Source organism: Schistocerca piceifrons, chromosome 11 (genome assembly GCF_021461385.2).
Source record: "Schistocerca piceifrons isolate TAMUIC-IGC-003096 chromosome 11, iqSchPice1.1, whole genome shotgun sequence".
Classification (NCBI taxonomy): Eukaryota; Metazoa; Arthropoda; class Insecta; order Orthoptera; family Acrididae; genus Schistocerca; species Schistocerca piceifrons.
The window spans coordinates 89,830,032-89,902,120 of record NC_060148.1 but is presented as its reverse complement, the minus strand read 5'-3'; the positions used below and the strand labels follow the sequence as shown (position 1 = coordinate 89,902,120).

General features: G+C 44.5%; 1 protein-coding gene across 1 annotated transcript; it reads left to right on the top strand.

Moving 5' to 3' along the window:
- Window positions 1-35,652: 35,652 nt before the first annotated feature.
- LOC124720526 lies at window positions 35,653-43,720 on the top strand. Its single transcript, XM_047245886.1, has 3 exons — window positions 35,653-36,042; window positions 39,288-39,434; window positions 39,566-43,720. The coding sequence occupies exons 1-3, from the start codon at window positions 36,028-36,030 to the stop codon at window positions 39,995-39,997; spliced, it is 594 nt and encodes a 197-aa protein (XP_047101842.1). The 5' UTR covers window positions 35,653-36,027; the 3' UTR covers window positions 39,998-43,720.
- The last annotated feature ends 28,369 nt before the right edge of the window (window positions 43,721-72,089 follow it).

Sequence of the window (72,089 nt, the reverse complement as noted above, 5' to 3'; positions counted from 1 at the left end):
TGTTCAGTGTTCACCGTCGCACTCCATCATTCACCAGTGCCATCGTCTTCTTCAGTGTTTGTGCGTCGTGTCAACAGTTTGCAGTGTGGATTATCGTCGAGTGTGAATGGCTCCGTGTTTGTCCTTATGTGTCTACTGTTTTATTACCCACCGTTCTGTAACTTATGTGTATTCTTACTGGGTTTTTTTCTCATTGTTTATTCTATGGCTGAAGAGCAGCGTAGTATGCTGCTGACAGCCTGCCTGTTGTACAGGTTTTAAAATAACAATAAAGTAAAAAAACTAGCTTTTACAGCACAGGAATAAACGAATCTGTCACATTACGTATATTTTTTGTTGTATTACAAGGCTGTATACTTTATTCAATTATGTGAACGGCACAAGAAATTAAGCTTCGAATTTAACCTACAGTACTCAGTTTACATATTACTTCATACTTAAAAAAACACGTTGTTAACATTTTACTTGAACAGTGCTGAGGCGAAGTTCTGCGTACTTTCTGTCGCAGCTGCGAAGATGATATTTCTAATAGCGACCGATAACCTAGAAACATATAATATGAAACACTAATAATCGTTCTAACATCAACTAAAATGTACCCGGAATTAATAAGCTAAGGTTATGACACGATTCTTACGACATTCCTGCCATTTCACACTACTCGCCGTTATACTGATAACTAAACTGATGGATTCGAACTATGTCGTTATTTAAAGCCCGGTCCACACGCAACGATCTGTCTCCGCAGACATCGGCGCAGATGTCTGTACATGCAAAAGATCGCTGCAAATGTGGTGTGTTCACACGACACAAACCCCAATCTACTACTCACCCGCCATCTGTCAGTGTAGAAAAGAAATATCAATGGCAAGCGACTACGCTGCCCGTAAACGTCAAAAATTTAATTCAGTTATTTTGAAATATGGAAATGGAGGAAGTTATGTTGTGGGCTGTGTTCGCAAAAAACATTCAGACTAACCGTAGGAAACAGAGAAAGCGGTCAAAATGGTGTAGACAGTGGCTGCTAAAGCGAAAGCAGTTTTCTCATGTAAATTTGCTGCGAGAGTTGCAGGGCGAACCTAACGACTGGCGAAATTATTTGCGGATGGATGTCGAAACTTATAATTATCTCTTAAAGCTTGTAACCTCTCATATTATGAGAAAAAATACTTGTAGGGGAAGGGCAATTTCTCCTCATGAACGGCTGGCGGTAACATTAAGATTCCTAGCAACAGGAAGGATCTACAAGGATTTGGAATTTTCAACAGCAATATCGAAATAAGCGTTGAGTGAAATAATACCCAACACATGTGAAGCTATTTACGCTGTCCTGAAGGATGAGTTCATGGAGGCAAGTCAAGTAAATTAAGTCTGTCAAGTTACAGGTAATACTCCTGCTTGGTCTTGACGTTTCTTGATCATTAAGAAAGCCAAGCAGATCAAAATACCATAACGTTGGCTGGTATACTTGATCTACTCCTACACCAGATCTTCTAGATTTCTGATCTTTGGATAACTCTTTTCGGTAAACAGTCCGCAACGAACTTTTTTTTTTATTACTGTTTCTCTGTTTGCTGAGGCGTCAACTGCCCGCAATTTTTCAATTAGAGCATTGTATGCTGCTGTCTTTTTGTCTTGGTCACTATATCCTTTACTTTTAATCTTCCACAAACTTTTTTTTTCCTTTATTGAAGTTCGATTCCCCCTAAAGGGGGCGGGCTGGCAGCAGCTTATTACGACGCTCTACAGCCTACAGAATTTGTTTTAAAAAGATGAAGATAATAAAAAATATTAACAGTTGGCGCTAAAATCGGTGACTTAAAGGTAAAATGGCAGAAAATTCTGGAGCGTAAAACATAAAACACAGGGTGGATGATGCTAATAAAATACACAGGAAGCAGAAAAATAATAGACAGACAATTAAAAAACACGGTGACAGTCTGGGTTCTGTTCGCAAGAGATATAAGAAGCACACCCAGCGACAGCATGATTTCTGTTCGCAACACTGTGGAAGGATGCAAAACACTGAACACTCACTTAAACACTGCGCTAAAAATTGGCACAAATATGACATACCACACCCGAGAGCAGGTGGGGGGAAACTGGAAAAATGGGGGGGGGGTGAAGGAGAGCAAAAGTGAAGGGGGAGGAGGGGAAAGGAGCCAATGGAAGAGGAGGATCCATAAGAGGGGTGGGGGGTGCTTAGCAGACATACCAGGGAGTGGGGAAGGCAGAGGAGGGGAGTACAAAAGGGCTCGGAGGGGGGGGGGGGGAGAGAAAGGAGGGGAGAAAACACAAGATGGAAGGGGGGAGGAAGAGGGAGCCCAGGGAAAGGACAGAGGAAAGGAGGGGGGTGAGGATCAGAGTTGATAGGAAGGATAAATGGAGGGAGAGAAGGCATCATCCGGGAGGGGGAGTTGATGGAAGCCACCTTGGGAAAGGAGATGTAGGGTGTAGAGATGGAGGGTAGGGGGGACACAATGGTGAAGACGTGGCAGGGGGTGGGGACGGGAGAGGAGAGGAGCAACCAGGGGGTGAGGGGGTTCAAGACTGCGGGAGGTGTAGAGGATGCGGATATGTTCGAGGAATAGGAACAGAGGGGACGGGAGGCGTATACGGAAGGCGAGGCAGAGTGCATGACGCTCAAGGAACTGGAGGGACTTATAGAATTTGGGGGGGGGGGGGGGGGCAGATATCCAGGCAGGACTGGTATAACAGAGGATGGGACGGATTAAGGATTTGTAGGTGTGGAGGATGGTAGAGGGGTGCAACCCCTAAGGATTTGTAGGTGTGGAGGATGGTAGAGGGGTGCAACCCCTAAGGATTTGTAGGTGTGGAGGATGGTAGAGGGGTGCAACCCCCATGCCCGGCCGGAGAGGAGTTTGAGGAGTCGGAGGCAGTTGTGGGCTTTGGATTGGATTGAGCAGAGATGAGGGATCCAGGTGAGGTGACGGTCAATGGTGAGGCCAAGGTTGGTGATCTTCCACAAACTTTTTTTTTTTTCTTTATTGTGATTTTAACACCTTATACAAAGGCGGGCTGGCAGCAGCACAATACGCCGCTCTTCAGCCTTGAGTGTTACAACAAGTAGTACATAAAGGTGGCACAGAGTAGACAGTAAAAACGGTGGGCAAAAAAATGTAGACACTAAAAATCGAAAAAACATGTAGCCGTTCACGCTGGACGAGAAACATGACTAACACTGGGCGACACGATGCACAGAACATGGATGATGGCGACGGCACGTGAACGGTGGGGGCGTGACGGCGAACAACACTACACACAAACGAAGGCACACACACGAAACACTGACGGCGATCATCTCCGGCGCGCGAATGTTCACTGAGCGTGTACGAGTCTGGGGACCTGCCAAGAAAGGAGGTGGAGGAGGAGGAATGGGAAGAGGAATGGGAGACGGGGGAGCAGAGATGCCATGGGCAAAGGAGAGAGGGGGAGGGAGGAAGGGGGAGGGGAATCCCGCTGGAGAGGGGAGGAGGGAGGGGGGAAAGGAAAGAGGAGGGAAGGGAAGGGAGGGAGGGAGGGTGCCTAAAGGAGAGGACACCAGAGGTGGGGGGGAGGATCAAAGTTGATAAGAGGGATAGATGGAGGGGACGAGGACATCATCAGGGAGGGGGAGCTGGCGGAAGCCACCTTGGGAGAGGGTAAGGAGGGTGGAGAGATGGAGACCGGGTGGGACGTGGGAATACAGGCGCGGCAGCAGGCGGGGGTGGGAGAGGATCGGGGACACAAGCGGGTGAGGAGGATCAAGTTTACGGGAGGTGTACAGGATCCGTATCCTTTCAAGGAAAAGGAGGCGGTGGGGGAAAGGGATGAGATCATACAGGATCCGCGTGGGGGAGGGGTGACGGATGCGATAGGCAAGGCGGAGAGCATGGCGTTCAAGGATTTGGAGGGATTTATAGAAGGTAGGGGGGGCGGAGATCCAGGCTGGATGGGCGTAACAAAGGATAGGGCGGATGAGGGATTTATAGGTGTGGAGGATGGTGGAGGGGTCCAGACCCCACGTGCGGCCGGAAAGGAGCTTGAGGAGACGGAGTCGGGAACGTGACTTGGCTTGGATCGTCTGGAGATGGGGAGTCCAGGAGAGGCGACAGTCGAGGGTGACGCTAAGGTACTTAAGGGTGGGAGTGAGGGCGATAGGACGGCCATAGACGGTGAGATAGAAATCAAGGAGGCGGAAGGAAGGGGTGGTTTTGCCTACAATGATCGCCTGGGTTTTGGAGGGATTGACCTTGAGCAACCACTGGTTGCACCAAGCGGTGAACCGGTCAAGATGGGATTGAGAAGGCGTTGGGAGCGTTGCAGGGTGGGGGCAAGGGCGAGGAACGCGGTGTCACCGGCAAACTGGAGGAGGTGGACGGGGGGCGACGGCGGCGGCATGTCCGCCGTGTACAAAAGGTACAGAAGGGGGGAGAGGACGGAGCCTTGGGGCACACCGGCGGAGGGGAAAAAGGTGTAGGAATCGGTGTTATGGATGGTGACATAGGAAGGACGGAGGGAGAGAAAGGAACCGATCAGACGGACGTAGTTAATGGGAAGGGCAAAGGTTTGGAGCTTGAAGAGGAGACCGGAATGCCAGACGCGGTCATAAGCGCGTTCGAGGTCAAGGGAGAGGAAGATTGCGGAGCGACGGGAATTAAGCTGTTCGGAAAGCAGATGAGTGAGATGAAGGAGAAGATCGTCGGAAGAGAAGGATGGCCGAAAGCCACACTGGGTGATGGGAAGGAGGCGGTGCTGGCGGAGATGCTGGTGGATGCGGCGGGTGAGGATAGATTCCAGGACCTTGCTGAAGACCGAGGTAAGGCTGATGGGACGGTAGGAGGAGACGGCAGACGGCGGTTTGCCAGGTTTAAGGAACATGAGGATACGGGAGGTTTTCCACAGGTCGGGGTAGTAACCGGTGGACAGGACTACATTGTAGAGCCTGGCCAGGGTGGAGAGGAAAGAGACAGGAGCTTCACGAAGGTGACGGTAGGTGGCACGATCGTTACCAGGAGCGGTGTTGCGTTTGGTGCGGAGTGTATCAATGAGATCCTGGGTAGTGATAGGGGCATTGAGTTTCGTGTGTGTAATGTTGTCCAAGTACTGGAAACCAGGAGCGAGGGGAGGGACAGAGGTGTCAGTTCGATCGCGGATATCCGGGAAGAGGGAGTAATCGAACTGGGGATCATCGGGGATGGAGAAAACATCGGAGAGGTAGGAGGCAAAGTGGTTGGCCTTACTAAGGGTGTCAGGGAAGGGGTGATCATCGTGGAGAAGAGGATAGTAGGGGGAGGGTTTAGTTCCGGTAAGGCGACGGAAGGCCGACCAGAACTTGGACGAGTTGATTGGTAGGGTTCCATTTAAACGGGTGCATGTCTGTCGCCAGTCCCGGCGTTTCTTAGTCGCGAGCAAAGTACGAACGTGTCGCTGGAGTTGCCGGTGGCGTCGTAGTGTGTCCGGGTCACTTGTGCGGAGGAAGGCACGGTAGAGACGACGGGATTCATGGAGGAGGAGAACGGCCTGTGGGGGTAAGGTAGGACGGTGGGGGTGGATGGCGACAGTAGGAACGTGGGCCTCCACGGCCTCAGACAAGGTCTGCTGGAGAAAGGAGGCGGCATGGGTGACATCATCAGGGTGGTGGTAGGTGAGAGGGTGGCTATCGACCTGGGTGGAAAGGGTATCCCGGTAGGCATTCCAGTCGGCTCGGGAATAGTCGTGGACATACTTAGGGGGCGGATCAGTACGAGGATCGGGGCGAGGGCGACGACCGTCTGAAATGGTGAGGAGGACAGGGAGATGGTCGCTACCAATAGGTTCCAGGACATCCACCGTTATGCGGCCAAGGAGGTTGGGGGAGGAGAGGATAACATCAGGAGTGGAGTTGGATTCGGGATGGGTATGCTGGGGGATGGGGACGAGGTCGCCTTGAAGGGTGGAGAGGATCCGATGCCACCGCTGTAACTGGGCAGCGGAACGACTATGGATGTTGAGGTCGGCGGCGATCACGTAGGAGGAAAAGGTACAATCGACGTGGGAGAGGAAGTCGAAGGGAATAGGAGCGTTGGGGCGGACATAGATGGTGGCGCAGGTAACGGTAAGGCCGGGGAAGAAGAGACTATGGATTAGGCGTTCGGTGGGGTCGGGAAGGAGAGATTGGAGCCGAACGGGGATCTGGCTGTGGTGACCAATGGCAACTCCGCCACGCGCAATTGGGAGGGGATTATAGGAGTGGTGGAGGAGGTAGGGCGAAGTGTGAATGGTATGGTGGGGTTGGAGGAAGGTTTCATTAAGGAGGAAGGCATCCACGCGGTGGGTGGCAAGGGTGTGCAGGAAGAGGTTCCTGTTGGCGGGTAGGGAGCGGATGTTGTTGAAAAGGATACGTTGCTGTCGCGCCATGATAGGGATTTAGACGAGGGTGTCGAGGCGGGAGAAGGTGAAATGGGCCTGGTTGTTGGAGTGGGTGGCGTACATCTTGAGTTGGAAGATGGAACGGGCAGCGAGGGAGATCTGCTGGAGGGTGTGAGGGCGCTGAAAGGGATGAACATTCTGGAGGACGATGGTAAGGAACCTGATGACGTCCTCAGCGGTGTGGGGGGGGGGACGAAGGGAATTGCCAGGAGGGGTGGGGGCATCTAGGGGACGGACAGGGACGGTGAGTTCAGGAGTGGTTGGAGGGGGTCGGGCTTTACACTTTTGGGAGTAGGTGGGATGGGGGAGATTGCAGGTATTGCAGGAAGGAGGGGATTGGAGGTTGGGGCACTGCCTGAGGAAGTGCGCTTGCCGACAATGCGGGCAGGTGGGGGCCTCGCGGAACTCAGCTGTGGGGTGCGCGTTATAGCGCAGACACCTCTGGCAGCACAGGGATTGAGGAGGGGAACGGGAGGGGTCGACCTTGTACCGCTGGTTAAAAAGGAGGGCACCCTCCTTCAGGAGACGGTCAATGGAGGGGGCGTGCTCAGAAAAAACCCGCGTAAGGTGGGTGGGGCCGGCAGCGTTATGTATGCGGCGAACCGCACGCACCTCCAAATGGGGATGCGCCTTGAGCTCCGCCAACACCTCCTCCTCCGTGATCACTGGACTAAGCCGAGTGATCACGGCAGTGAGAGTTGGCGGGCGACGCGGAGGTTGGGGTTGGGGGGAGGGAGGTGGTGAAGGAGCAGGAGTGAGAGAGGCATGAGGGCCAAAGCGGGTAACAGGGATGCGGGAAAGGAGGTATGTGTGGAGGGTGGGGCTGGGGGAGGAGATGAGGACCGAATCACGGTGAGGAGGGAGATGGGGGCACAAGGACAATGCTGGCGAAGGAAGAGGGTGAGGTTCCGGGCTTCAAGGAGAGAGGGATCAGGACAGGGGAGGAGGTAGCGGTAGGAGGAGGGGGTAGAGGAGGAGGATGAGGGGTCTGGGACAGGCGGGGAGACATCCATGGCATCATAGGTGGGGGAAGGAGGACGAGGCGGAGCCTTTTTGGAAGCAGAGAAAGCAGGGGTGCCACGGGGGCGCTTGACGGCGGTGGAGGAGGTGTGGGGGATGGGAACAACGGGAATGTGGCGGGGAGGGGCAGGTCCCGGGGCCGGAGTCGGCGCCGGAGATGGTGACGGTGACGGTGAAGGCGAAGGCGACGGCGACGATGACGATGACGGTGGCAGTGGCGGTGGTGATGGCGAAGGTGACGGCGAGAGCTGATCGTGGACAGTGGCCCGACGGGCCACCACCCGAGCCGGAGCTGCAGTGACAGGCTGGGGGAGTGGGGGGAAAGGATTAGAACGAGAGGAGCGAGAGGAAGAAGCGGGAGAGGGGGCGACAAAGATAGAGGGTGAAGGGAGAGTGAGGAGAGGGGGGATGGAAGGAGGGGGGTGGGACTGGGCACACCAAGTTAAGTTACGTTGTGCAAGACGCGACAGTTGGCTGCGACTGCGACGCTGCTCCCTCCTCTTTTCCCACCCTGGCAGACGGCGACACGGCCGCAACACGACTGGAGTCGTCGCCGTTTCCCAAGCTCCGGTCGGCGGCGGCGGATTCAAATACATAAGAAAAATAAGAATTCAGATTTTCTTGCTGTAAAAAATACTGTATGTTAATGCAACAAAGTTACATCGGCTCCCAGAGTTAGTTTTTCGATACAGATTCTCCTTTTACTTTAAAAAATTGGAAAGTATCTCTTCCGGTTTTGCGTGTTTTTTTCGCTGTATATTACTTCTCAATCAATTGTGAGGAAAGTAAAAGGCACAAAAAATTGATGTTTGCGTATCTTACAGTTTCACATCACAGCTTGATAATGAGGTGTCTATTTTTCCGATATTCGTCACAGTTATCCCGATACTTAATTTACAAGTAACCTACTGCATAAAATTTGAATTGTGTACAGTGAAAAATGTGGTCGCTGGCTACTTTACGTATGGTTCACGTTAGGTCATACATCGTTGCCGATGAAAAGAAGCTAACATATCGAAATTATTTTTTAAGTTGAGATCAGATTGATATCGATCTCCGTTTCCGAGTTTTGGGCTCATATATCTCCGGGAGCGTCGCGACTAGCCACCAGTTCTGTCGACGCGCAACGAGAATCGTGTGGTCATCACACGATAGAGAATGCATTTGTTTTGTTTCGCTGACACATTTGGACCTAATGAAACCATTTTATGTCATATTCCTCCGGTATGAGTTACTAATATTTCTCCATATGCTCTTGACAATTTCATTTAAAATGCCACGAAACGTAGGTTTCTTAAAGCCAAGTGATCAAGCAGAACCCATTTTCTTGGTTTTGCTGAGGCATCTGAACCTGTTCCAAGCTTTCTTTCTCGTTTATTTCTCTGATACGAGTCCCGAATATTCCTCCATCCGTTTTTGCACATTTCACCTAAAATTCCAATGAAAGATAAGTTTATTAACAATAAGCGCACGCTAGCTTCATTGCATTGTTTCAAGTTCTTGACAACAAGATAGGGTTACACCTTAAACATCTCTAGAATTTTGATTCTGAACGTCTACAGTATACACTGGCAGAAATGTGGAAGAAATAATGTCCATGCTTGTTCACAAAATTTCCCCAAATTATACTTGTCAGTTTCTCCCATGCAGAAACTTTCGGAACAAGCTAAGGCAACTTTCATAGCCGACTGAATCTTTATTCCCATCGAAATGAACTTCCATATTCTTGTATTCTGACAGCATACATCGTTATGGATGACATCAACATTTAATCTTGCCAAGCTGCACTCAAAAGATGACTCCAGGATTTACAATAGACGAATTTCAATTGTGGACTGTGTCAGACCAGAAGGGCCTTGTAAAACAGTAGTGCACTTTTGGCACAAGTTTCTTGAGCACCATCTTCTACCAATGAATTGAAGTGAATGTGACAAATTACTTATTGCAGCATACTGTTTGCGCAATCTGTTGAGAAACGCCTTCCTCAAAAACGAACATCTATTGATTACAGAAAGCTGTACAACAATCTGGTGGTGGTTTTTCACAACTAGAAGGTATCATCAAGACACCAATCTACCGTTTACTTTCAAAGTGAAGGTATTGTAAAATGTAACTTTCTCGTTGTACTTTAGATTGTTCATTTTATAATGTATTTGCCGTTTTCAATTTTTATCGTCACAAAAAAGAGTAATGCGAAAATTGACCTTCAAGTTCATTTTCATCATTCTAATTCTACATCTGCATGGATTATACTGATTTTCATAACAGGCCTGAAAAATTTGCATTAATGGGAAAATATTATATATTTCACTCACCTGCCAGTTTCAACTGTGCACCAATTTCTTCCCAAATTCTGTCTCTGAACATAGTGTCTCTATATTTAGGGTTCTTCAAATCGTAAAGGCAAGGCTGTTGCGAGACCAACTCACAGAGCATCACATCCTGTGAGTGGCTCATTTCAGTTTTCCTTGACTGGCTCGACATCTTTCTCGCAGCCGTACGTCTTTGTGTCGTGCGACTTCCGTCGCAACACTGCTCACTGGTGCAGTGCTGCGACAGCTGCCGCAACAGTCGCGCGTCGCATCCCAAACTCGAACTGCGCATGCGCCAGCGGACAACTTCTGACGTCACGTAGCGACCCGTCGCAGTCGCTAGTGTGCGTCGCGTCTTGGACAACGTACCTTTATAGTGGTGGAGGCGGCGGAAGGGGATGTATAGACGATGGCGGTGGTGGTAGTAGTGACAGTGGTGGTGGGGGCGGACATGACGACAGGAAGAAAAAATCGCGCGGCACGAAAAGGAAAGGACACAAACTGGGAAACGGTGAAGACGCAGACGGACGAGGACCGGCGAAGACGCAGACGGACGCAGACCAGGGTCGGACGACCAAGGCGGACGGCGGCAGCGACGGCGGCGGCGGCAGCGGCGGCGGCGAACAGACGGACGGACGGACGGACGGACGGACAGCAGGCGGCGGTGGCGAACAGACGGACAGACGGAAGGACGGACGGACAGCAGGCGGCGTTGGCGAACAGATGGACGGACGGACAGCAGGCGAGACGGACAGCGAGCAGGCAGGCAGGCGGACGGACGGACGGACGGACGAACAGCTACAACAGTAAGCGGCGGGCAGACAGACAGACAGACAGACAGACACAATCTTCGAACGCGAAGATTCCAACCAGGGAGTAGCCCAGGCCTTGGAAACTGGCGCCTTCGAATGAGGGAATCCAACCCTCTGATGACGACCCTTCCACAAACTTTTTTTTTTTTCTTTATTGTATTTCAATTCCCCATCGGGGCGGGCTGGCAGCAGCATATGCGCTGCTCTTCAGCCGAAAGACATAGAACAAAACAATAGAAGACATTTAAAAACAGCAAAGGAGAGAAGAAGGCGAACATAGATATAAAAAAGGGAGAACATCATGGAAGGCAATATACAAAAAACGGGGTGACTGTAAAATGGAGATAAAAACTGTTTAAAAGTAGCACACACAAAAAGCCACACACTGCGACGATTAAAAGAACACAAGGCACAGTATGACTGGAGCATAAAGGTGTTGACGGATGGCATAGCACACAACGTAACACTGACGGCGAACCTCAAGGCAGTACACAATTAATATCACACCTCTGGACGCACACGAGAAACAGCACGAAACACAACACTGACGTGGCACACTGATGATGATCAATACAGAGGATCTGCCAGGTTCAAGGAGATGAGGGAGACCTGAAGAAGGGAGGGAGGGGAAGAGATGGGGGAGGGGAATGGGGGGCGCTCGGAAGAGGGCCAGGTAGGGAGGGATGTGGGAAGGAGAGAGGAAAGTATGGGGTGCAGGGTCTCAGGGGAGGGGGGGATGGAGGAAAATCCGCTCTGGGAGAAGGAGGATCTTCCACAAACTTTTTTTTTTTTTTTTTTACTTTATTGTTATTTTAAAGCCTGTACAACAGGCAGGCTGTCAGCAGCACACTACGCTGCTCTTCAGTAATAGAATATACAAGCAGAGAAAACAGGAGAAGACACATAAGTTACAGAATGTGGGCAATAAAACAGGAGACACATAGAGACAAACACGGAGCCGTTCACACTCGTCGATAATCCACACTGCTAACTGATGAGACGACGCACAAACTCTGAAGATGACGATGGCACTGGTGAACGAGGGAGTGTGACGGGGAACACTGAACACTAAACACGACGGCACACACTAGACACTGATGGCGATGATCTCCGGCGCGCGAATGTTCACCATGCGTGTGCGAGTCCGGGGACCTGCCAAGAGAGGAGGAGGAGGAAGGGGAGTGGGAGAGGGAGAGGGGAGAGCAGAGATGCCACAGGCAGGGGAGAAAGGGGGGAGGGAGGAAGGGGGAGGGGAAGCCCGGGGGGAAGAGTGGTGGAGGGAGGGGATGGGGGAAAAGGAAAGAGAAGGGGAGGGAAGGGAAGAGAAGAGAGGGAGGGAGGGTGCCTAAAGGAAAGGACACCGGAAGTGGGTGGTGGGGCAGGGTCAAAGTTGAAAGGAGGGGTAGATGGAGGGGAGGAGGACATCATCAGGGAGGGGGAGCTGGCGGAAGCCACCTTGGGAGAGAGTAAGGAGGGTGGAGAGATGGAGACCGGGCGGGACGTGGGAATACAGGCGCGGCAGCGGGCGGGGATGGGAGAGGATTGGGGAGACGAGCGGGTGAGGAGGATAGAGTTTACGGGAGGTGTACAGGATCCGTATCCTTTCAAGAAAAAAAAGGAGGTGGGGGAAGGGGATGAGATCATACAGGATCCGCGTGGGGGAGGGGAGACGGATGCGATAGGCGAGGCGGAGAGCATGGCGTTCAAGGATTTGGAGGGATTTATAAAAGGTAGGGGGGGCGGAGATCCAGGCTGGATGGGCATAACAAAGGATAGGGCGGATGAGGGATTTATAGGTGTGGAGGATTGTGTAAGGGTCCAGACCCCACGTACGGCCAGAAAGGAGCTTGAGGAGACGGAGTCGGGAACGTGCCTTGGCTTGGATTGTATGGAGATGGGGAGTCCAGGAGAGGCGACGGTCGAGGGTGACGCCAAGGTACGTTAGGGTGGGAGTGAGGGCGATGGGACGGCCATAGACGGTGAGATAGAAATCAAGGAGGCGGAAGGAAGGGGTGGTTTTGCCTACAATGATCGCCTGGGTTTTCGAAGGATTGACCTTGAGCAACCACTGGTTACACCAAGCGGTGAATCGGTCAAGATGGGATTGGAGAAGGCGTTGGGAGCGTTGCAGGGTGGGGGCAAGGGCGAGGAAGGCGGTGTCATCGGCAAACTGGAGGAGGTGGACGGGGGGCGACGGCGGCGGCATGTCCGCCGTGTACAAAAGGTACAGATGGGGGGAGAGGACGGAGCCTTGGGGCACACCGGCGGAGGGGAAAAAGGTGTAGGAATCTGTGTTATGGATGGTGACATAGGAAGGACGGAGGGAGAGAAAGGAACCGCTCAGACGGACGTAGTTAATGGGAAGGGCAAAGGTTTGGAGCTTGAAGAGGAGACCGGAATGCCAGACGCGGTCATAAGCGCGTTCGACGTCAAGGGAGAGGAAGATTGCGGAGCGACGGGAATTAAGCTGTTCGGAAAGGAGATGAGTGAGGTGAAGGAGAAGATCGTCGGAAGAGAAGGATGGCCGAAAGCCACACTGGGTGATGGGAAGGAGGCGGTGCTGGCGGAGATGCTGGTGGATGCGGCGGGTGAGGATAGATTCCAGGACCTTGCTGAAGACCGAGGTAAGGCTGATGGGACGGTAGGAGGAGACGGCGGACGGCGGTTTGCCAGGTTTAAGGAACATGAGGATACGGGAGGTTTTCCACAGGTCGGGGTAGTAACCGGTGGACAGGACTACATTGTAGAGCCTGGCCAGGGTGGAGAGGAAAGAGACAGGAGCTTCACGAAGGTGACGGTAGGTGGCACGATCGTGACCAGGAGCGGTGTTGCGTTTTGTGCGGAGTGTATCAATGAGATCCCGTGTAGTGATAGGGGCATTGAGTTCCGTGTGTGTAATGTTGTCCAAGTACTGGAAACCAGGAGCGAGGGGAGGGACAGAGGTGTCAGTTCGATCGCGGATATCCGGGAAGAGGGAGTAATCGAACTGGGGATCGTCGGGGATGGAGAAGACATCGGAGAGGTAGGAGGCAAAGTGATTGGCCTTTCTAAGGGTGTCAGGGAAGGGGTGATCATCGTGGAGAAGAGGATAGTAGGGGGAGGGTTTAGTTCCGGTAAGGCGACGGAAGGCCGACCAGAACTTGGACGAGTTGATTGGTAGGGTGGCATTTAAACGGGTGCATGTCTGTCGCCAGTCCCGGCGTTTCTTAGGCGCGAGCAAATTACGAACGTGTCGCTGGAGTTGCCGGTGGCGTCGTAGTGTGTCCGGGTCACGCGTGCGGAGGAAGGCACGGTAGAGGCGACGGGATTCACGGAGGAGGAGGACAGCCTGTGGGGGTAAGGTAGGACGGTGGGGGTGGATGGCGACAGTAGGAACGTGGGCCTCCACGGCCTCAGACAAGGTCTGCTGGAGAAAGGAGGCGGCATGGGTGACATCGTCAGGGTGGTGGTAGGTGAGAGGGTGGCTATCGACCTGGGTGGAAAGGGTATCCCGGTAGGCATTCCGTCGGCTCGGGAATAGTCGTGGACATACTTAGGGGGAGGGTCAGTACGAGGGTCGGGGCGAGGGCGACGACCATCTGAAATGGTGAGGAGGACAGGGAGATGGTCACTACCAATAGGCTCCAGGACATCCACCGTTATGCGGCCAAGGAGGTTGGGGGAGGAGAGGATAACATCAGGAGTGGAGTTGGATTCAGGACGGGTATGCCGGGGGATGGGGACGAGGTCACCTTGAAGGGTGGAGAGGAACCGATGCCATCGCCGTAACTGGGCAGCGGAACGACTATGGATGTTGAGGTCGGCGGCGATCACGTAGGAGGAAAAGGTACGATCGACGTGGGAGAGGAAGTCGAAGGGAATAGGAGCGTTGGGGCGGACATAGATGGTGGCGCAGGTAACGGTAAGGCCGGGGAAGAAGAGACTAAGGATCAGGTGTTCGGTGGGGTCGGGAAGGAGAGGTTGGAGCCGAACGGGGATCTGGCGGTGGTGACCAATGGCAACTCCGCCACGCGCAATCGGGAGGGGATTATCGGAGCGGTGGAGGAGGTAGGGCGAAGTATGAATGGTGTGGTGGGGTTGGAGGAAGGTTTCATTAAGGAGGAAGGCATCCACGCGGTGGGTGGCAAGGGTGTGCAGGAAGAGGTTCCTGTTGGCGGGTAGGGAGCGGATGTTGTTGAAAAGGATACGTTGCTGTCACGCCATGATAGGGATTTAGACGAGGGTGTCGAGGCGGGAGAAGGTGAAATGGGCCTGGTTGTTGGAGTAGGTGGCGTACATCTTGAGTTGGAAGATGGAACAGGCAGCAAGGGAGATCTGCTGGAGGGTGTGAGGGCGCTGAAAGGGATGAACATTCTGGAGGACGATGGTAAGGAACCTGATGATGTCCTCAGCGGTGGGGGGGGGACGAAGGGAATTGCTGGGAGGGGTGGGGGCGTCCAGGGAACGGACAGGGACGGTGACTTTAGGAGTGGTTGGAGGGGGTCGGGCTTTACACTTTTGGGAGTAGGTGGGATGGGGGAGATTGCAGGTATTGCAGGAAGGAGGGGATTGGAGGTTGGGGCACTGCCTGAGGAAGTGCGCTTGCCGACAATGCGGGCAGGTGGGGGCCTCGCGGCACTCAGCTGTGGGGTGCGCGTTATAGCGTAGACACCTCTGGCAGCGCAGGGATTGAGGAGGGGAACGGGAGGGGTCGACCTTGTACCGCTGGTTAAAAAGGAGGGCACCCTCCTTCAGGAGACGGTCAATGGAGGGGGCGTGCTCAGAAAAAACCCGCATAAGGCGGGTGGGGCCGGCAGCGTTATGTATGCGGCGAACCGCACGCACCTCCAAATGGGGATGCGCCTTGAGCTCCGCCAACACCTCCTCCTCCGTGATCACTGGACTAAGCCGAGTGATCACGGCGGTGAGAGTTGGCGGGCGACGCGGAGGTTGGGGTTGGCGGGAGGGAGGTGGTGAAGGAGCAGGGGTGAGAGAGGCATGAGGGCCAAAGCGGGTGACAGGGATGCGGGAAAGGAGGTAGGTGTGGAGGGTTGGGCTGGGGGAGGAGATGAGGACCGAATCTCGGCGAGGAGTGAGGAGGGAGATGGGGGCACCAGGACAATGCTGGCGAAGGAAGAGGGTGAGGTTCCGGGCTTCAAGGAGAGAGGGATCAGGACGGGAGAGGAGGTAGCGGTAGGAGGAAGGGGGAGAGGAGGAGGATGAGGGGGCAGGGACATGCGGGGAGACATCCATGGCATCATGGGTGGGGGAAGGAGGACGAGGCGGAGCCTTTTTGGAAGCAGAGGAAGCAGGGGTGCCACTGGGGCGCTTGACGGCGGTGGAGGAGGTGTGGGGGATGGGAACAACGGGAATGTGGCGGGGAGGGGCAGGTCCCGGGGCCGGAGTCGGCGCCGGAGATGGTGACGGTGACGGTGAAGGCGAAGGCGACGGCGACGATGACGATGACGGTGGCAGTGGCGGCGGTGATGGCGAAGGTGACGGGGAGAGCTGGGCGTGGGCAGTGGCCCGACGGGCCACCACCCGAGCCGGAGCTGCAGTGACAGGCTGGGGGAGTGGGGGGAAAGGATTAGAACGAGAGGAGCGGGAGGAAGAAGCGGGAGGGGGGCGACAAAGATAGAGGGTGAAGGGAGAGTGAGGTGAGGTGGAATGGAAGGAGGGGGGTGGGACTGGGCACACCAAGTTATAGTGGTGGAGGCGGCGGAAGGGGAGGTATAGACAATGGCGGTGGTGGTAGTAGTGACAGTGGTGGTGGGGGCGGACATGACGGGAGAGAGAAACAAGAACGAACAGAACGAAGAGGAGAGGACAGAAACTGGGGACAGACAAAGACAAAGACGGATGAAGACGGCCGTAGACCAGGGTCAGGACGGCGGCGACGGCGGCGGCGGCGGCGGGCACCGGATGGCGGCAGCGGCGGCGGCGGCGGCGGCGGCGGCGGCGGTGGCGGGCACCGGCGGCGGCGGCGGCGGCGGCGGCGGCGGGCACCGGCTGGCGGCGGCGACGAACAGACGGACGGACGGACAGCAGACGGCAGTGAACAGGCAGGCGGACGGACGGACAGCGACAGCAGGAAGCGACGGGCGGGCAGGCAGGCAGGCAGACAGACAGACAGACACGACCGCCGAAGACGGAGATTACAACCTGAGAGCAGCCCAGGCGTTGCAACCTGACGTCGTCGACTGAGGGGATCCAACCCTCTGATGAGTTCCACAAACTTTTTTTTTTTTTTACTTTATTGTTATTTTAAAACCTGTACAACTCAGGTAGGCTGGCAGCGGCACACTACGCCGCTCTTCAGCCATAGCGTTTTACAAGAGTATAAAACATGGTGAATGACAATGAACAAAGTGACGGGCAAAAGAGAGAGGTCACAGAGACATAAAAAAACACGGAGTCGTTCACATGTGACGATAACAACACCGAAAACACGTTGGCACGGCGCACAAAACACTGATGAGTCCGACGGCACAAGTGAACGTAGGAGTGGGACGGTGGACACCTAAAACACTATACGACGTCACACACACGAGACACAAAAGGCGACGATCTCCGGCGCGCGAATGTTCACTATACGTGTGCGAGTCCGGGGACCTGCCAAGAGAGGAGGAGGAGGAAGGGGAGTGGTGGAGCGAGAGGGGAGAGCAGAGATGCCACGGGCAGGGGAGATAGGGGGGAGGGAGGAAGGGGGAGAGGAAGCCCGGGGGAAGAGGGGGAAGGGAGGGGACAGGGAGATGGAAAAAGAAGGGAAGAGAAGAGAAGGGAGGGAGGGTGCCGAAAGGAAAGGACACGGGAAGTGGGGGGCGGGGCAGGGTCAAAGTTGATAGGAGGGGTAGATGGAGGGGACGAGGACATCATCAGGGAGAGGGAGCTGGCGGAAGCCACCTTGGGAGAGGGTATGGAGGGTGGAGAGATGGAGAGCGGGTGGGACGTGAGAATACAGGCGTGGCAGCGGGCGGGGGTGGGAGAGGATCGGGGAAATGAGCGGGTGAGGAGGATCAAGTTTACGTGAGGTGTACAGGATACGTATCCTTTCAAGGAAAAGGAGGAGGTGGGGGAAGGGGATGAGATCATACAGGATCCGCGTGGGGGAGGGGAGACGGATGCGATAGGCAAGGCGGAGAGCATGGCGTTCAAGGATTTGGAGGAATTTATAGAAGGTAGGGGGGGCGGAGAGCCAGGCTGGATGGGCATAACAAAGGATAGGGCAGATGAGGGATTTATAGGTGTGGAGGATTGTGGAGGGGTCCAGACCCCACGTGCGGCCGGAAAGGAGCTTGAGGAGACGGAGTCGGGAACGTGCCTTGGCTTGGATTGTCTGGAGATGGGGAGTCCAGGAGAGGCGACGGTCGAGGGTGACGCCAAGGTACTTAAGGGTGGGAGTGAGGGCGATAGGACGGCCATAGGCGGTGAGATAGAAATCAAGGAGGCGGAAGGAAGGGGTGGTTTTGCCTACAATGATCGCCTGGGTTTTGGAGGGATTGACCTTGAGCAACCACTGGTTGCACCAAGCAGTGAACCGGTCAAGATGGGATTGGAGAAGGCGTTGGGAGCGTTGCAGGTTGGGGGCAAGGGCGAGGAAGGCGGTGTCATCGGCAAACTGGAGGAGGTGGACGGGGGGCGACGGCGGCGGCATGTCCGCCGTGTACAGAAGGTACAGAAGGGGGGAGAGGACGGAGCCTTGGGGCACACCGGCGGAGGGGAAAAAGGTGTAGGAATCGGTGTTATGGATGGTGACATAGGAAGGACGGCGGGAGAGAAAGGAACCGATCAGACGGACGTAGTTAATGGGAAGGGCAAAGGTTTGGAGCTTGAAGAGGAGACCGAAATGCCAGACGCGGTCATAAGCGCGTTCGAGGTCAAGTGAGAGGAAGATGGCGGAGCGACGGGAATTAAGCTGTTCGGAAAGGAGATGAGTGAGGTGAAGGAGAAGATCGTCGGAAGAGAAGGATGGCCGAAAGCCACACTGGGTGACGGGAAGGAGGCGGTGCTGGCGGAGATGCTGGTGGATGCGGCGGGTGAGGATAGATTCTAGGACCTTGCTGAAGACCGAGGTAAGGCTGATGGGACGGTAGGAGGAGACGGCGGACGGCGGTTTGCCAGGTTTAAGGAACATGATGATACGGGAGGTTTTCCACAGGTCGGGGTAGTAACCGGTGGACAGGACTACATTGTAGAGCCTGGCCAGGGTGGAGAGGAAAGAGACAGGAGCTTCACGAAGGTGACGGTAGGTGGCACGATCGTGATCAGGAGCGGTGTTGCGTTTTGTGCGGAGGGTAGCAATGAGATCCTGTGTAGTGATAGGGGCATTGAGTTCCGTGTGTGTAATGTTGTCCAAGTACTGGAAGCCAGGAGCGAGGGGAGGGGAAGAGGTGTCAGTTCGATCGCGGATATCTGGGAAGAGGGAGTAATCGAACTGGGGATCATCGGGGACGGAAAATACATCGGAGAGGTAGGAGGCAAAGTGATTGGCCTTGCTAAGGGAGTCAGGGAAAGGGTGATCATCATGGAGAAGAGGATAATAGGGGGAGGGTTTAGTTCCGGTAAGGCGACGGAAGGCCGACCAGAACTTGGACGAGTTGATTGGTAGGGTTGCATTTAAACGGGTGCATGTCTGTCGCCAGTCCCGGCGTTTCTTAGCCGCGAGCAAATGTCGAATGTGTCGCTGGAGTTGCCGGTGGCGTCGTAGTGTGTCCGGGTCACGCGTGCGGAGAAGGCACGGTAGAGACGACGGGATTCACGGAGGAGGAGAACGGCCTGTGGGGGTAAGGTAGGACGGTGGGGGTGGATGGCGACAGTAGGAACGTGGGCCTCCACGGCGTCAGTAATTACCGTCTGAAGTAAGGACGAGGCGTGGATGATGTCGTCAGGATGGCGATAGGTAAGAGGGTGGCTTTCGACCTGGGTGGAGATGGAGTCCCGGTAGGCATCCCAGTTGGCACGGCGATAGTCATGGACGACCTTGGGAAGGGGTGCAGGTTGCGGAGCCGGAGGGGGGCGGTTTGCAGACGTTATGGTGAGAAGGACAGGGAGGTGATCGCTACCTGTGGGGTCAAGGACGGCGACAGTGATACGCCCAAGGAGGTTGGCGGAGGCAATGACAACATCGGGGGTGGTGTTACTTTCGGGTAGGGTGTGCTGGGGAATGGGAACAAGGTCACCCTGGATTGTGGAGAGGAACTGATGCCACCGCCGAAGGGCAGCAGGAGTGCGGCTATGGATGTTGAGGTCGGCGGCAATCACATAGGTGGAGAAGGTGCGGTCAATGTGCGAGATGAAGTCATAAGGAAGAGGAGCAGTGGAGCGGACATAGATGGTGGCACAGGTAATGGTGAGGGAGGGGAAGAAGACGCTAAGGATAAGGTGTTCAGTGGGGTCATTGAGGAGAGGTTGTGGCCGGACGGGGATATGCTTAAGGTGGCCAATCGCGACTCCACCCTGCGCACGAGGACCAGGAGCATCAGTGCGGTGGAGGATATAGGGGGAGGTGCGGATAGAATGGTGGGGCTGGAGAAAGGTTTCGTTCAAGAGGAAGGTGTCGACCTGGTGGTGGGAGAGGGTGTGCATGAGGAGGTATTTGTTGGAGCGGAAGGAGCGAATGTTCTGGAAGAGGATGCGAGACTCGTGCCGCGCCATGACGGGAAGGAGGGGGGGAAGAGAGGGAAGGGAAGAGACTTAAACGAGGGTGTCGAGGCGGGTGAAGGTGAAGTGGGCTTGGTTGTGGGAATAAGTGGCGAAGGGGTTCAGGTGGAAAACAGAGCGAGCAGCAAGGGATATTTGTTGGAAGGTGTGCGGGCGTTGAAAAGGGTGAATGTTTTGGAGTACAACGGTAATGAACCGGATGATGTCCTCGGCCGTGGGGGGTGGACAGAGGGAATTGTTAGGATGGACAGGAGGATCGACGGGACGAACTGGGACTGTAAGTTCAGGGGTGGCTGGAGGGGGTTTAGCTTTACACTTGTGGGAGTATGTGGGATGGGGGCCATTACAGGTATTACAGGAAGGAGGAGCAGCGAGGTTGGGGCAGTTCTTGAGAAAGTGGGAGGCCTTGCAATGGGGACAGGTGGGGGGGTTTTTGCAGTTGGGAGTCAGGTGGTCATTGTACATCAGGCACCGTTGGCAACGGTAGGATTGGGGAGGGGATTTGGAGGATTCAACAGGGTGGCGACGGTGGTATATCAGGGCACCCTGGGTGAGGAGATGGTCTATGGACGGGGCAGACTCTGAGAATATCCGCATGAGGTAGGTGGGACCAGAGGCATTGTGGATACGGCGGGCAGAGCGGATTTCCAAGTCCGGGTGGGAGTTCAGTTCTACCAACACTTCATCCTCTGTGATCACCGGGCTGAGCTTGGTGATCACAGCGGTGTAGGTGGGGGGGCGACGGGGAGGCTGGGGCTGACGAGGAGTGGAAGCGGAAAGGAAGGGTGTCAGAGAGGCGTGGGGGCCAAACATAACTCGTGGGAGTTTTCGCAGGAGGTCTGTGTGAAATGATGGGGACGGGGACTTGATAAGGACTGAGTCCCTGCGGGGAATGAGTTGGGAGATGGGAGCACCAGGTAAGTACTTTCGTATTTCCTTGGTGAGGGTACGAGCGTCGAGGAACTTAGGATCGGGAGTTGACAGGACAAAGGTGTGGAGGGTGGGGGCCAAGGTAGGGGTGGCAGGAGGAGGGGTGGTGTCCATGGTGACGGCAGGGGGAGGGGGAGGTGGCGTTGATTTTTTGTGGGAAGTGGCGGGAGCAGAGTCGGTAAGGACGCGCTTTTGGGGTTTTTTGGAGACTGGAGGCTGGGAGGAGGGGAGAGGGACGGGGAGGAGAGGGAGGTGGCGGGTGGCAGATCCCTGTGGCGTAGTGGAGGCACCGGGAGAAGCAGCTGGTTCAGTGGTGGCGATGGTGGCTCGGCGCAACGTGATGCGTGCGGGAGATGCAGAAGACGACGCGACGGGGTCGGTGAGAGAGGGGAAGCCAACCACCTGAGGGGCGGCAGCAGAGGCGGCAACAGAGGCGTACGTGAGGGCGGGGGTAGTAGTGGGAGCTGTTGAGGGTGTGGAGGCTGGAGGAAGGGTGTAGAGGTGTGGGTATACAGCAGGGGAGGAGATAGGGGGGTGGGTAAGTGGAGGCAGGGAAGGGGAGGTGGAAGGAGGGAGGCCAGAGGCGGCACTCCAGGAAGTGACTGTGGGAGAGGGGGAGGGGGAGGTGTAGATGACGGTGGAGGTGGGAGTACTCATTGCAGACGAACGGCGACGGACAGACGGACGTGCAGCAGGCGGCGTCGGCGTCGGCGATGGGCAGCGGCGAACAGCAGGCGGCGTCGGCTGCGTCGGCGGCGGCGAACAGACGTACGAACAGCAGGCAGGCGGCGGCGGCGGCGGCGGCGGCGGCGGCAGCGGCAGCGGTTGCGACGACGGCGATGGACAGCCAGCAGGCGGACGGACGGACGGACGGACGGACGGACGGACGAACAGCGACAGCAGCGGGCGGGCAGACAGACAGACAGACAGACACAATCTTCGAAGACGGAGATTCCACCCTGAGAGTAGCCCAGGCTTTGCAATCTGACGCTTTCGAAGGAGGGGATCCAACCCTCTAGATGTTCCACAAACTTTTTTTTTTTTTTTTTTTTTTTTTTTCTTTATTGTATTTCAATTCCCCATCGGGGCGGGCTGGCAGCAGCATATGCGCTGCTCTTCAGCCGAAAGACATAGAACAAAACAATAGAAGACAGTTAAAAACAGCAAAGGAGAGAAGAAGGCGAACATAGATATACAAAAGGGAGAACATCATGGAAGGCAATATACAAAAAAAAAAAAAAAAACGGGGTGACTGTAAAATGGAGATAAAAAAAACTGTTTAAAAGTAGCGCACACAAAAAGCCACACTCTGCGACGATTAAAAGAACACAAGGCACAGTATGACTGGAGCATGAAGGTGTTGACGGATGGCATAGCACACTGACGGCGAACCTCAAGGCAGTACACAATTAAAATCACACCTCTGGACGCACACGAGAAATAGCACGAAACACAACACTGACGTGGCACACTGATGATGATCAATACAGAGGATCTGCCAGGTTCAAGGAGATGAGGGAGACCTGAAGAAGGGAGGGAGGGGAAGAGATGGGGGAGGGGAATGGGGGTCGCTCGGAAGAGGGCCAGGTAGGGAGGGATGTGGGAAGGAGAGAGGCAAGTATGGGGTGCAGGGTCTCAGGGGAGGGGGGGATGGAGGAGAATCCGCTCTGGGAGAAGGAGGAAAGAGGAGAAGGGGGCCCTGGGGAGGGGGGGGGGGGAACAAGGCTGGGTTATAGTTGGAAGGAAGGGTATATGTCACGGCGAAGTTCGTCATCCGGGAGGGGGAGGCGTTGGAAATTGCCCTGATGAAGGAGATGGAGGGTGTGGAGGTGGAGAGAGGGAGGGATACAGCGATAGAGGCGCGGCAACGGGCGAGGGGTGGAGAGGAAGGAGGAAACCAGAGGGTGGGGGGGAGCAACCCTGCGAACAATGTAAAGGATGCGGAGATGTTGGAGGAACAAGAGGAGGTGGGGGAAGGGGATCAGTTCATACAGGAGCCGTGTGGGGGAAGGAAGGCGGAGACGGAAGGCAAGGCGGAGCGCATGGCGTTCAAGGATTTGGAGAGCCTTGTAAAAGCGGGTGGGGGCGGAGATCCAGGCGACGCTGGCATAACAGAGGATAGGACGGATGAGGGATTTGTAGGTGTGGAGGATGGTAGAAGGATGCAATCCCCATGTCCGGCCGGACAGGAGTTTCAGCAGGCGGAGGCGGGAATGGGCTTTCTGCTGGATGGTCAGGAGATGAGGGGTCCAGGTGAGGTGTCGGTCAAGGGTGAGGCCAAGGTATTTCAGGGTGGGGGTGAGTTGGATAGGACGACCATAAAGGGTGAGGTAGAAATCTTGGAGGCGAAAGGAGCGAGTGGTACGGCCTATGATGATTGCCTGGGTTTTGGAGGGGTTCAGACGGAGGAGCCACTGGTTACACCAAGTGGTGAACTGGTTAAGGTGGGTTTGGAGGGTACGTTGAGACCGTTGAAGGGTAGGATAGAGAGCCAGGAAGGCGGTGTCATCAGCATATTGGAGAAGGTGAACTGGTGGGGGTGGCTTGGGCATATCAGCTGTATACAAGAGATAAAGGAGAGGGGAGAGGACAGAACCCTGGGGGATTCCACAAACGAGGGTGGTTTCTATATATTTCAATGAATTCACTTACAAACTCTCGAGAACACTGACGAGTATCAGTCATTTTAATGCCCTGTGCGCATAAATACAAACACTAGACTGAGCAAACAGCTGTTTCGCGCCAGATTTGCAGCGATCCCCTGTCCACACGCTCCAACTTGTCTGCGCAGATGTGGTTTGAACCCACAGATTTGAGAGGTTTCGCTCAAACCTCCAACTCCAACTTCCAGGTTTGCACACATCTTAGGTTGGTGCAAATCTTCTGTCCACACGCAACGATCTGTCTGCGCAGATGTGATGTGCGCAGACATTTGCGCAGACAGATCGTTGCGAGTGGACGGGCCTTAACTGTGGCCCCTCGGAATATTCGGTATTCGCTAGCGAAAAATAACTTGGCAGTTATTAATAACCATTAACGATAACGGTTATAAAAGAATAACTGGAACTGTGATAACAGTTACTCGAGAATAACCGTTTGGCCCACCTCTATCGTGTGTGAACGCAATGAGTCCGCTCTGTAGTTCCTGCCTGCCCTCTGTCGACGTCAGTCCGTACTACTCGGCCGCTGCGGCTCGCCACCACCACCAACACCAGCTGCTGCTCTCTGGCGACGCTACTCGACACTACGTGGAGCCAGCCAGGTGTAGAAATCCTGCCTCTGTTGTCTGCGCGCCTGACACGCCACAGCTAAATGCGGCGACCGGACTGACGCTATTAAGTAAAAGATTTATTTTGTTTTACGTCGTTTTATCATCGTAACAATACTTTAGCGGGAGATGGCTGACCCTGAACCAGCTGATCCGAAAACAGTAATTTTATGATGTAAAGTAGTCATTGGTGCAGCGAATTTCATTGAGTGAAACGAAGAAAAACCTGACGTAATTTTATGTGAAGCAGGCCTCTTCAGGGGCCCTCACACGTCCAGTAATACTGTCAAACCGTCAATATGCTGACCGTCTGAGAGCCCGTACACTGATGAGCTGTATTGATGGCCTTCAAAGTATTCTCGGTATTGTTAATACATACTGAAACTGTGGGGTTAAATATTGACGGTTTGACAATATTCTATATTCTGATGTTGACAGAGCTTCACGTATTGGCCACACAGCATTAGTTTTCTTTGCATGCTTTCAATTCGCCTTTGTTCGTATCACACCTAAAATTAAATTTTTGAAGTGATCTTTTAACATAGAACAATTTTAATAGACCGATGTGAATGTAATCACTGTATATGCCACTTTAGGATGGTCAACGGATGATTGATTCTCTATGTCAATGCTTACCTTAGTATAGTATCGGTTGATGAATTACATAACAGTTCGGAAAAGCCCTTTCTCTTAGAAAAATACGTCATATATCTGAAATGACTAGTAATAAATCCGCGAAATGCACATCAGTTTCTCGAAATTATTAAAAAACGTAAAAAAAGATAGTTTTACGTCTGTTGCCTGGACGTATCCCTGCTGGGCAGATATATAGTTGCTTCACAAGTTCCCTAAAATTTTAGTAATTATGTTTGCTACTACTACAGAACTAGACTCTGAGCATTCGAATGACCTACATGTCGCCAGAAATCTCTTTGTTACTCGTAATTTCTCGTCAGCTGAGACTGACTCTCTCGTTAACGTAGGTTGCTTCTCTGATTTATCTCGCCTCAACATTAGTAACTTGTTGTTCTGGTATGGTGCAGGACTCACCAGACACAAAACTTCTGGGTCCATGGTTCTGATTATCTGTAAATAAACACAGGGACAGTCGGTCGTTTTTTCAACCATTCTCACAGCCATTTCGTCTTTTTAATCTGTCATCCATTGCTTGGAAGCAGTAGGTAATATAACTGCAACACACACTCTTCCTTTCCCGTGTTCGACATCTTAGCTTGTAAAACTTGGCTGTCAACTGAGGATTTTTGTCAGTATTATTGATTATGTGAGGTCACTTCAGTATATTGCAGGTTTGACAAACTACTATTATCAATAAATATTGAGCACGTGCAGGCCCCTAACAGTTGTCTGCACTATGCTGTCGGCATCTAGTTTAAAATAACTAGAGTACACTAAGAGCGTACGATAGTAAGTTCCAAAGTATACCCGAAATTCAGTTAGAACATGACTAAAGTAACGTACAACAACGAATTGATGAAGCTCATAACTAGCTACGAATGTGTCTTATTTATAATAACTGAAGATGATGAGTTGCAAAAGAAAATAAACAAGAGATTGAAAATGATTTGGGGCTGCTAACCTGTAAAATTAAACTTCCGACCGGTCCGAAATAGAGGGTATTTGAACAGTGCAACCAGGAGGTTGACTTGTAGCAACGAGATATCGCGGTGCTCATTAAACGGTGGCACAGGAAATCACCATTTGGTCAGGACACTCAGGAGCCAGGCTGGGGTGGTGGGCGTTATGAGGCGTGTTGGTCCGAGGCCAGGAGGATAGAGCTTATGACAGGCTCCTTGAATTGCATCAACAGGTTCAGAACATAAAGTCCAAACCTTGCAAAAATTGATTAATGAAATGTTTTGAGCTGCCGCTTCTAAGCGCGACAAGTTTTTTTTTTTTTTTTTTTTTTTTTTCTTTATTGTATTTCAATTCCCCTATCGGGGCGGGCTGGCAGCAGCATATGCGCTGCTCTTCAGCCGAAAGATATAGAACAAAACAATAGAAGACATTTAAAAACAGCAAAGGAGAGAAGAAGGCGAACATAGATATAAAAAGGGAGAACATCATGGAAGGCAATATACAAAAAAACGGGGTGACTGTAAAATGGAGATAAAAAACTGTTTAAAAGTAGCACACACAAAAAGCCACACACTGCGACGATTAAAAGAAACACAAGGCACAGTATGACTGGAGCATAAAGGTGTTGACGGCTGGCATAGCACACAGCGTAGCACTGACGGCGAACCTCAAGGCAGCACACAATTAAAATCACACCTCTTGACGCACACGAGAAAAGCACGAAACACAACACTGACGTGGCACACTGATGTTGATCAATACAGAGGATCTGCCAGGTTCAAGGAGATGAGGGAGACCTGAAGAAGGGAGGGAGGGGAATGCGACAAGTTTTCAATTTGCCACATATAATAAACACATTAGCAAGAATGTTGCTGGGTGTGAAGTACATTCCTTATAAGATGGCCATAGGTATGGACATTTATTCAAATTTTCTGAAGCAACTGGAAACAAGTAATTGATATCGGTAAGGACATCGTTCTTGTTTTCAGCATTTTCCTGCTGAACAGCTTATTGCGAGATCCAGTACACAGCCGTTACGTCCTGCACTGTTGCTCGACGTCGCCAACAGATGTCAGCTCGAAACGCCGTCGGGAAAACATGGCGATCGTTATATCCCTAGGTTCGTTTGAGCAGTTACCAGAATGCGCCAGACAACAGGCTGTACTCACCACCACCTAAAGAGAAGGCCGCGGCGCGCTCTTGTGACGTCACGCAAAGCGGGCCAGGGTTGGCTTGGCGCCGCGCTTAAGGATTCGAGACGCACGGCCTGCAAATCTTTGTCGAACGGTTTTACAGAACCTGTTCCGTAAAAAATTATTAATTTCTGAAATACTTCTAGCTTTATATGGCAGCTTCATGATGAAGTGCCAATCATTTCGATAATGGTCATAACTATTGTGGTATTTCACAGATGAGTATCAAATTTGAGAACGTTGCCATCAAAAATAGGGGTCGCTATGAATTTGTGTTTGATGCATATTATACATTCTATTGCTGAGTGTGAAATACAGATGAGGTACGGAAATTTTCGTAAAACTTTAGATCAATATCTGCTTCCAATCTCGAACAAATTGAGCATCTGCGGCAACTTCACTTACGATCGCAACGAGCGGGAATGAAATATTCATAACGCCTCTCATATCTCGTAAACCGCTGGAGATAACGAAACGAGATCTTTGCAAATGATACCACGCAAAGAGAAGAGTACTTTGCGTATGGTTAAAATACGTAACTTTATCAATCGCGATATAGCAGAAGCTATAATTTATAATTCTTTTTTTTACCGGTAATGTAATTGCTTAAGACTTATCAATAGCCAGTGAAAACGTACGAGTGCGGGATGTAAATAATATTGCGATATACATGATAAAACAAGGTACATTTGTGAAAAATGCACTGTGATTTTCTGGACCAGACGACTGTTATTTACACTCACTTGAAAAAGTCTGCACTAATACAGTGTATAATATTAAATTCCTCTGCCTTCAGTATCCTAAATAAATATTCTGTAACTGTTTACAGAACGCCCTCAGGAAAGCTGAGTACATTCCCCAAGCAAACAATCACTTTTAACTCATCTTTTCTCAGAAACAAAAACAATTATTCGTTGTTATTGTAATGTAAATTTTCTTTCCTGTAAAAATATGGCAGATTTTGAGCATGTAATGAGCCGTGTGCAGGTGTTGACTTTCTCACAAGAGTTGCTAAGAACTTTACAAGCCTGATTGACAATACTCTGCAGATAAAAGAATTAGCAACATATGTTTAAGTGAAATTTTAGATGTATTCTTGACCATAATGGTCAGCTGTTCAAAATGCATGCTGTAAGCCCTGCAAACAACAGTAGTTTTATCAACAGGACCTTTATATACGTCAACAGTGAAAATCTACAAACCTTCAGCAGACATTTGCAGCAGTTGGAATGAGACAATGTGTCACGCTAAAAATGTCACTAATAAATTTAACCTATTTCTAGATTAATTTGTTCCATTGTTTCAAGCTGTATTTCGTAATAGAATTTCATTAAGTGTCTACCTACGTTACTGCAGGAGATAGTGACTCATTAAGGGAATCAAGCTATCCTATAAACAAAAAGGGAATGCTGTATACAATACTGAGAATTGTATTAAACTTCAGAACAAGGGATACTACAATTCACATTTGCACTTTAGTAACTCCAGGGATGGATCAGAAATCACTGCTGGTGACTACATCAAGTTAAATTCTTTGTAATATGTAGACAGATTACTGTAACATGAGAACGGTAGTACTCAGCATGCTTAAAATGATGTAATTATTAATAGTTTATGTTAATGTAGGACTATAAAACACTAGAAGTAATGAACTATAATTTATTTAAGTCAGTCATATGTACATCTACTTCCTGAAAATGCTGTTACAAAATCCAGGGCACAACATGGTTCCATTACAGAAATAGATCACGATTTCCATCTTAAAAGGCAGCAAGCCTTTTCTACTTTCAGAATGATTGATTAGTTGTACACATTTGATATATTGTATTTTGTGAAAAATTACAGTTGCAAAACATGTCAGATGCGTATAACAAGTTACATTACCAGTCTTACAGTCTATAAAATTTAATAATTGTGACTAACAATGACTTATGTTGCTGACAAAAGTATTAACTCAGACAGAGTAATAGAGCAACAAACATTTCTTGGAATGTATGCACCATGATATAAAGGTGTACTGGGATGAGGCACTACTGAAGGACATTCAACGAAGTGAAAATGTAGCTAGTCGTTGGAAACTAATAAGAAATGGTAATACTGAGTACGACAACGTATCAGACCAACCTCACATTACAGTTGAATACCTGATCCACAACTGAAAGAGTTCTTTTATATTGTTACTGCACAGCTATGCAACATTTGTTGAAAACCCTGCCATAAGCTAGAAGTAGGCCAATTTCCTTGTAATGAACTGAAGTGTGAACAAAATAAATCAGAGGAACTAACTCTGGGATTAACTAAAGATGTACAACATAAATCAAAACTGTAACAATTTTACACTGATTCCAAATTAAACTTAATGGTGTAGGATATAATGTCCTACACATTCAAATAAAATGCAGCAACATGACACTCCTTAATGTTTGTAAGAATACTCTCCCTCTATATAGGTGGGAAGAACTTTTCCTTAATTACTATATAAACACCACCTTTCACATTATTCCTGTTAGAATAAACTGTTTCAATTTAACTGACTGTATGGAACACTGAAGCTGTATTTTAATGCTGTGAAGTGATTTTCTATATCACAAGATTCTACAGCTACTGGCAGAAACAGTTCAAGAACACACTTTTCACTCAGTACCAAAGTGTGTGCTGTTATGAAATTTTCTAGCATATTAAACACATGTGCGGTCCAAGTCTGACACACAGCGTCACACTACCAAGGGGTTTCATAAGTTTAAAAAAACAACACAATAAGTAACAAACTAAGGGTCACAGTCTGGATGAGATGCAAATTTGGGAATGGAGACCAACTACTGTGTCTGATATTAAACTATTCCAAACTGTGAGTGGAATAAGCAACTACTAGAATGTAACTATGTCTCAGTAAAATAATATATGCAAAGCGATAACTAATTGTTACCCATATGCAACAATACTGACAGCTTGTATCAAAATTTAGATGAACAGCTATTATGAGAAGTAACTACATTAGGAAACACCCTGGTGTCATTCTGATTCAGGACAATGGGAGAAATCCATTTTTGGCTAACCCTTTTGTAGTATTATAATATTCTATCGCAAGTTTTATACGTCTGCATGCCAAAATAATAGCCTCTAATTACATACATAGTTATAATGAATTACATGAGGTTTAATACAGAATTACTTTAACAGATTTCTTCTTGTTGGGCAGCACATGCTCAACAAATTGAAAGGAAGATGTAAATATTTGTGCACAGAATAGCTGAAAGACATAAAAACTTTACTAGGAAAAACTGGCCCAGTTTCAACCTTAGGCCAGTATCAGGTGCACAGATGGATGTGTACACAAACTGATAAAATTTTACAATGATGAGATTGAAACTAGCCATTAGTGCTGGACAAAGTATTTACTTCAGCCGAATAGTCTGCATGGAAACAGTTGTGACCTTCTGACATTTGAAACTGTTGGAAGCAAATTATCCACAACTTACAGGCTTTATGGACCAAATGACTATTAGTGTGCATTCAGTTGAAGGTACTACACCAATATGGATTATGGAACCTGCCTCTGCTTTCAGTGGACCAAATACAGTGTAACTGAATGTGAGAGACATAATAGAAATTTTCTGTGACATCTGATAAATGTGCTAGCATGTAAAATGTGCGCAAATTAAAATGTGCTAAGCTTCCGTTTCTTAAAAGAAGCAGTAAAGGTGTCATTCTTTTTCTTAATATAATTATTTAATAATGCGTTGGTGGATGCTTTGACTAACAACTTCAGTATTTCATCTGCCGAATGACCATTACTGCAAATAAAGTCTGTTAAGAAGAAACTTTTCTTCTGAACAGCATTTATGGTTACATTTTGAACAAGCACCCTTTGACTGTTGGATGACAAAAATTTTTTTTCATTAGGGGCAGATATTAATTTCTGCACAGTAATGTAATTGTAAATAACAACATTCACAACATCAGGCTGAGGGAATAACAGACCACCCCTGTCCAAATTTTTGATTAAACTAAGATGTTGTTCACCATGCAGACACATTTCTTTGTCTAAGAGAAGGTATTTGCTGCACACCTCACACTGCTGTTTCTTCAGTACACTGCGAACACAATACCCTGCTAAATATGTTAATATTGGAAGGTATGTTTCTGCCTGCCTGAAATCTTCCTCCAAATACATAATGTCAACCATAAACTCAGAGTCTGTTTGTATAGTCTCTTTTGTGTCATCATTACAATTAAAGATGAACCCTTCTGCAACAGGCAGTTTACCAAAAGTACTTGAATTCAACATGAGTGGTAACATGTTCTGCATCCTCATCTTCGCTTCCACTTCAAAAATCTGTCTCACAGATATGAGATACTGAGAGCCAGCCATTGAACGGTAACTGCTAAACCTTGCTTCCAGAGAATCAGTCTGAATTTTTCCAGGCAAAAAATAAGTGAAACCAAGCTCTTTAGTACAGTACCTTGCCATCTCAATCAAACCATAGGTTGTGTGTGTCAGAGCTATATGTGTATCTTTTGAAAGGGTATTATTTTTCAGGCCTAAGTCCTTCCACTTATCAAGCCACACAAGAAACTTTTCCAAAAAAACTAATTTTTCATCATTATTACTTAAAGACAGAGGGCACTGGAAGAGATCATTTAGTCGAACACCTTTGTGAACTGTCTTAACATTTACAATTTTCCACCATGTAAGTATAATTTTAATAAATTCTGCAGTGGTCTGGTAATGTAACAAGTTTTTCTGTTCTCCTAAAGTTGAAACAGCTTCAGCTGTATATTCACTGAATACCTGCAAAACAAGGCTCACATTCTGTTTCTCAAGTGAAGATGGATAAAGAGACTTCAAAGAAAGACCATAAGAGTGCTTAAGTAGACCATTACATTCAATCTTATGAAGCTGCCTCAATGCTTCAAAAGATGCCATTAACACCTGACAATCATCACTGCTTCCATCAAATTGTGGATATTTGAGCAAAACTTGAGAGTCCTTTTGATTAACCCAATTATTACGAATACACTTAAGGATGTGGACAGAATCAATTATAAAAAATAGTGGCTGAGTTGGATTAGCTGGATGTGGGTAAACTATACTGAGTTTTGGAGGTGAGCTAAAAAGTGCCATAGATTTCCTATTTAAAGCATTGTTGTCACTAACTACACAAATAACTTTGAAACCAATGTCATAAAGGCCACATAATATTTTCTTCACATACAAAAATAACTGTTCAGCTGCAAGGTTTCGCACTGGAAGGACATGCACTACTTCTTTAAAAGAAGACAGCAATGATTGTACCATAAAGACATATGCTGTAGTAGCAGCCTTGTCACTATCAAATGCTGCCCCCACAATGTTTCCTCCCTTGTAATCAAAATAAGGTTTAATATGAATTTCATCCATCATTAATGAAATGGTACAATCACTTTCCTGCAAAGATTTAAATCTTTCCTTAATATACAGGAGCATAGCACCTTCATTTTGTTCATTATGAGGACCATTAGTATATGAGGAACATATTTTCTGTAAAGTTCTTGGATGAGGAAGAATAAGATTGCCAGATGACCTCAAAAATTTATAGGCATGAGGGGAGATAGAATGCAGGATACAACAGAATATAGAAAAGTGAGGATTAAACCTATAGTTTTCCTCACAGCTACATAGCAACTTAACTTGCTCACTTAAGAATTGAATTTGTTTCTGTTTTTCTTCATCTACAGAACTGCACATGTCATTTAAAATGTCCTGTATAAGAAGGCACTGGATTTTTAATGAATTTTCTTTTGCACTGACTAATTCTTTCACTTTGTCTAATACTGCAAACAAATCATTCATATTTGAAAGTTTGTGTGATATTTTTCTACTGCCTATCTTTCTTATCTCAGTGTTACTTCGATAGGCAGACAACTGCAAATCATTTGTCACTACTACAGATACAGACACAGATGGAGCAGGCAATACAGTAAGCAATAGAAATAGGACACAGTCACTTCTCCTAACAATGGTCCATTCACTGGAAATGGTTTCTCTTTCTAGGCACTGCAGAAATGCTTCAAAAGTAGAAAATAACTTCCTCGAATCATACTCTGTTTTGGTTACTATACTGTCTTTAATTGCTTGTAGAAGATGTTCATTGTCCAATCTAGCTCTCCTTTCCTCTGCACTTTCTCGAGAGCTGGTGGATGGAGTAGACAAATAGCTTGGGCAGCCTGGTAACACTGATGGGACAGCACCCTCTCTAAGCCTCGGTCTTGAAAGCTTGACAGAAAGCTTTGTGCCTTTCACTTCATCATAACATTCTGTATGGCGGCAGATGTCAGATTCGGTGAAGTGAAGTTAACAAACCTAAAACAAAGTAGTGTGAGTCAGTACAATATACAGCATGATCTAGAGATGGGTGTCTGTATGTGAAAGTAAAAAACACTGGATACTCATTCATTTTCCACCAATATCAGCTTGACAGGTCACACCTTAGTGGAAGTACACAAATTATTTAGGCCTAACAGCAATATTCCATGTTCTACAACAACATGCATATTCCATTTTAATATTCTTTTATTAATTAGTACTATAAGCACTATGAGCATACCTCACCAGGCATCAGTATATGATGAATATACCTGTGAACTGCTTGTGTTACAGCAGTACTGTGATATTTATGGAACTGTAAGAGTGAAGTTCCTATTATGGATTAAGTGGCACCAAATTTCAGTAATCTGTTGGATTCTGCATGTTAACATAGCAATTATTTTATAATTTTGACTTTACAGTTTCTTCATTGACATGGTATAAGAGATATCAACAGCTGCAGAATACTATTTCACTGTGTGTGTTTTTATACCAGTGCATATTAAAACTGTGTCATTGCAGGTAACACTGAATGAGGGTCTTGAAATATGCCTAGCACAAATTTCATGTTTGGATAGAACAACAACTCCAAAGCAAACGCATGCCAAACACAAAATAAAGTTGAACAGATGCCAACATAAATGACACACCTCAGTAAGACAGTCATGACCATCCAACTGGGAGTATGTTAAGAAAATATCCACTAAACATTCCGTGCCAAGCTGTGCCGTATGAACTAAATGACACTTGTCATTTCAATTAACCATCTGGAACATTTAAAATACCGGACAAATTAAGTAACTGGATGCGTTATTAACAAGAATGTCGTTATACGAGGCGGCTCAAGTGATACAGAACGCCACTGAAATCTGTTTGTGAAGACAACTATTCTGCATCGTCACCTGAAGTTAGGTTAGGTTGAAAGATAATAATTTGATCGTGGGTTGGCGAATGTCTAACAGGAAAAACTAACACATAGAAAAACAACACAGATATGCTTCATACGGAGAGATCGCTTTTTAAACATCAAAACAGCAATTTCAACATTCGTTAGCACTCATGCTAACTAATGCGAGACTGAAAAACAACACCCACTCACAAATAGAGAATAAAACGTATCGGTAATGCGTAACAAAATACGAACTGCAGAGAAATTTAAACACGAATAAAAAGTAACATGAGCCACAAATTTATATTTCGTTTTCAAAATCAAAATAAAGCCACTTGAACACGAATACTAGGCCTATTTACCGCGAACTTTTGCTCACAATTTTAGTCAAATGTATCCAAAATGCAAGATATTCCACCAGAAAAATAATAATAATTGTACTAGGTATATAGTTTTTACATACCTTCGTGTGCTCAGTGGGTTGGAAATTGTCCCGATGAATTGCTGAAAGCCATTTCCAACGCAGATTCGCATCTTTCGGAAAGGAAAACAACATTACTTTCGGACCAGTTCCGTAATTCCCACGACACCTTGGCACACAACATTTATAAACCATGTTCACAGTAGCTTCACTACACGTAAACTCTGTAATCGCTAGTTTAAAGCACGAACATAGCACTCGATCCAACAAACGTGTAGATAAACAAACGCTTCGAAACACAACATGTTGGCCCGCTTGGAGTGACGTCACGACCTGCTATGAATTTCGCGCCGCGGCCTTGTCTCTAGGTGGTGGTGCTGTACTGCGCATGCGCAGCTACGATGACGTAGCAGCCCGTGCTTGGTGCTTGCTCTGCTCATACGATTTTCGTCGTATTTCTGGTGGGGCATCACGTGACCATGTGTAGCCGTGCCGCCCGTGCGGCATATTTTTGAGAGGACATACTAAATTGTACTTACAGCAATTGTTTTATCATATCCCACACAGATAAAGGACGCAAATAAGGAAGCAGTTCTTGGCTTTTGAGTCATTTCAAAATTAGACTCCACAGCTCGAAGTACCATAAAATTTTTGACAGATTTTTTTTTTTTTTTTTAAATTCGTGCTCTGCAATGTTGTTATGTAGCATTTCCAACACGTTTACATCTACACACCACTGCAAAAAGCTACTAGGATGGAATACAAATTACTTGCAACAAAAAAGAGAGAGTTTCTCGTGTAGCTTACACCGGAATGAAGGACAATAAATTTCATGACGTAGGCACGCGTCATCGCGTGTTCCACGAGTTGTCCGATCGACTGTTGTGTGAATGCTGTATACATCGACTGTTGTGTGCATCTTCGATCTGCATTGCTATTTGTTTGTGTAGTTTCATTGTCCGCGTGTCCGGTGTTGCTCGCGTGAACGGCGTTCTGAACATGGGCTCTAACGGAGATGAGATAGCTTTCGAACAGATCCTTCAAGATAATCTGAAAGATTTCGCTGTCGGTAACGACGGCAAATACTGTGGCTCTGTGATTCGGAGGAAGAGATCAAAAGACTATGAATAGTCTTAAGTGCATAGGGTATTCATACTCGGTAAGGAGCAGCCACCATCGCCAAAAATTGCATGAAACCGCCACCAGTAAGTATATTAGTGTCTCAAGTTTTTGTGCATGTGCTTCACAGTTAGTATACTAACACCATGAAGTGTTTCCGTTTTGGCAGAGTTATTGCTGTGGATCTTCAGTGAAAAAGAGTTGCTCAAATTTCTTTTCTCACCTCACCGACATTTTTGCTGTTTCTCATGAACATCCTCATTCCGTATTTCTGATTTCATGAGTCTGCCTTGTCTACCAATCCCTCCACTATCAGAGTGTTCTTTTCCTGTCAAGTCCTTGCAGAGTTTCTGAAGTCTTGCTCCCATTCTCTAAAGCATATGTCCTATAAATTCAAGTTTTTTGGTTTCACCATATGGTTTAGCAACCTCAACACTTAAAACCTTCAGAGTCACCATCACAAAGGTAGTGAGTGTATTGCACATCTTCCCTAGCAACTGATCTAATACAAACAGCTTCTGGATTAGAAAGGCATTTGAACATGAAAAAGAAGAGGTACTACACATAAGATAGGTCCATCTTTTTTGAAAGTGTACAATTATTGTATTGCTTTAATATCCAAATATGTATCACCATAGTTGTGGTGTCCTCTGCAGTTTCTTTTATTTATTTTGTGTGTATCTCCTGTCACTGACAAACCAAAATCAGCCATGGGTCGAAAGACAAGTGTATTAATTTAGACATGTGTATCATTTTGGTTCACCTGCCTCGAGAAAACTGGGTGTTTGTGTTGTCCTCATCATTTCATCTTGAAAGTGGTGTGATTGGGCTGAGCCAAATGTTCGGAATTTGTGTGGACACTGATAACCACGCATTTGAGTGCCCCACAAACCAATCATCACCACCACCAGCATTTTGGTTGGGGGATGCAGGACACACAGAAAGTAGATAAAAAGAAATAAACCATTGAAGGTGCCACAACTGTTGTGATAAATGTTTGGATATTAAAACAATAATTGTGTATGCTAAAAGGTGGGCCCATGTTTAATTCATAATTATTTTTCTGCAGGCACAGGAAAAGAACTCAAAATTCCAATAGTTTATGAGAAATGCTTCTTCAAAATTCACAGTTGTGCTAAGGTTCCTTGCAGAGTATTACTGGAAGGCTTCAATTTCTGATGTACTTAAAGTTGCTCTTAGTGAACTGGGTTGATTCACAATAATTACATGCGATTATCTTTGTTGGCATTTAAGAAGGAAGCCCATAATGAACAGAGGCAGTGTCTTATATCATCAAGACTATTGGTGTTCAGAGGTGTCATACTAACTTGCTTAGTAGTAGACAGTGGTAGTGTGCAGAGAGAGTGATGTCAGAAGTTTTATCAGGTCCCATATTTTAAAATATGGATATTATTTTTCAGGGGGTGAAAGAAGCAGCCTAAAGTGTCTGTTCCCTGCAGTCTGGCCATTTAGCCACCAGAGAGCTTATCAGTTCCTTCCGTAAATAGGGTCCCACCCGGGTGATGAGTGGGAAGGGGTTCTTGTAGTTTCGATTCTGTCTCATTTACTTCTTCAGTTCAGACTCCTTTCACTTCACCCCACATTGTGCAGGCAGATACTTGCTGAAATATCCCGGTTCCTATTCCACATCCCTGTATAATGCAAACTTTCTGATTTTTTGTTACATTACACCATACTAATTCATTTTGTTGGCCATCCATGTAGGATGGAACTCTTGCAATCGTGTGTGTGTGTGTGTGTGTGTGTGTGTGTGTGTGTGTGTGTGTGAGAGAGAGAGAGAGAGAGAGAGAGAGAGAGAGAGAGAGTCACTAAAACAGATATGATGCTTATGGTTGCATAAATATATATGGCTACACATCTGTTGCTCATGTGCCTAATAATGGCTGATAATAGGCTGTAACATATTTCTTTACTGTGTTTTCAATAAAAGATTCCTCCAATGTCTACTTTCTGGTACATGAAAAGCACAGTCACTTACAGAAAACATTTTCAGCATATGCTGGCTTAAAACAGTTGTTTGTTAGGATAGTTTGACACTGTTCTATTGAACAGAACTAAATGTTATCCTTAACCACAAGTTAGATCAATAATATTTAGTAGCTCTTTAACAGAGTTTAGAACTCTCCTGATGACAATAATATTTTTGATCTACTTGTGGAAGCTTATTACAGCCTTTTCCTGTGTGCAGGACACAAATTTGGCATTTACCTTAGGTTTTTAAGATTTTGGTGTTGGTCGGATTTAATTTCATCTTTGTGTATGAAAGATGTTCTGTAGGAATTATTTGATTCTGCAGTAATTACAAAGATTTCACATTACATTTTGAAACTACAGTGGATCACAGGCATTACACATATTAACAAGTCATGTTATACCTTCATCAGTGTAGTCCATATGAGGTGCCAAATGTTTTTATGGTAAATTTTCACTAACTTTTAAGCAAAAGGCACTGCACTTCCCAAAACTTGATAGGTGTAGCAAAAACCCTACTAATTTTTTTGCTTAAATTGTCGAAAAGTTTTGTAAAGTACAATGCAAGACACGTGATACAGTGATTATGACGGTGATTATATGAAATGAAGTGTTATGAAGCATAGATCGTGAAAGTGAGCCCTTAAGGCTTACAGGTTATTGCACTTTGAAAGTAAACTGCAGAACTGATTGAGGTATTGTCATTTTAAACCTTGATCACTGTACGAAATATATACTTGCATGGAACTCTCAGCAGTTTTGAACAGAGCACTACTCTTTTTTGTATCCCTACTTCCTAACTTAAATATTGGTTGTACCATCTGTACAGTACTCCAGAAAACGATGCCATGAGTAATTATGAAGTGGTTATGTACATGCCATAACATTTAAAGCATAGCCTCTACACTAATGATTCATATTCCTGTCTTGTCATGTTATTATTTTTATCTGCCATCCTGTATTACTATTGGGTGTGATGTGTTTGAATATTTCGGTGTTCTTTTCTTGTTACAGTTTGTGTGTTTCATATTTTCTACAATTTTGTAATTTTAATATTAGCACTTTACTGCATTTGGGAGGGGGGGGGGAGAGATTATATTTGGTGTGTACATTGGTACAGTGAGTTTAAAAGTGTTAGGCAACAATACTTAAGTCTGAGATTTAAATATTAATTGTGATTTAGAGTACTTTGTTGATATAGTTTTATGTACCTTTTAATCCAGGGTTCACTGTTAGGTTTCTTGTAAAATTCAAATTATTTTGGGCTAGAGAAAACCCTGTATGTGACTCTTCTGGATGTAGCATTTGAAGTTATATTTAATATTCTTTATACTTTCAGGCTGACCATGTTAACCCAGCAAAAAAGAGATTGTTGATTATGGATACGAAAAAGAGCGATTGCCCTGCCACTTTTTCAATTAAATGTGTTGAAGTGTATCCAGGCTATTCTGTTCAATCAGTAGATGATCGTGAAATTAAAAAGAAAGTAAGTATGGGGTTTCTATTCTGTAATTTGATGTTTTTATGTCATTTGTTCTAGAAATAGTCTATTGCTCCACAAACTATTTGTACTTAATGCGTTGTCTCTTGTTAATTATAATAATTTTTGTGTTAAAGGTTGTCCACAGTTTAAAACAGGCTTTGGAGGCAGCCAATAAACCTGAAAGTGTTCTTCGCTTTTATGTGAGGGCGTCACCACCAGACCACCATACCCACAGCACAGAAAGCATAAAAGCAAGTGGAGACATACATCCCTTGCTAGCTGTGGAAATAGCAAAGGTTGTTGAAGATGGAACTACATCTGTGAGAATAATAAAGTTGCATCTTGAAAGATTTGTGAACATAACCTTCACTGGACCACACAAGCCAGATAATATGAACACTACATTTTACCCCAAACATCTCACAATATATAGTCATGTATACAGGGCCCTTAAGAAATTGAAGAAAAGTGTGTTTGACCAAGAGGCTTTGCAAATGCAGATTAATGAGTGGCAGAAAGAATATAGAGGTGACAATATTTTTTTTCAGGCCTTTTTCAGATGTTGATGGAGAAATACAGCCATTGCTGTTTTGTTACGAGGGTGCATGGCAGAAGGATATGTTAAAAAAATATGGAGATGTATGTTTGCTTGATGCCACCTACAAAACAACAAAATATGACATTCCTTTATTTTTTGTTACAGTAAAGGCAAACGGATGCTGTTTAGTGGTAGGTTTTTTCTTTATTCAGGTAGAAGATACAAGGTCAATTGCTGAAGCACTACTTGTTTTCAAGAGGTGGAATACAGACTTCAACCCAACCTACAGGGTTACTGATTTCTCAGAGTCCGAGATAGCAGCAATTAAAGAAATATTTCCATTTTCAAAAGTGTACTTGTGTTCATTTCACAGGGAACAGGCTTGGGGGCGATGGGTTAAAAAGGGAGGGAATCTAACTGTAGGAACTGATAAGGAGTCTGTTCTGGAGCTTGTGGCGCTATGTTGCAGCGTCTCCATCTGAGGAACAGTTCAAACTCAATGTTGAAATGTTAGAGACTCATGAGGTTTTTCGTCGGAACCCCAAGTCACTTATTTATTTTAAAAATCAATGGCTCTCAGTTGCTGAAAATTGGGTGAGAGCTTTCGAGAATATTGGCACATTTGCCAATATTAGAACCACAAACGGTGCTGAAACAATAAACAAGAAGGTCAAAAAGTCTTTTCTGAACTATGACACAGACAAAACATTAACAGGAGTTGTTAAGGTATTAGTAAATAGTTTCATTCCTGGCCTCATGAAAAAGTATTGCCAAATGAATTCTGTTATTAGAAAGAACAATGAAGTTGTACCTGCATTTTTGCATGGAAAGACACAGGAAAATATAACACACGTGTGGAAACGATATTCTTCTGCGGAAGAAAGCTTCAGTAAAGAGTCAGTGTCAGTAATAAGTGAGGGTGTTTTTTCCGTGAAAAGCGACACTTCAAAAGATCTTAGGTATACTGTAAACTTTGTGGAACCAAGTTGTACATGTGAAGATTACCAAAAGCACAAATATATGTGTAAACATTTGTGCCATCTTTATTTTCTATCGTCAATGGGGTTTTGACAAAGTAAATGAAAAGTACAGAAATAGCCCGTTAATTTGTTTGGATAGGACATGTGGGTATGGTGCAAGTGGCAGCTGTCTTTCACAGACTGATTCTGCACTGCGTTAATTAGAGGAGTCCAGCAGTGATGATGCTATGAATGAAGAGCATAACATTCCTGAACCATCAGCTTCTCCTTCATCTCTGTTTCGAGAGGCAAGAGAGAGATGTCGGAGTATTATAAATCTCACATACAGTTGTGACAATGACACGATAAAGTGTTAGAGGCACTTAAAAATGTGGAACATATTGGTTGTCGAACCCTACAGAAAATGGTCTTCCTTTAGCAGCGACATCATCTACAAAAATGTAGGAACACTCATTTAAATGGAGGTAGCATTTGTGAAACATGTATTTGCCCTTTTGCTTTTCTGGATGTTCATACAGATTTAAAAATGAAATGGATTGATCAGAGTATGGTGAGTTAAGTGTCTACAGCAATCACTTACATTGGGAGATTTTTCAGTTTTACATTAAAATATGTGGTAGTACAGCAAATTTAAAACTGGAAGAACTTCCCAACCAAAATGAAAGTCATGGTTACACAACTTGCCATACCCTCATAAATACATTTTACCATCAATGGTTAAAGTAGATACCCAACTGTGTGCTGATTGTGCTGCTACTGATACTTTTTTGTTAAATGGTATTGGTAGCATGAAACAAGACTGGAAGTACCAAAAAGCTCTTCTTTATTTCTTATAACAATAATAATTATTATTATTACACTTTATTACAAATATTGTCAGAGTTATTGGAGAAATACATAATAGGTGGTACCAATGGTCATTACTGAAGGTTGATACAAGAGAATTAAAACTCTGAATGGTCCCTAAAAAGCAGATCTGATCAAATTTTACAGAAAGCTACATGTAAATATACAGGAGTAAAAACTGTCACCACTGTTGGCATGAGAGTTTCCATAATGCTATAGCTAAGACTTTGTATGTAGTGTTTGACGATTCAGTATGGTACTTTTCCAGTAATGGGTAATGAAAATGTCATGGCGCCTGTGCAGAAGTGCCTATTTCATATTAGAGTTAGCGACCCATGTGTGCATCTGTTTAATGTTGAAAAGTGTTGTTTTCATATATGTTTGATCGGAAGTTAAACAACAACACTTTTCATGTAAAACAGATGCACATGTGTGTATGTAATTGTAACAAGAAACATATGCACATGTGCCATGTTCATTTCCCATTTCTGAAAAATGACTGACCATTCTAACTACATTTTATGTAGGGTTTATGAAAAAATTAGTAATGTTTACAGGGCTTTCTTGTCTCTTTTGCAACAAGTGAGGGATTGGCGGCCATTTATGTTCCACCACAGTTTCCGCACAAAATACTCAAACTTACTACTTGCACTGATTCAGTACAAAAGTCAATTACTAAAGCATATGACACCATTGCATTGTTGTATCTTTCTGTGCAGGCTCAGGGATATATGTTTCAATGGTAGGATTTTTCTGGTGTGTGTGTGTGAGACTACTTCCAAAAGCAGTTCCTCAACCATTTAGTCTTGTGGATCTCACACACACACACACACACACACACACACACACACACATTGATATTCTTTAATTATCCTTCAAGATGCAGCTGGCTAGTAGTACGCATCGCAACATAAAAAATAATAAATTCCCCACAGACAAGAATTAGATATGAACCAACAAAATTTCATGCAAGGATATTGCCAAAATTTGTGCCCCGTTAAGTTTTAATGATTCTGTAACAACAGATGATGTAACATGTCACCACAAGAAGTAATGCACTCCCATTTTCTACAGTTAGATAACCTGGTTCCTAAGACAGAAGTGTCAAGTGCGTTCAAGTGAAATAATGTAAATAGCTTTTTCCAAAAGGGAAATGCATCCTTAATAGTTTTTACCTTGAACTCTAAGAAACTGCCACCCAACCCATTAACTGTGGATGATGATTGTTCCATCTCTTGGGAATTTGTAGAACTTCGTAAATTGGCACTCATACAATCAACTTCAAAGGAGGGTCGAGGAAAAGAAAAATCCAACCACTAAACACCACATCTTTGCATTGAGTGTCGGGCAAAACATAGGAAAGTCACATTTTGTATATATCATCTAGCAAATTAACTTGCATTGCTTTGTGTCACTGTTCTGTACTGCATTGGTATTGGGATTCAGACTCAGCAGGGAAAAGGTTCACATCCATAGGTTCTGTTTGTGCTCATTAATCTGAATCTGTATTAAATTTTCTTCACATTGCAAATTGTCTTGTCTGTGAAGTAAAACTTCGTGTAGTCGTGGTGTCACTTGATTTCTCTAGTGAAGTCAACGGGAATAAGTAGATTCTGTAAGCTTACGTGGATTTGGTTTATGTAGCTAAGTGGTACTTAATATTTAAAATTGGATAACCTTGTCACTGTTAAATACATAAGAATTTTTTTGTGCTTATTACTATAGACATAGGATTTTTGTGTAAATGAGCTCTTAAAAAACTACAAATGTATTTGTTTTTGTAAATAAAGTGGCATGTCTCACACCATAATAAATTGTACAGATGAGCAGTGTAACATCTGAAATATGTGTTATGGATGTATACCATGTTTTTAATGAAAACTGTAATCATATTGTTTGTCCAATAAAACCAAATTTTTATTCTTTTTTTTGTTTCATTTCTAAATATTTTGCGATATTGATGGCATAAATTATTACATTCTTATATAAGGTAATATTTTGCAGATGTGCAAATTGTGGAAAAATGTGAAGCATGAGATGAATTAGGAAAAGTGTTATTTTGTTGAAAACCAACATTCTGAGCCTAAAGCTGTGTACAAAATACAAATTCAGGGCCATTACATGTCAAATCACGCAGGTCATGTCACTCATCTCTGATTTTCATGACACTTTGCATGTTTGGTCGTATTTATAACACCTTCTGCAAAATCTTTTTGTCCTCAGACTAAAAATTTCTTTATTTTGGATTTTAAATGTAGTAATATTTTAATAACTGGGTTCTGCAAGAACGTTAATGCATAGTAGTACATATCTAAATAAATGCCCAAAACTCAGGTGTTTATGAAGCTTTCACTTTGGATTCTTTTTCATAAGTTAAGAGATGCACATACTTAACTGGCATGTAATTATTTAAGCACTAAAGTTACAAAAAAAAAAAAAAAAAAAAATACAGAAAGTTTTAATGTCACTTTCCAAGTTCTGGAAAAACTACAGACACCATGAAAAATGCTTGTCACATTTCTCCACCCTGGTGGGAACTTAAAATTGATCTTATATAACAATAACAGGACAGTAAACATTGTAATAAAATAAAATTACTACTGGGTTTTTCAAATGGACACACAAATGCAAAATCACAACACTTTGTATTGCTTAGGAAAAAAAAAAAATTCTATATAAGATGACATGCACTTTTTCTACGTGTTACTCTGCATGGCAATAGTGCAAAATTTCTCCACATGTTATGAATTTGAGGGGAAAAATTGGAATTTTTTTACAAATTTAAATGCTGCAACTAAAGTTAGTCATTTGGGTTGCATTACTTCATACAAAAATAACATCTTATTTTCATCACACACTGCCATATTTTCCGAGATGTGACAGAGGGATGTATCTTTATTGGGAAAAAATTAATACCTATTCTTGACTAATGGGAATATAGAAAATCAACTTAGGCTGTTCTCAAGACAATGAATTTTAAATATGTAAAACACTTTCTGACAGTTGATACAAGATTTATTTTTGTTGAAACTTCTTTTTTTCTTTTGTTTTTAAAAAAAAAAAGAAAAAAATGTGGCACCCCGAGTTTCCATAGAAATTGGATGTCCATTAAACACATGTCACATCATTGTTCAGAAGATCATTCAAATCAGATTGTGTAAAATGACAACCTATAGCAAGGGTGGCTCATGAAAATAGAGCCAAAAGTTATAAATTTAACTGAAACATTTTCATTACACAGGTAAACTTTATTTAGGGTGTCAAATTAGCATATTTAAACAACAATTATGGTAGCTACACTAATGTTAATTTAAAATGTAAATGTTCAGCAGTGGAGATCCCTGAAACTATGAAACTTCTTAATAGCATCTCTGATTTTTTTCCACTGTGAAATTATTTTTATTAACTTCATATCTTTTCATGAAAGTAACACGTTTTTGCATAATGTTGATTTAGGTACACCAACAGCACATAAAGTGTGTTTCAAAGGAACAAAACAAGTCTTCCTTCACAGGCCAAAAAAATGACACTGCTGGACCAGGTGGGTGGAGAAAAAGTAGTTCAACATTTCCTTCTTCATCACATACATTTCTGACAAAGGCAAAGTACCACCTGTCATACACTGCTTCTACAAAAGAATTTTGTTGAGGATGAGTGCATGTTAATTGTGAGGCATTTTCATTGAATGAAGGCTTTTCAGAAGAAGTTACTCTTCTAATGTTTTAGATTAGAAGACTTTTTAGTACAGATTCATGAAATATCACCTCTGGGCCATCTGCATCACTTTAATTTCTATTACTGATGTCAGTTTTCTGTTCACAAATCTTACAACATGTTATGCACAATTTTTGGTTTGGATTCATATAGATTAATTTAGCATTTAATGTTTTAGACAAGCAAACTGACCTCCAATATTTAACTGTTTGTGTTTTTTGAAAGGATCACAAGTTTTTTGATGACTTTCAGAAACTTTTAAGTAATAGTATCTGTGATGACCACGTATAGTAGGACTTTCTTGATCTTTTGAAAAGCTTATATTGGGTTGCAGAAATATCAAATCTCATTCTTCACTCAGCTCTTCTGTTTCTTGTAGAGTTTTACCTAAGGTATAGGTGGTCAAATGACATGGTGTTTTTATTAATGTTCCAAGTGAGAATTCGCCTTTTTTCTATCACAACTGACTGAGCACTAATTCACTTAAAACATACTGTATAAAAATAGGATGATAGGGCCACTCCGGTAACAGAATAACCTGTCTCGCAGAAAGACAAAGACCAGCCAAGGCCAAATAGAGTAATGAATTTCAGTGATTGCTCCATGGATTTCATGCCTATAAAGGTTTCAAACAAGCTGCTGCTGTCTAAGTACACTTTATTACTGTGAGGAGGTGATTGGCTGAATCATATATATTATAGTCTTTAAATAATTACTGAATTAGTCAAATGAAAGGAAATAAATTTTTACACTTAAAGTTAACTTGCCTGCCTTGAATGAGTTATACTTAAGTATGCTAATTTGATACCCTTTCATCTGAGGCAGTGGGACAATGAGTGGATGTTCTTCCCTTTTCCAACGCGGCAGAAAGTATTTTGATTTCCATGTGTGTGCCAATTAGCAGAAGACCCATTAAAATTTTTACTTTATCAGAAAGCTTACTATCTAAGGGATTGTACTCCAGTGAGGTCACTAGTCAATTTAAAATATTTTTCTTTAGAATGGAATTCTATAGGTGAAGTAAGCAGTCAAAAATTTAAAATTGTAACATAAGAGAAATGACGATCCTTCGAGAAGTGTTTCAGAAAAGCACTCTCTCTCACACACACACACTCAGAACATGCCGTTAGAATGAGAGGTGATGTCTTTTCACCACTGTAACAAACTACAAATCTAATGATCAGCTGGCACCTAAACCTTTTATAAGTTTGTGATTAACTGCAGCTCTTGTAATCTGGTGACATCAAGTGCTTTTGTCAGGCTGAGCTACTGTATGGGAATGCTTGGTAGTCAACAATTCCACCAATACAAGCCTACAATTTTGATAAAAGATGATGGATAGTAACTGCTTATTTGTGACGAAAAGTTAAGGCATTGGAAGCACGCACAAACAGATAGCATTATAATTTAGCTTTCATTTCATTGTATCCAGTTAGGAACCCCTGAGCATGGTTAGTGCAGTAGCTATTGTGCTAGCTTCAGATTCAGGAGACCCAGCTTCAAACTCCAGGTTGGCCGTGCAGATTTAGGTTTGCCGTAGTTTCCCCAGGCAAATCAGGAAGTCAGTTTTCTAAACAAGTGGAAGCTCTGTTTCTAATGAGTGCACCAGCAGAAAAGATATAAAACACCAATTGTCCTTTCAGTAGGAACCAGTCAAATGAAATTCTCATCTCATATAAGACAGAAAATATATTTATTCTGTTTCTCTTGCATATACTGTAATATTTCAGTTGGAGAGAAATACTTCTCTATAAGTTGTTACCTTGGGATTTAGTATTTTTATCCAACCTGTTAAAACTCTAGTAGGCATATTGGCAGCTGTATAGAAGTGCAATATCTGAATCAGTACAGTTTGAGAGAGGGTGGGGTGGGGGGTTCCTTACTTCTTTGAATCTTATACAGAGAGGTAAATGCTAGTAACTATTACCTCATTTGGTGGCAGCATCTAAGGCAAAACTTCAAACAGTTTTGCGCTTTACATTTCAAATTACTAGTACATTAACTGATCACCTAGAGTATAGATCCACTTGCTAGATCCAAATACCGAGATGTCTGTCACCTTTAAGCACCAGTTACCCACTGCATCTTTAACCAAATAACTGGCATAGCGCCAAAAGTTTCCTTGAACCTTCTCAGCTTCAGTCACACTTTTTCCGTTAAAACACTTACGATTGTTTGTAATATGGACGAATGTGATAAGTGTTCCGAGGCATTAAGAATTTTCGGCCATACACTTATAGGAAAATTTATGAGTAACTGCACAATTTGTTTATCAATACACAAAGGATGAAGTTCCTTTTAAAGAAAGTTTGTGACTAAAGAGTACTCATGAATGATTCTTGAACTATGTGATGTTTCATATGTGATGGTGGCATACTGTGCTTATTCTCTCAATAGACATGGCATACGTTTTGTGGGTGTATGGCATGATTACTGTAGCTATTTCCATACTGAGTACAAGTCATACAAAAAGTAGCTAAAAATGGCACAGTATTCACTGCTTTCAGATGCTTAAAATGCTGGTAAATGTGACTTATTTGTCGTTGTTTGTTTCAGTTTATAAAGAAATAATGACGCATGTTGTAAAATGTCAGTACATTATGATCAGCAGCAAACATTTATTTCTGGAGAGCAAAATTTTCTTACTTAATTTACAACATGAAGGCAAAATTAAATGGAACTAGATGGTATAATATTTCCACCAACATCGGAACCACCACAATTTTTCAGTTTAACGTGTCTGCCCACATGAATTGTGTATAATTCATCGGCTTTTATAAAAATTGTGTATAATTCATCGGCTTTTATAAAAATACGAAACACTTTAATTTCTCCCTATTTCATGTTTTTATCCACATTATTTACGCACGATTAATCGGATTTAAAGAAATGACTAGACACTTTCTTAACTTTCGTTATGGTTATGATTCCTTCCTTCCGACATTCGTTATGTTCATGAAACACACGCTTCTGTACACATGATTTTTATACTTTCGTTATGGTTTCTTCGTTCACACTATCGGTCCACTAGTATAAGCATATCACACAACTACTGTCACTTCGATTGTATACATCACACATGTATTTACATTTACTGTTGATGTTACAGGTACGACTGCAAAGATCGATATACGTACTCATGTAGTCGATTTGGGTTATTTACGTCACGACGACGCGAACATACGTCACTATGACGTAGGGCTCTCCTCACCTAGCGAGAAATGAATGCTACCCAGGAGAAACTCGTGTGAGAACGCAATGACTCCACGCTGCAGTTCCTGCCTGCCCTCTTTCGGCGGCAATCCGTACTACTCGGCCGCGGTGGCTCGCCACTACCACCAGCTGCTGCCCTCTCGCGACGCTGCTCGACACTACGTGGAGCCAACCGGGTGTAGAATTCCTGCCTCTGTAGTCTGCGCGCCTGACACGCCACAGCTGAATGGGACGACCGGACTGACGCCATTTAGTAAAAGAAGATTTCTTTTCTTTTCCTTGGCTTTATCATCGTAACAATACTTTAGCGGGATATGGCTGACCCTGAACCAGCTGATCCGAAAACAGTAATTTATCTAGCTCTTTATGATGTAAAGTACACATTGGAGCAGCGAATTTCATTGAGTGAAACGAAGAAATACCTGACATAAATTTAAGGGGTCCTCACAGGTGCAGTAATACTGTCAAACCGTCAATATACTGACCGTCTGAGAGCCCGTACACTGATGAGCTGTATTGATGGCCTTCAAAATATTCTCGGTGTTATTAATGCATACTAAACGTCTGAGGTTAAGTATTGACGGTGTGACAATATTCTCTATTCAGATGTTGACAGAGCTTCACGTATTGGCCACTCGGCTTTAGTTTTCTTTGTTTGCTTTCAATTCGCCTTTGTTCATATCACACATAACATTCAATTTTTGAAGTGATCTATTAACATAGAACATTTTTAATAGACCGATGCGATTGTAATCACTGTATATACCACTTTAGGATGGTCAACAGATGATTGATTCTCTATGTCAATGCTTACCTTAGTATAGTATCGGTTGATGAATTACATAGCAGTCCGAAAAAGACCTTTCTCTTACAAAAATACGTCATATATCTGAAATGACTCGTAAGAAATCCGCGAAAAGAATATCAGTTTCGCCAAATTATTAATAAACGTAAAAAAAATGTTTTATGTCTGTTGCCTGGACGTATCCTTGCTGGGCAGATATAATTGCTTCACAAGCTTCCCTAAAATTTTAGTAATTATGTTTGCTGGTACTACAGAACTAGTATTCTAAAGACCTACATGTCGCCAGAAATCTCTTTGTTACTCGTAATTTCTCGTCAACTGAGACTGACTCTCTCGTTAACGTATCTTGCTTCTCTGATTTATCTCGTCTCAACATTAGTAACTTTTTGTACCGGTATGGTGCAGGACTCACCAGAGACAAAACTTCTGGGTCCATGGTTCTGATTATCTGTAAGTTAACACGGGGACAGTCGGTCCTTTTTTCAACCATTCCCACACCCATTTCGTCTTCTTAATCTGTCATCCATTGCTCGCAAGCTGTAGGTAATGTAACTGCAACACACACTCTTCCTTTCCCCATGTTCGACATCTTAGCTTGTAAAACTAGGCTGTCAACTGAGGATTTTTGTCGGTATTATTGATTATGTGAGGTCACTTCAGTATATTGCAGGTTTGACAAAATATTATTATCAATAAATATTGAGCACGCGCAGGCCCCTAACAGTTGTCTACACTATGCTGTCGGCGTCTAGTTTTAAAAAACTAGAGTACACTAAGGGTGTACGACAGTAAGTTCCAAAGTATACCCGAAATTCAGTTAGAACATGACTAAAGTAACGTATAACAACTAATTGATGAAGTTAATAACTTGCTACGAATGTGTCTTATTTATATTAACTGAGGATGATGAGTTGCAAAAGAAAATAAACATGAGATTGAGGGTGATTTGGGGCTGCTGACCTGTAAGGTTACGAGATTCCTCACTGTACCGGAGGTAACACTATGCTGTCGGCGTCTAGTTTTAAAAAACTAGAGTACACTAAGGGTGTACGACAGTAAGTTCCAAAGTATACCCGAAATTCAGTTAGAACATGACTAAAGTAACGTATAACAACTAATTGATGAAGTTAATTACTTGCTACGAATGTGTCTTATTTATATTAACTGAGGATGATGAGTTGCAAAAGAAAATAAACATGAGATTGAGGGTGATTTGGGGCTGCTGACCTGTAAGGTTACGAGATTCCTCACTGTACCGGAGGTAACATGACGCACTTCATACCTGAACATCGGATAAGCTAGTTGCATTGCATCAATAGGTTCGGTCAAACATAGTCCGAACCTTACAAAAATTGCCAATTTGGATTTCATCTCGCCGTCGTTACAAAATTTCAATTTGCCACATATAATAAACACATTAGCAAGAATGTTGCTGGGTGTGAAGTACATTTCTTACAAGATGGCCATAGATATGGACATTTATTCAAATTTTCTGAAGCAACTGGAAACAAGTAATTGATATCGGTAAGGACATCGTTCTTATTTCCAGCATTTACCTGCTGCACAGCTTATTGCGAGATCCAGTACACAGCCGTTACGTCCTGCACTGTTGCTCGACGTTGCCAACAGATGTCAGCTCGAAACGCTGTCGGGGATAACATGGCGATCATTTTATCCCTGTCTCCTGTCGCCGTCTGCAGTTCGTGACTACCTGTAATCCAGTCACATAGCATTTTCAGCCACATTGATTGTGTGTAGTGTGTTAACTTTTAAGAATCCGTTACGAAAAAACAATTTGTGAAACTGTACCACGTTAACCAAAAATTTGACGGTGTATAGAGCTAACTGCCGTTTTCGTCACAGGCGTCTAAAGCTAGCGAAATGAGGGATGCTCAACTACCGGACCTACCGATAGATGGCTCTACCAGCTGATTACTGTCGTCTGTATTGCCCGCAATATTCGAATTTGGCAAAAAGTTTCTCTCGGTCTGTACGGTGTATAAGGAATTATGGATTATCGAAATGGTGATTTCTTGTTCCGCTTTCAATTGTACGAAGCGGTGGAGTAAGGAGAGTGACTTACCATTTCATAGGTAATAGGACTACGGATACAATGCGATAAAAATACAGACTTAGTGCGTTTGCTAATTCGATGTTTTTGACCAGGTTTCCTCTAAAGCACCCAGAGCTACTAAAGACGTGGATTACTTCCGTGAAGCGGATGGATTTTAATCCTACGTCTTGCAATTACTTTGCGGAAACCATTTCCGACAAGGTGATTACGTAGTGAGCCCTGGAACGTGGAAGAAACGTCTCAAACCCGAAGCAGTGCCATCAGTTTTTGACTTTCCGACACATTTGATACCACCAAATAAACAGCCACGACGACATGTTGTTAGGATTTTGAGTGACAACGATGATTCTCCATTTGAGGTAGCTAATTAATTTCCTTGCTATGTGTGTGCTTTTTACTTTTGTGAATTTATTTCGTACGCTACATAGGTCTAAGCAATATTGTAATACAGGTCCATATTTTTGTTTTTAGCGTTCTGTCATGGAACCCGTGCTCGATTTGCCCATTGCAGACGCAACTGATTGCGGGAAGAAATGTTGTCAATGAGAATTCTTCCGTGGAAAGCATGTCCCACTTATCCAATGCAGAAGCTGCGAATTGTGTCGAAAACGTTAGTATAAGGATGTTTTCATACCCCCATCGTTTTCTTATAATATTTTTTCATCAAGCCTCTTTTTTTTTTTTTTTTTTACTTTATTGTTATTTTAATACCTGTACAAATCAGGTAGGCTGGCAGCAGCACACTACGCCACTCTTCAGCCATAGCGTTTACAATAGTATAAGAACGGAGAATGATAATGAACAAAGTGACGGGCAAAAGAGAGAGGTCACAGAGACACAAAAAACACGGAGTCGTTCACACGTGATGTTAACAACACTGAAAACACGTTGGCACGGTGCACAGAACACTGATGAATCCGACGGCACAAGTGAACGTAGTAGTGGGACGGCGGACACCAAAAACACTAAACGACGTCACACACACGAGACACAGAAGGCGATGATCTCCGGCGCGCGAATTTTCACTATGCGTGTGCGAGTCCGGGGACCTGCCAAGAGAGGAGGAGGAGGAAGGGGAGTGGGAGAGCGAGAGGGGAGAGCAGGGATGCCACGGGCAGGGGAGATAGGGGGGGAGGGAGGAAGGGGGAGAGGAAGCCCGGGGGAAGAGGGGGGAGGGAGGGGACGGGGAAAAGGGAAGAGAAGGGAGGGAGGGTGCCGAAAGGAAAGGACACCAGAAGTGGGGGGCGGGGCAGGGTCAAACTTGATAGGAGGGGTAGATGGAGGGGACGAGGACATCATCAGGGAGAGGGAGCTGGCGGAAGCCACCTTGGGAGAGGGTAAGGAGGGTGGAGAGATGGAGACCGGGCGGGACGTGGGAATACAGGCGTGGCAGCGGGCGGGGGTGTGAGAGGATCGGGGATACGAGCGGGTGAGGAGGATCAAGTTTACGGGAGGTGTACAGGATCCGTATCCTTTCAAGGAAAAGGAGGAGGTGGGGGAAGGGGATGAGATCATACAGGATCCGCGTGGGGGAGGGGAGACGGATGCGATAGGCGAGGCAGAGAGCGTGGCGTTCGAGGATTTGAAGGGATTTATAAAAGGAAGGGGGGGGCGGAGATCCAGGCTGGATGGGCGTAACAAAGGATAGGGCGGATGAGGGAGGTATAGGTGTGGAGGATTGTGGAGGGGTCCAGACCCCACGTATGGCCGGAAAGGAGCTTGAGGAGACGGAGTCGGGAACGTGCCTTGGCTTGGATTGTCTGGAGATGGGGAGTCCAGGAGAGGCGACGGTCGAGGGTGACGCCAAGGTACTTAAGGGTGGGAGTGAGGGCGATGGGACGGCCATAGATGGTGAGATAGAAATCAAGGAGGCGGAAGGAAGGGGTGGTTTTGCCTACAATGATCGCCTGGGTTTTGGAAGGATTTCATCAAGCCTTGAGTTATTTCAATCATATATAACGAAATTATTTCTTTATTTCAGAGTGCAGTTGGTTCTTCAGTAATTGATTGTGGTATACCGTCGAAAGTAGATATGGAAGACATGGCGACGGAAAATCGCATTATTTTTTTTTTTTTTTTTCCCCCTCAGACATTGTGCACGAATTAAAACGTAAACTAAAGTGTGTCCGTGGAAAACTTCGAAGAAGAAAGTGTTTTCCATGGATGACATCATAAGTTCATTGAAGGAGAAGGGGCATCTTCCTGAGAAGTTACATAACTTCCTCAATCATCAGAAAGGAACACAAGTGGAATTAGTGTGCAATGTAGTGAACACCTCTCTCTCGTCAAAGGGTAATAGATACACAACAAATGTGAAAATGTTTGCTATGACTGTGTACTTTTATTCACCAGCAGCATATGAATACCAGCAAAAATTAATGCCTCTGCCCCATACATCATTGATTTCCAAATGGGTGGCAAGTGTAGACTGTGAACCTGGCTTCTTAAAAGATGTTTTCAAGTACATTGATTTGAACCCAATTGTAAGGGACCAGTTCAGCGATTCATGTCTAATTGTAGACAGTATGGGAATTAGGAAGCAGTTGGTTTGGGACCAAGGAACTAAGCAGTGCACAGGTTTTTTAGACTTTGGTGGGGAAGTGCCTCAGTCAAAAGAAGTAATAGAGGCATCTGAGGCTCTGGTTTTCATGCTTGTCTCTATTAAACGCAAATTTAAATGCCCGATTGCATATTTCTTTATCAATGGTGTACAGGCAAATAATCAGGCCACACTGATAAAATCTGCTTTAAAGAGGCTGCATAGTTCTGGCATTAGGGTTTGGTGTGTTACATGTGATGGCTGTAAGGTAAATATAAGCACTTTACGTTCACTTGGCTGTACTTTAAATTTTTCCAAGGGTGATTTTAAAAGCTACTTTCCTCACCCTGTGGAAAAATACAATGTTTATTGTATCTTGGGCATGTATATAATTAAGTTTGCCAGAAATGCTCTAGCAGAAGTATCTGCTATTGAGTCTCCAACTGGCATTATTAGATGGCATTTCATTGAGAAATTGAACAAGGTACAACAAGAAGAAGGTATGACATTTGCCAACAATCAGGACAACGTATAAGTAGTGTAAATAGAAAAATGAATGTTTCATTAGCTGCACAGACTTTTGAGTTCTAGCGTGGCAGATAGTATATAGTTTTTGAGGAGGGTTGGTGATCCAAATTTTAAAGGAAGTGAAGCAACAGTAGAATTTTTGTATTATATTAATAGGATTTTTGATATTCTGAACTCCAGAAATCCATTAGGTAAAGGGTATAAGAGCCCCCTGAGACTTGACAACAAATCTTATTGGCTTGGTATTTTCAGAGACACTGAAAATTATATCAAAAGCTTAAAAATCATTGGTGTTCCATTGCTGCTCCATGCAAGAAATACTTTTTCTTTCGGGATAATTTTCAATATCCAATCAGTCAGGCACATAGCCCTGGCAATTATGCTTTGTTTTGAATCTCCTCTGAAGTATTTGCTAACTTATAAACTGTCACAAAACCACATAGAGGTTTTTTTTCCAGCATTCAGTCCAGAGGTGGTTGGAACAACATTACAAATGCATACCAGTTCAAATGTGCGATGAGAAAGTTGCTCTTGAGTAACAGTGTCACTGCAATGAATGGGAATTGCTCAAATTTTAATGTGTGTTGTTTGCCACCTGTTTATGATTTTCATGCAAGAAAGCATGTAGTTCAAAATGGTTGAAATGGCTCTGAGCATTATGGGACTTAACATCTATAGTCATCAGTCTCCTGAACTTAGAACTACTTAAACCTAACTAACCTAAGGACATCACACAACACCCAGTCATCACAAGACAGAGAAAATTCCTGACCCCGCCGGGAATCGAACCCGGGAACCTGGGCGCAGGAAGTGAGAACGCTACAGCACGACCATGAGCTGCGGACAAAGCATGCAGTAGAAAGTGATGAAAATGCTGCAGAAAATGAAGTAGAGAAGTGGTGTGCAATTCTTGATGATAAGATTAAGTTCTCATTTTTCAAGCAAAACATACTCTATTATATTGCAGGGTATGTGTAATTGCGCCTTTCAAGGCAGATCACATGCAAAGACTGTCTTCACATACTGAAGCCATCAGTGGTTAAATCTGCATTAGAATGTATTTATCTCTATGCTTTTCCCAATATGGCCAATAAAAATGCATTTGTAAATTTTGTTAACTGGGGAAAATTGGTTAAAACAAGTGACTGCGTGTACTCTGTTGTAGAATACTCAGAAACTGTTTCAGATGTTTGTGATTGCTGGGGATATGCGACAGAAATATATACAGGCCAAGATTTTGCATTGTGTTAAAATTAAATTTGTAGATTACCCATCTCCTGCTCCTGCTCTTGGTCATGATTACCATTATGAAATTGGGATTGAGGACTTACATCAGACTCAACTTGTTTGTAAGATTGCCCTGTACTCCTGTACACACTTAAAAACATATGGAAAAAAAAGCCTGCTGAGAAAATTTTAAACAACAAATCAAGTATAAGGCAGAAGTTAAATAAATTCATATTGTTTAATCATGTATAGTGCTCAAATTGGAAAAGATTATGTATTGGTACATTTCATGCAGATGGGTGTGACATTTTGACAGATTTTTTAAAACTATTTTGTCCATAGATTTGTTGTTGTATAATGATGAACTTCAAAGGATGAATCAAATTGAAGTAAAATTAACTCTTTACATCCTATGTAGATATTGTAACAAAATTATAATTGTTTATTATATAAGCTTATTTTAAGATGTTTGGTGTTACAAAACATGCACTTGCATTAAAAACAGGTGATTTGTGTGAAATTAATGAAAAAAAGTTCTGAGACTTATTTGGCAGATAGCTTTCAGTGTGAGAAAATATTTCCCTCAATAAATATGTTAACTTGAATTTTTCACTTTAAGAAAACAGTTTAATCACAGAATGGGTGTGATCTAATGGAGTATGCAGTGGCCCTATGTTTCAAACAGTAATGTTTGTGGATACTCTGCAACATAAGAGCAATAAAATTGTTACTCTCTTAATTCTTGTTTTAATACTTCCTAGAATGAACACATTATTCCAATTGATCGTAAGCATTCTTATTACTTTAGAACCATTCTAGAATAAGGGGGCCTGATTCAGGCAAAACCTAATTTTCTGAATTTTGTCTTTATTTTGCTAGGAGGTCTTTCTATTATATTTTCCTGTGTTGAGGGAGGGGAAGAGAATGCAAATAATCATATAGAATTATCTTTCTAGCACTACAAAGTACTGAATACAGTGATTACAGTTACACTTGGAAATCTAGGAAATTTCAAAAAATGGTTCAAATGGCTCTGAGCACTATGGGACTTAACATCTATGGTCATTAGTCCCCTAGAACTTAGAACTACTTAAAACTAACTAACCTAAGGACATCACACAACACCCAGTCATCACGAGGCAGAGAAAATCCCTGACCCTGCCGGGAACCGAACCCGGGCGCAGGAAGCGAGAACGCTACCACACGACCACAAGCTGCGGATTAGGAAATTTCAGTATTCATGTTACATGCCTAATTTTCATTAACATTTACCTTAATTATACAGTTACACTTTTTGCTGATTTGAACTGTGTACTACATGTTAAAAAGATTTTGTTTGGTCATGGTAATAACAGCATTTAATTTTTTTAGGTCATATGTCACATATGGAACTGAAATTACCAAGTTACGATGACAAAGGAAGGAATTAACATTAAGGAATCTTACTTCACAGAAATTATGTAACAATGGTTACACTTTTTGCAAGTTAACTTTAACATAAACCATTTAGCTTTCCATTAAGAGTGAAAGCAGTTGCTCGAGTCACGTAAAGAACAAAGTTTCCCATAGGGAACTAAGGTATTTTACGTTTCAGTTATTGCAGACCCAAAGTATTGTGATCTTCATATTTCTATTTAAAAAAGTTTGTAACTCAAATTCATAGACATTTTGGAATCTGTACATACATGTGTGTAACAAGGTACTTTTCATGTGTCATGTGGAAACTCTAATTTTCTGGTTTAAATATTATTTATTTCATGAATTACCTTTAATACCAACAATGTCTGAATGCAATATTTACCATTTAGAAGAATAAATATTAGTGCACAGAAAAATGCGAGAGATTGTAATGTACAGAACTTGGAATGGCTCTTTATCAAGAGCAGGTAAAAAGAAGGCTTCTATTAAATGTTCAACGAAACCAGTCAGTACCTCTTAATTCACCATAGAGGTGATACAGTAATAAAAGAATTTACTTTTTTCAGAATTTCTGCTAAGTATTAAAAGTGTGAAGACCTATTCAATAAGTATTTGCTTTACCAGTAACCTATAGTACAAGCACATGTATAAGCAGGTAATTAAGGGAGTCAAGACTTATGTTAAAATTAAAGATACTGACTGGTATTACTTGCTCACAAAACATTGTAGTTGCTGTACAGTTTATGCTGTAAGTGGTGTACCCAATGTGATTCCTGGAGGACATAATATTCTGTTATCCTATGGGAATGCACTGCTACCACACCTATTGAAAGTAAGTCTTGCTGTGGAATAGTTGTATCAGACGTCTGTACCAGAAAACAAATCTCCACTGTGACACCCTCATGTTCTTGGTATGCTATTAGCTATTATTACGGGAATACTCTTCACATGAAGGAGGGGATATGTATATATATCAATATAATGGAAGGAAACATTCCACGTGGGAAAAATTATATATAAAAACAAAGATGAGGTGACTTACCGAACAAAAGCGCTGGCAGGTCGATAGACACACAAACAAACACAAACATACACACAAAATTCAAGCTTTCGCAACAAACTGTTGCCTCATCAGGAAAGAGGGAAGGAGAGGGGAAGACGAAAGGAAGTGGGTTTTAAGGGAGAGGGTAAGGAGTCATTCCAATCCCGGGAGCGGAAAGACTTACCTTAGGGGGAAAAAAGGACAGGTATACACTCGCACACACGCACATATCCATCCACACATACAGACACGGGACACTGTTGCTCCTGGGGTATCGGCGAGGACCATTCGCAACCGTCTCCATGAAGCTGGGTTACGGTCCCGCACACCGTTAGGCCGTCTTCCGCTCACGCCCCAACATCGTGCAGCCCGCCTCCAGTGGTGTCGCGACAGGCGGGAATGGAGGGACGAATGGAGACGTGTCGTCTTCAGCGATGAGAGTCGCTTCTGCCTTGGTGCCAATGATGGTCGTATGCGTGTTTGGCGCCGTGCAGGTGAGCGCCACAATCAGGACTGCATACGACCGAGGCACACAGGGCCAACACCCGGCATCATGGTGTGGGGAGCGATCTCCTACACTGGCCGTACACCACTGGTGATCGTCGAGGGGACACTGAATAGTGCACGGTACATCCAAACCGTCATCGAACCCATCGTTCTACCATTCCTAGACCGGCAAGGGAACTTGCTGTTCCAACAGGACAATGCACGTCCGCATGTATCCCGTGCCACCCAACGTGCTCTAGAAGGTGTAAGTCAACTACCCTGGCCAGCAAGATCTCCGGATCTGTCCCCCATTGAGCATGTTTGGGACATGATGAAGCGTCGTCTCACGCGGTCTGCACGTCCAGCACGAACGCTGGTCCAACTGAGGCGCCAGGTGGAAATGGCATGGCAAGCCGTTCCACAGGACTACATCCAGCATCTCTACGGTCGTCTCCATGGAAGAATAGCAGCCTGCATTGCTGCGAAAGGTGGATATACACTGTACTAGTGCCGACATTGTGCATGCTCTGTTGCCTGTGTCTATGTGCCTGTGGTTCTGTCAGTATGATCATGTGATGTATATGACCCCAGGAATGTGTCAATAAAGTTTCCCCTTCCTGGGACAATGAATTCACGGTGTTCTTATTTCAATTTCCAGGAGTGTATATGAACTCTTTGTCTTTAAATATGTCTGCTTGTGTCTGTATACGTATGGATGGATATGTGTGTGTGTGCGCGAGTGTATACCTGTCCTTTTTCCCCCCTAAGGTAAGTCTTTCCACTCCCGGAATTGGAATGACTCCTTACCCTCTCCCTTAAAACCCACATCCTTTCGTCTTTCCCTATCCTTCCCTCTTTCCTGATGAGGCAACAGTTTGTTGCGAAAGCTTGAATTTTGTGTGTATGTTTGTGTTTGTTTTTGTGTGTCTGTCGACCTGCCAGCACTTTCATTTGGTAAGTCACATCATCTTTGTTTATATATATATATATATATATATATATATATATATATATGACTTACTGAACGAAAGCGCTGGCAGGTCGATACACACAAACAAACACAAACACACACACAGAATTCAAGCTTTCGCAACAAACTGTTGCCTCATCAGGAAAGAGGGAAGGAGAGGGAAAGACGAAAGGATGTGGGTTTTAAGGGAGAGGGTAAGGAGTCATTCCAATCCCGGGAGCGGAAAGACTTACCTTAGGGGGAAAAAAGGACGGGTATACACTTGCACACACACACACACACATATCCATCCACACATAAACAGACACAAGCAGACATCTCACAGGCAGACATATTTGTCTGCGAAATTTTAGTGACTTTATGGCAAAAGTGGTGCTTCATGAACCCGCATCTTTTGAGCAAAACAAACCGACCGCTTCTCTGTGAGCACTTTTTGCGAAATTTCGGCGACTTTAAGATAGGTCGCTGATGTGGGACAAACCTGCATCTTTCCAGCCAAAAGATAGCGGACACTTTTTGGCGGCCACTGGCTACTTCTTCGCAAAATTCTGGCGACTTTTTGGCACTCTCGTTTTGCGGTCGCTTTTTCTACAACGACTTTTTGGCAGTCACAAGTTTGAAATTTTGTGGGCGACGACCTATAAAATTAACCTTAGTAATGCTTATATGTCACCTTTATTATTTGCTCGTTGATGAACTTCCTATAATTATTTCTATATTGTCATCGAGTATGATCTCGTACCAAAGAGCAGCATCATCAATGTATTCTGTAATCACTGTTTCCATTTATATATACAAAAGTATTTCTTTAATAACTCGAGGGAAGGATACCAATTATTCCGTCTTTTTCCTCTAGGAGCATATGTATAACACAGATTTTATTTCGGTTGTACCTTTGTGAACTTATCATATCTGAGAACGCATGCTGTTACAGCGTAATTACCTGTAAATACCACATTAATGCAATAAATGCTCAAAATGATGTCCATCAACCTCAAGGCATTTGGCAATATGTGTAACGACATTCCTCTCAACAGCGAGTAGTTCGCCTTCCGTAATAATCGCACATGCATTGACAATGCGCTGACACATGTTGTCAGGCCTTGTTAGTGGATCACGATAGCAAATATCCATCAACTTTCCCCACAGAAAGAAATCCGGGGACGTCAGATCCGGTGAACGTGCGGGCCACGGTATGGTGCTTCGACGACCAAATCACCTGTCATGAAATATGCTATTCAATACCGCTTCAATCGCATGTGACATCCATCTTGTTGGAAGTACATCGCCATTCTGTCATTCAGTGAAACATCTTGTAGTAACATCGGTAGAACATTATGTAGGAAATGAGTATACATGGCACCATTTAGACTGCCATCGATAGAATGGGGGCCAATTATCCTTCCTCCCACAATGCCGCACCATACATTAACCCGCCAAGGTCGCTGATGTTCCACTTGGCGCAGCCATCGTGGATTTTCCGTTGCCCAATAGTGCGTATTATGCCGGTTTACGTTACTGTTGTTGGTGAATGACGCTTCGTCGCTAAATAGAACGTGTGCAAAAAATCTGTCATCGTCCCATAATTTCTCTTGTGCCCAGTGGCGAAACTGTACACTACATTCAAAGTCGTCGCCATGTAATTCCTGGTGCATAGAAATATGGTACGGATGCAATCGATGTCGATGTAGCATTCTCAACACCGACGTTTTTGAGATTCCCGATTCTCGCGCAATTTGCTACTGATGTGCGGATTAGCCGCGACAGCAGCTAAAATACCTACTTGGGCATCATCATTGGTTGCAGGTCGCGGTGAAACTTCCTGTTTCCTTAAATAACGTAACTATCCAGCGAGCGGTCCGGACACTTGGATGATGTCGTCCTGGATAACGAGCAGCATACATAGCACACACCCGTTGGGCATTTTGATCACAATAGCCATACAGGAACACGATATTGACCTTTTCCGCAATTGGTAAACGGTCCATTTTAACACGGTTAATGTATCACAAAGCAAATACCGTCTGCACTGGCGGAATGTTACGTGATACCACGTGATACGGGATACTCTACCTGTGCTGCTAGAACACGTGCCTTTACAAGTAGGACACAACATGCGGTTCGTGCACGATGGAGCTCCTGCACATTTCAGTCGAAGTGTTTGTACGCTTCTCGACAACAGGTTCGGTGATCGATGGATTGGTAGAGGCGGACCGATTCCATGGCCTCCGCGCTCTCCTGACCTCAATCCTCTTGACTTTCATTTATGGGAGGATTTGAAAGCTCTTGTCTATGCAACCCCGATACCAAATGTATGTAGAGACTCTTCGTGCTCGTATTGTGGACGGCTGTGATACAATACGCCATTCTCCAGGGCTGCATCAGCCCATCAGGGATTCTATCCGTCGGAGGGTGGATGCACGTATCCTCGCTAACGGAGGATTTTTGCTCGAATTGTGCCCTCCGCCACACACCGCTTGGTGGCTAGCGGTGTATATATGTAGATGTAGAACCCAAAACTCAACCACCCTATGGCGCAAGTCGAGGAATATGCAGCCAACACAGTCGCAGAACCTTCTGAGACTCTGACTCAGACCCTCCACTCGGCTCTGTGCCAAATATCCGCAATCGATCCTGTCTACTATGCTGCAAATAGTGAACTCTACTTTCACCTCACAAGCAAGACTGGCAGCCTTCATCTCTTCTGTTAGCCGTTCGAAACCAGAGACAATCTCCTCCGATCCAATGCGACTCACATCATCGGTACCGACCTGAGCCACCACCTGCAGTTGGCTGTACTCAGTGCTCTTCAGGTGCTGAAGAAGTGTCAGCCTTAACTGACAGCCTGTAAGCTGTGGATGAGCATTTGTTATCAAACACTGACGGCAGCTGCTAACTGCATTAATGGAAGCTGTTGAGCCAGACTCTGTAATTTATGTATGTGTATTTTGGGTCTTAGTATTCGTAATATTAGGTACACTACTGGCCATTAAAATTGCTACACCACGGTGCTACAGACGCGAAATTTAACCGACAGGAAGAAGATGCTGTGATATGCAAGTGATTAGCTTTTCAGAGCATTCATACAAGGTTGGCGCCGGTGGCGACACCTACAACGTGCTGACATGAGGAAAGTTTCCAACCGATTTCTCATACACAAACAGCAGTTGACCGGCGTTGCCTGGTGAAACATTGTTGTGATGGCTCATGTAAGGGGGAGAAATGCATACCATCACGTTTCCGACTTTGATAAGGGTCGGATTGTAGCCTATCGCAATTGCGGTTCATCGTATCGCGACATTGCTGCTTGCATTGGTCGAGATCCAATGACTGTTAGCAGAATATGGAATCGGTGGGTTCCCAACAGCCTCGTATCACTAGCAGTCGAGATGACAGGCATCTTATCCGCATGGCTGTAATAGATCGTACAGCCACGTCTCGATGCCTGAGTCAACAGATGGGGACGTTTGCAAGACAACAACCATCTGCATGAACAGTTCGACGGCGTTTGCAGCAGCATGGACTATCAGCTCGGAGACCGTGGCTACGGTTATCCTGCATCACAGACAGGAGCGCCTGCGATGGTGTACTCCATGATGAACCTGAGTGCACAAATGTCAAAACGCCATTTTTTCGGTTGAATCCTGGTTTTGTTTACTGCTTCGTGATGGTCGCATCCGTGTTTGGCGATATCGTGGTGAACGCACATTGGAAGCGCGGATTCGTCATCGCCATACTGGTGTATCACCTGGTGTGATGGTATGGGGTGCCATTGGTTACACATTACGGTCATCTCTTGTTCGCATTGATGGCACTTTGAACAGTGGACGTTACATTCCAGATGAGTTACGACCCGTGGCTCTACCCTTCATTCGATCCCTGCGAATCCCTACTTTTCAGCAGGATAATGCATGACCGCATGTTGCAGGTCCTGTACGGGCCTTTCTGGACACAGAAAATGTTCGACTGCTGCCCTGGCCAGCACCGTCTCCAGATGTCTCATCAATTGAAAACGTCTGGTCAATGGTGGCCGAGCAACTGGCTCGTCACAATACGTGAACTGTGATATCGTGTTGAAGCTGCATGGGCAGTTTCACCTGTATACACCATCCAAGCTCTGTTTGACTCAATGCCCAGGCATATCGAGGCCATTATTACGGCCAGAGTTGGTTGTTCTGGGTACTGATTTCTCAGGATCTATGCACTGAAATTGCGCAAAGATGTAATCACATGTCAGTTCTAGTATAATATATTTGCCCAATGAATACGTGTTTATCATCTGCATTTCTCCTTGATGTATCAGTTTTAATGGCTAGTAGTGTAATAAATGTTAACAAGTGATTCTACACATTAATCACCCAATGTATTGCTCCCTACTACCCATCTGTGTAACAAGGTCTGCCTATGACACTGTTGAGGGGTGTGATAGGGAAGTAGTGATTGAAAAGGGGATGAGACAGGGTTGTAGCCTGTCCCCAATGTTATTCACTCTGTACATTGAGGAAACAGTAAAGAAAACAAAAGAAAAATTTGGAGTAGGAATTCAAGTTCAAGGAGAACAAATAAAAAGTTTGAGGTTTACCAACGACATTGTAATTCAGTCAGAGGCAGCAAAGGACTTGGAAGAGCAGTTGAACAGAATGGACAGTGTCTTGAAAGGAGAATATAAGATGAACATCAATAAAAGTAAAACAAGGACAATGGAATTTAGTCGAATTAAATTGAGTGATGCTAAGGGAATTAGATTGGAAAAAGAGACAGTTAAAGCACTAAATGTTTTATTATTTGGGCAGCAAAATATGTGATAGCAGCTGAAGTAGAGAAGATATAAAATCTAGACTGGCAACAGCAAGGAGATCATTTCTGAAGAAGAGAAATTTGTCAGCACTGAATATAGATTTAAGAGTTAGGAAGTCTTTTCTCAAAATTTGGAAATTTGTGGTAAGATACTATGGGACCAAACTGCTGATGTCATTGAACCCTAAGCTTACACACTACTTAAACTAAGTTATGCTAAGGGCAAGACACACACCCATGCCTGAGGGAGGACTCGAACGTCCGACAGGGGGAGCCGCACGAACTGTGGCAAGGCGGCTGAGACCGTGCGGCTAGCCCGCACGGCTCTTTTCTTGAGAGTATTTGTATCGAGTGTAGCCATGTATGGAAGTGAACAATGGATGATAAACAGCTTAAACAAGAGGAGAATAGAAGCTTTTGAAATGTAGAGCTTCGGAAAAATGCTGAAAATTAGGTGGTAGATCATATAACTAAAGAGAAGGCACTAAAAGAAATGGGGAGAAAAGAAATTTGTGGCACAGCTTGACTAAAAGAAAGGATCAGTTGATAGGACACATTCTGGGACATCAAGGGATCACCGATTTATCATTGGAAGGAAGTGTGGGGTGAGGAGTGGGGCTTAAAATTGTTGAGGGACACCAAGAGAAGAATACAGTAAGCAGGTTCAGAAGGATGTAGGTTGCAGTAGTTTTTCAGAGATGAAGACACTTGCACGGGATAGAGTAGTGTGGAGGGCTACATCAGTGTAGGCTTTGGGCTGAAGACCATCACAATAACAACAACAATTGCTACTACATGGAAGCTTATAAACAGTCATTTTTCCTTTGTTCCATTTGCGAGTGGAACGAGAAAAGGAATGACTTAATGGTGGTACAAGGTACCCTCAATCATGCACCATATGGTGGCTAGTGGAGTATGTATGTTGATGTATCAGTGTTCTGTTACCTCTCTTGTTTCAAATGACAACCAGAAATGAGAATTACATATCACAGTATCTGTTTCTCATTAGATGTAAAAGAGCAATGGCTGTCCTAAAATTGCTGGAGGAGTTGTAGATAAAATGGGTCTATACAGACAAACAACAACCAGAAATTATGAGTGAAAATAGCAGTTCACAGAGAAGGCTTTGTAAGATCTTAATAAATTTTCGGATATGTTGTCATTTAATTGTTCACATAATTTTATGTTCAGTCTCAGTAATACGAACCTCAATGACTTAGCATCACCAAGAATTTCTCTTGGAGAAAAAATGCTTACTGAGAAACAGTAATTAGTTCTAAATGAGTGCATTTTTTGATATTTTTCTGCAGTGTGGTATATAGAGAACATGACACGTTAAATGCACTCATTAGATTTATTATTTCTTTTAGCACAGGTCCAGGTTTACCCATCCAGTGTGACAGTAAAACAGAATTGCTGAAGGATCTGAATCGACAGGTAATTAAACAATTTATGTGACTGTAGACTATGAGGCTTTGTTGTACTGTGGCAGAGTTGTGGTGAAAGTAATATGATGGATAACCACTATGTGTCTCCTCATAACAACATCGAGAATTCTACTCTGGTGGGTACACAGATGACAGAGTCACAGTTACTTAATGTTCCCCTAGAGTAAAATGAGAAAATGCAGGCAAGGTACAGCATTTTTAGGCTTTGCACTAAATAATTAAAGTATTACCACTGAGCAGGTGAATATGAGGGTGAGTCAAATGAAAATCTTAAATATTTTTTAAAATATTATTTATTGTGCAGAAGTGGTACAAAGCTGTATCACTTTTCAACATAATCTTCCCTACACTCAATGCAAGTCCTCCAGCGTTTACAAAGTGCATAAATTCCTTTAGAACAAAATTCTTTTGGTAGTCCACGCAACCACTCATGCACTGTGTGGCGTATCTCTTTATTAGAACGGAACATCTTACCTCCCATTGCGCCTTTGAGTGGTCCAAACATATGGAAATCACTTGGGGCAAGGTCTGGTGAGTATGGTGGATGAGGAAGACACTCAAAATGCTGGTCTGTGATTGTCGCAACTGTTGTACGGGCAGTGTGGGGCCTTGCATTGTCATGTTGCAAAAGGACACCTGCTGACAGCAATCCACGTCGCTTTGATTTGATTGCAGGCCGCAGATGATTTTTTTGCTCGCTCCCTTCGGTTCCGGTTGGTGGAAGTGAACCCAGGTTTCGTCCCCAGTAACGATTCTTGCAAGGAAGCCATCACCTTCTCGTTCAAAGCGCTGAAGGAGTTCTTCACGAGCGTCAACACGTCGTTCTCTCATTTCAGGAGTCAGCTGCCGTGGCACCCATCTTGGAGACACTTTGTGAAACTGGAGCACATCATGCACAGTGTGGTGTGCTGACCCATGACTAATCTTTCACTATGGCTTCAACTGCTGCAATATTCTGTGGAGTCACAACTCATTGCTCCTGACCTGGACGAGAAGCATCTTCCACTGAAGTCACACCAACTTCCTACTCCATTCGTAGACTTGCTGCTGTGACAAACATGCATCACCATACTGAACCTTCATTCATCGATGAGTTTCAATAGGTTTCACACCTTCCCTACGCAAAAACCGAATAACAGAACGCTGTTCTTCCATGGTGCAAGTTGCAAGTGGGGCGGCCATCTTTATACTATTACTATGATGGTATGCGTGCATCTGCACTATGCTGCCACCTACAGGCCATTCTCCATGCTGTTTGTGGCACGCTTACCAAGTTACAGGATAACGGCACTAAATTTCGATTTGTTATTACAAATTTAAGGTTTTCATTTGACTCACCCTTGTAATTCTACAATATATATTTGTAGAACAGGTGCGGTCAGCACACGAAGAATGCATACTTGTTAGCTGTGACATTGGCTGTTGCCTGGGACAGACAGGCTGGTGATCCTTCTGGAACACCTGGAAATCTCAGGGAATTACATATTAACTGCTAAAATCTGGGAAACCTGAGGAAATTTCAGGACTTTCATAAAATCTCACAGTTATTGAGTTTTATCAATCATAAATTTTAAAATTCAAAGATGTTGTAACTTACCAAACAAGAAAGCGCTGGTAGATAGACGCAATAAAAAACACACAAACACACACACAAATTTCAAGCTTTTGCATACCAAGGTTGCTTCATCAGGAAAGAGGGAAGGGGAGGGAAAGCTGAAAGGATGTGGGTTTTAAGGGAGAGGGTAAGGAGTCATCCCAATCCTGGGAGCGGAAAGACTTACCTTAGGGGGAAAAAAGGAAGGAAAAAAGAACCCCAAAAGTGCCCCACTTGTGACAGGATACTTTCCGGGACTGGATCAGACTCTGAATGTGGCTCTCCACCAGGGATATGATGACTTCCTCAAATCCTGCCCTGAAATGAGATCCATCCCTCACGAAATCCTCCACTCCACCAAGACTGTCTTTCTGCCGTCCACCTAACCTTCGTAATCTCTTGGTTCATCCCTATGAAATCCCCAAATCGCCTTCCCTACCATCTGGCTCCTACCCTTGTAACCGCCTCCAGTGTAAAAACTGTCCCGTGCACCTTCCCACAACCACCTACTCCAGTCCTGTAACCCGGAAGGTGTACACGATCAAAGGCAGAGCCACGTGTAAAAGCACCCACGTGATTTACCAACTGACCTGCCTACACTGTGAAGCTTTCTATGTGGGAATGACCAGCAACAAACTGTCCATTCGCATGAACGGACACATGCAGACAGTGTTTGTTGGTAATGAGGATCACCCTGTGGCTAAACATGCCTCGGTGCATGGCCAGCACATCTTAGCACAGTGTTACATTGTCCGGGCTATCTGGATGCTTCCCACTGACACCAACCTGTCAGAACTCCGGAGATGGGAACTTGCCCTTCAATATATTCTCTCTTCCCGTTACCCACCAGGCCTCAACATCCACTAATTTCAAGTTGGCGCCCCTCGTACATCGCTTGTCATTCAACAACATCTTTGCCTCTGTACTTCCGCCTCAACTGACATCTCTGCCCAGCCTCTTTGCCTTTACATATGTCTGCCTGTGTCTGTATATGTGTGGATGGATGTGTGTGTGTGTGTGTGTGTGTGTGTGTGTGTGTGTGTGTGTGTGTGTGTGTGTGTGTGTGTGTGTGTGTGTGTGTGTGTGTGTGTGTGTGTGTGTGTGTGCGCGCGAGTGTATACATGTCCCTTTTTCCCCCTAAGGTAAGTCTTTCCGCTCCCGGGATTGGAATGACTCCTTACCCTCTCCCTTAAAACCCACACCCTTTCGTCTTTCCCTCCCCTTCCCTCTTTCCTGATGAACCAGCCATGGGTTGCGAAAGCTTGAAATTCGTGTGTGTGTTTGTGTGTTTTTTATTGTCTCTATCTACCAGCGCTTTCTCGTTTGGTAAGTCACAGCATCTCTATTTTTTGATACAAAAACTACAACGGATCTTAGAAAAGAAAGCGGCAAATTTGCCACATTCCTGGAATTTTAAAATTTGTTCAACCAGAATTGTTCAGAATACTACAGCCCTTCAGAATATTGATGCGACCCTTTTGAGCTGTGGCAGCACATACCCTTATATATCCCAAATGCCTCATAAATATGGTCTTCAGATCATTGCAATATGGGATGCGCGAATGTTTTATTTTTGCGGTGGGATTCCTTAAGTTGGCAGGGAGAACAGACCTGAAAGTATCTTGCTCTTGCTAACACAGAATGTTCTAAAGCTTACTGAGACACAGGCAGGAACCAACAGCACCAACAACTGGTTATCCTCTTGCGAATTCATTGAAGAATTAAATAAAAGAAAACTCACTTTAGTGAGTACACTCCAGAAGAGCAAAAAATAACTCCCACCATCCATGATAAATCCAAAGGTCATAATAAGAATTCTTCAAAATTTCTGTATAATGATCTGAAGGTACTTGTTTCTTTCTCTCTGAAGAAAAATAAAAGTGTAGTCCTCATATCATCCGCGCATTCCACTGACGAAATTTACGAAAAACAGCCAGAAACCTGCCGTAGTTGAATTCTATAATTGGGCTAAAGAGGGCATGAATGTTTTTGATAAGTAAAGTTATGCAAAATCCATCAAAACAGTGGGCAAATCACTGCCTTATGCGATACATCTGTGGCATTTTAGATGCAGCAGCAGTAAATGTCTACATAATCTACAAGCTAAATATGCCATAAGAACATAAATGCAAAAGGCACTTTCTTTTGCATCTGTTACGCCACATGTGAAGAACATGATGATAAATCCCCACATTAGTAAAACACTGAGAGGAGGAATATACACCACATTATGTATAGGAATGGCCTGAATATGCACCCTTGCAACACCTGCAAGGGCAGGGAAATTTTACTTTTGTGTATGGAAAAATAATCAAAGAGGAAGTCCCTATGCACCCAAGTGCAAGGAAAGTGTTTGTGGTGGGCATAAGAAAGTGATTTGTCCATCATGTATGTGTTTAAATAAATACAAACAACAAAATTGTTTTTAAAAAATAAAACAAACAGTTTCCTCCTAATTAAATAAAATTTTGTACATTATGCAAATAGACATATTTGCTTTAACATGTATTTATGTATGTAAACCAAATGGGGAAAACAGTTTTTTAGCTAAGTGTCATATATGACATGGTCTTGTACCATGTGCACTGATATTACACCTTGCGGCAGGAGAGTTAATTATGTCCTCCACAGCAAGATTGGTGCAGTACTGTTCTAGGTCTTTAGCTTCAAAACTACAACCGAATGTTGCTCATACCAAATGAGTGACTACTCAAGGAAGTAAATTAACTGAGTGGAAATTTCTTCATTGCCTAAACTTAAAACTGTTGCCAAAGTTACAGAACCTTTGATCTTTTGCTTTGTGCTATGTGATATAGTTTAGCAGTACAAGGTTTTTTCATGCCAATCTTTGTTCACTAGAATATTTGACAGTGATTCCAATAATGATTTTTGGTGGTAATTGAAACATAATAAGTGCAATAATAAGATTAATATTTATTATTTATTTCTTGCCTTCCATAACTTAAAATTCCCAAAATTTGCTCTTCCTGTTTGAAAAATTCCATTATAACTTTCTCAGACTACATTAACACAAAAGATACTAATGTATCTGCATATAAACTCTCTTATACATTTATTCTTAGTTTTGAAAAGTTGAAGTTCTGGATAAGTAACTCTCAGTAGAAAAGCAATAGTTAAAAAGAAAATAGTACTTTTGCATCACTAGTGGCTGAACCTACATTTTAACTTCAATACTGAACATGTTCATTTCACATCCATCATGGGTATAATAAAACATAACTCTTTTCACGATCTTTTGTGAAATATTTAGGCATTCATGTCTCACAGATTCAAGTCCATTAATCTGCCGTCCATTCAGAAACAGAAAAATATTCACATCAGGACAAGAATGAGAATGGAATGAACTGTTTGAAAATAGTCACAAATTAGAGTTTCAAGAAATGACTGCTTATCCTTGAGAATAGTTCACTGTATCAATTAATTCAAAAAGAACCTCAATACTTTCAAACTCACTTCTCATTCATACCATTATCTTAAACACCACGATGCTGTTCGTTATCAATGCATACAACATTTTCACAGTTTCCATCTTTTCCAGTGAAGAATCCTCCACCAATAAAAAACTGTAACTCTGTTATGGGTTTTTGATCATTGTTCCCCAGTCCATACTTTCATATTTCCTTTGCGACAAGGTTTCCTTCAATTTCTCTCATTGCCTTCAATTTGTCGTATGACTCATGTGTGCTTTCAAAGAAGATTTGTTTTTCAACAAAATTTCCTCTAATATCAAAATATATGCCGCTATCCCTTCTCTGTAGTGTTCCTCCAGAACTGCTGCAAAGTATTCATCTACAGCTGATTCTCAACTGGCCAAAAAGAGCTGAACAGTGAGGAATTTCTTCAGTTTTGAGAATAAATGGAAACCTGAAGGAGCCAAATCTGGAGAATATGGTGGCTGTTCAAGCACTTGACAGTGCAAATCTCTGTTTCCTCATGACCAAGACACTTTTGTGGACAGGTCCATTGTCCTGAAGGGAAATGATGTTTTTTCTTCCTCAGGTCAGGTCTGTTTGCACAAATGCTTCTATCCAGTTCTATTACAAGCTGAGAGTTGTATTCTCCAGTTACGGTTTTACCTTTCTCGAGACAGTCAATCAAATAAATTCCTTCCGCATCCCAAAACGCCGATGCCATGATCTTTCCAGCCAATGGCACCTTCCTTGCCTTCTTCGGAGCTGTCCACTGCATAGACTCCTGTTTGGATCTTGGTGTGTAATGGTGAAACCATGTTTTATCTGCTGTAATGTGTCAATGCAAAAGTCACTTCTGCTTTCCTTAAAATGCACCAAGCACTTTTTTTGAATGTCTCATGTAAATGTGTTTGTGATCCACAGAGAGCAGCCGGCCGCTGTGGCCGAACGGTTCTAGGTGCTTCAATCTGGAACCGCGCTGCTGCTACGGTCGCAGGTTCGAATCC

Excerpts from the sequence above, each read along its gene's own strand:
- LOC124720526 (XM_047245886.1), top strand. Across the intron at positions 39,435-39,565 it reads ATCGTGAAATTAAAAAGAAA|GTTGTCCACAGTTTAAAACA; the intron begins GTAAGTATGGGG and ends TTTGTGTTAAAG.